The 72,089-nt window shown below is 49.8% G+C and overlaps 1 protein-coding gene across 1 annotated transcript; it reads right to left on the bottom strand.

Moving 5' to 3' along the window:
• Positions 1-46,386: 46,386 nt before the first annotated feature.
• Positions 46,387-47,253, bottom strand: LOC120918400 (salivary glue protein Sgs-4-like). The gene has a single exon (XM_040329945.1). It carries the CDS (start codon positions 47,251-47,253, stop codon positions 46,387-46,389), a length of 867 nt encoding a protein of 288 aa, XP_040185879.1.
• Positions 47,254-72,089: the final 24,836 nt, after the last annotated feature.

Below are 72,089 nucleotides of genomic sequence, written 5' to 3'. Positions count from 1 at the left end.
TTCTTAGGAAATTGTTGGGACCTTCTAATTGGGCTGTAGGGATCCCTGGTACACACGATCGGTTTTTCCACGGACAAAGCGTAGGACTTTTGCATACAAACGGCAAAGAATTGTCGGCCAACAAACACAAAGCTACGTGGGTTTTCAGCTCTTTAGCAACTTCTGCTAATGTTTTATGGTGAGCATTGCTTCCGAGCATGCGTGTTTGTACTTTGTCCAAAGGACTTCTGTACACACGATCAGATAATCCGACATCACACATTTGTTGTCGGGAAATTTTAAAGCGTGCTATCCAACATTTGTCTGCGGAAAATCCGACAACAATTGTCCGATGGAGCGAACAAACGTTCGTATTTTCCGACAACAGCCCTTCCATCACACAATTCCCATTGGAAAACCCAATATTGTGTACGGGCCTTTAGAGGTAACAGTCTAGTTCCTGGAAGAAGTTAAGGAAGGGGAAAAAAATGGATAAAAGAAGAGGAAAAGAGAAAAGGGGAGAAGGCAAATGGCACAACACTCACTTACAAACTATCACCTCCCCTGCCAAGCTGGCTCAGTATGCAAGAGACATGTGAGCAACAATTGTCAGGATGGCCACACTCCAAATAAATACCTTTATTGACTATATAGTCCATATAAACATTGAGAAACAAATCAACTGACGCGTTTCACACCACTATTCCTGGTGCTTAATCATAGCCTATGATATCATGTAAAGGCAGGTGTCCCAATACTTTTGACAATATAGTGTACATGGCAGAGTACCTATAACCTTCATACTGATTTTGGCTTCAAACCTCACCTAATCCACATTTCTCATCCAAGGGTCCTCCGTTTCAAATAAATGCGAAGCACCGGGGCTGTGTAATCAGAAAAAAAATCATGCCTCCCCTCTCTCTCTCTCTCTCTCGTTCTCTCTCTCTCTCGTTCTCTCTCTTTCTCGTTCTCTCTCTTTCTCTCTCTCGTTCTCTCTCTCTCTCTCTTTCTCTCACTCTCTCTTGCTCTCTCCCCCCCTCTCTCGTTCTATCTCTCTCTCTCACTCTCTTTCTTTCTCTCACTCTCTCTCTCTCTCAATCTCTCTCTCTCTCTCACTCTCTCAATCTCTATCTCTCTCTTTCTCTCACTCTCACTCTCTATTTCTCTCACTCTCTCTTTCTCTCACTCTCTCTCTCGCTCTCTCTCTCCCTTTCTCTTTTTCCACCAACACTATTGTTATATTTAATTAAATACATCTGCAATTTATCTTCCTGTAAACACATTGTTCATTTCACCCAGCGAGTCGCTTTTCACAGCTCGTGCCTTTAACTTCTAATAGCTTTCTCTCCAACCAATGGAAGTCTTCAAAAAGTTTTATTTTCCTTTGTAATTAACTTTTTTTTTTTTTAATACATTGGTGCTGCCAGCAGCCTTAGTTATTAATTGTTTTAATAAGGCGATGTGGCATCTATAATGTTTTACGTCTGGGAAACGTCTAACCAATGGACAGTTTCGAAAATGTTTCATTTTGTGAATTTTTTTAGTAAGAACCTTAATTACTGAACGGTCTAAGAAAACAACGTGACGTTCATAATGTGCCACATCTGGGGAATATCTAATAGTTTTTGTTGCAGAGGAGATCCGCGTTCTGAAAATTCCCGTTTCTGAAGCTTTTATAAGAGAGCACCACTGAGACGGCAGATCTGATTTGCCAAGGAATGAGCACCGGGTATAAGAATCGGCTCTGCCAACCTTCTGGAATCCAACCAAAGGTGAGAAATAGGTGCTGGATACAGATTCTCAATGAGTCCATTGAATGATCACAGCTGGGACTCCACAAAATGGAGGCAACCCTTAAAAAAGGGGGAAAAGGGAAACCCGGAGTTGAGAATTCAGATAAATGCCACCTAAGAAATGTCCAAGAGGCCAAAATTATCTCACAGCAGAAAAACAACCGAGAGAAAAAAAAAAACCCTACCCCTTTCCCAGGGCTCAGCTTTTCCAAGTAGTGGAACTTTTAGGTTGGTATAATGACCCAGGGATGATCTGGAATAATCACCAGGGATGATCTAGAACGCTCATTCGCAACCTTTTTAGCCCAGAGGAACCCCTACATTATTTTTCAGGTCTCAAATGCACCCTTATTACAACCAATTCATTCGGAATCAATGCCCCCTTACATTGGGGGTCACTAAGAATAATGCAACCCTTACAGAACGCTAAAAAAGGTAATTCTCCTAACTTTGCCAAGTGTTGTTGGTTCTGGAATTATGCAAAAACCCTTCAAATGGAAGGCGCACAGCCAAAGTTCAAGGAACCCCTCGCAACATCTAATTGAGAATGGATGATGTAGAATAATTACCAGGGATGATCTAGAACAATTACCAGGGATGATCTAGAATAATTACCAGGGATGATCTAGAATAATTACCAGGGATGTTCTAGAACAGTCTTTCTCAGCCTTTTTAACACTTGAAACAACTTTCCAGGCTCAGCAAACCCTTACTAAATTATAATATCTACAACTCACAGTACATTAGTGTGACGGTCATTGGGAAGAACGCACCTTACATTTGTGGTTATTGGGAATAAGCCCCTCTTATAGCTGAGACGACAATTAGTGTCACTTATCTGAGAAACAGGAATTGCTCAAGGAACCCCTGGCAACCTCTGGAGGAACCCTTGTTGAGAAAGGCTGAATTCTTTCTGCACAAAATACCACATCCCAGTGCCAGAATATACTGTTTAGTGTCCATTGGTTAAAGAAAATTATCAATCTCAGAGACTTCCGAAGCAACCTGATCTGTAATAATCACCAGGGATGATCTGGTATAATCACCGGGGAAGATCTGGAATAATCATCAGGGATGATACTTCTTTCTGCACAAAATACCACATTTCATAATTTTAGAAGGTGCCTTGAGACGACCTATAATTTTGGAGGAGGCCTCAAGATTTTCCATAATTTTGGAGGAGGCCTCGAGATGGCCCATAATTTTGGAGGAGGCCTCGAGATGGCCCATAATTTTGGAGGAGGCCTCGAGACGACCCATAATTTTGGAGGAGGCCTCGAGATTTTCCATAATTTTGTAGGGTGCCTCGAGAATTTCCATAATTTTGGAGGGTGCCTCAAGATTTTCCATAATTTTGGAGGGTGCTTCGAGACTGCCTATAATTTTGGAGGGTGTCTCGAGACTGCCTATAATTTTGGAGGGTGCCTCGAGACTGCCTATAATTTTGGAGGGTGCCTCGAGACTGCCTATAATTTTGGAGGGTGTCTCGAGACTGCCTATAATTTTGGAGGGTACCTCGAGACTGCCTATAATATTGGAGAGTGCCTCGAGACTGCCTATAATTTTGGAGGGTGCCTCGAGACTGCCCATAATTTTGGAGGGTGCCTCGAGACTGCCTATAATTTTGGAGGGTGCCTCGAGACTGCCCATAATTTTGGAGGGTGCCTCGAGACTGCCTATAATTTTGGAGGGTGCCTCGAGACTGAATAAAGGTTAGGAATTGCTGGTCGAATACTCTGTGGAAAATATTTTGTGCCATTTTTGTTCTTCTGACTACCATAAAAATATAGAAGATGTCACCCACATTTGGAGATGCCAATTCCTTTAGGAGTAACAGTCATGTGTGCCACTTGTGTGCCCCCCTCCCCCCAGATGAGGGGGTCCTTAAAGGTAAACTGTCTCATAGACGTGAGCCTAACCAGCAAATCCTTATATTATTCCTTCTTAAAATAATATTTGTTCCTCTTTTGTAGTCGGTGTGAAATGGACAGGGAAATAGAACATTGGAGAAAGCCCGGAAGACCCTTTTCATGCCAATATTTGACAGATTTTTGGTCAGCGTTGGGCAGATCTCTCGGACGGGCTGTCAGATTCGTTCTCTCTGCAGAGAGATGATCGGCGTGATGAAACATCTCGGGGCAGCTACTTGCCTTGGCGGGAAGAACGTTAATTCATGAAGGTGAAGATAGCGGATCATTCTGATTCGGATCATTGTGACCTCACATCTTGGAAATCATTGACCTCCGATATCGTTTCCAGAACTGGCGCTCTCTGAAATCTGCTTCACCTTTCACAGCCGCCCGGCTCTGCGTGCCGTTCCATGTCCGCCAAAATTATGAGGTCATCACAAGAGGAAATTATAGGAACAAAAAAAGGTTTACAAAAAAAACACGAATATGTCCAAAATCCTGAGAAGAACAAAAGATCAAAAAAGGGAGAAAAACGACTTAAAGGGATTTTTTTTTTTTTTTACACAATCCTCTTATTATAATTAATATGAAAGATATTTATTTCAAATTTTATAGACCTGATATCAGTGTGACGTTTTCCCTTATTTATGTACATGAGGCTCTTTTATATAAAGGAGGGCTGAATCTTGTGGTGTTGTCTGTATTAGAGATGTGAGCCACTAAAAATGTTGTTTTGGATTCACAATTGCAACCCCGCTTATGCTCCAGGGGGGGCCCGCGCGACCTCCTTCTTACATTAGATGTTATGCCTGTGTTATGTCGGCAGCGGCACACACTGTCACATTGGGGCACTGGTGAGGAGCTCTGCTGTCATAGGCAAGAGTGATGCCCCGTACACACAAGCAGTTTTTCTGTCGTAAAAAAAAACAATGGTTTTCCCGATGGAATTCTGCTCAAGCCTGCCTTGCATACACACGGTCACACAAAACTTTTGACTGCCAAGAACATGGTGACGTAAAAGACTACGACATGAGAAAAATAAGTTGTATGTTCCCGAGCATGCATGTTTTTTTCCCGCTAGGATATTTTCCTGCTCTCTTTTTTTTCCCTGGCAGTTTCTCTGTGGGAAAAAGTCCAATTGAGCGTACACACGGTCAGGATTTCCGACGAAAAGCTCTCATCGCAGTTTTTCGTGTGTACGGGGCAAAAGAAAAGCACATCACGGCAGACAAAGATCCATCCCCTCCCCCAGCAGCCTACCAGGCTCTCTCATTGGAGTTGACTCACACTAAGCATCCCCAAGGGGTGGACAGGGCCGTCCTAATGACCCCAGCGGTGTGGGGGAAGTGTCTAAAGGAAGGATGTAGTCTGTGAGGCTCTCTCTCTATTGGCTTCCCCTTAGGGAGGAAAAGGCACAGGACTATGAGGACTACATGCCTTTTGTATGGGATGCAGACATCTACCAAAATCCCCTAAAAGGTACGGACTCCTTGACTTGGCTCTCCTCTCATAATTACTCTCTTTATTGTTTGCATCTTCAGGGAAAGTGCCCTCAGCTCTGGGATGACTGAAGTATTTCAATCACTTGGTTTAGTAAGCAGTTAAAAGTAATTAATTGCTTGGACTTTTCTTTCTCCTAACCTCAAGATGGGGACATCGTCTGGGAATGGATGGTGCTGAGCGAGGTCCTTGGCTGTAAGGCATGGGACAGCTACCTGGAGGATGCTGATTGGGTCAGGCCGGAAGCCTCCCAGGGTGTGCTTGGTTATTGGCAATGTGACAGACCCAACCGGGACAGAGGATTTTGGAGGCCTCTTGCCTACTGACTATGGACTCTGACATTTGAAGGAGCTACAAGCATTTAGGAAGATTACATTTAACAGTGACCAAAGCCATGATGGTCCATGATGGTCTCAGTGAGACGACTTATGTGAAAAGAAAGATGGTCAATGAGATTTGGACAGCCCCGGGTCTTCTATGGTGATGAACTGTCTGGGTGGACAATGACTGGAGTCACCAAGGCTTGTCTGGGTGGCTAGTTGTTAATTAGATCACTGTCAGCTATTAGTTGCTAGATGTGGATTAGCATACTGTTTATGTTGGCTGTTCCTTAGATGTGATAATTACTTAGGTTAACGTGATCAAGCTCTTTTCTGATTTTGTGTGGTATATATTCTGTGTGAGTTTACAATAAAGGAAGTTCCAGTCTTCAGCTAAGCTAGTGTCGTCTAGTCCTTGGGTGCTCAGCTATAATACCGGATTCTTGGGTCCAGACTGGAGGAAACAGTATCTTGATGGAAGCACCCAAACTGGGTTCCGATGGGTTCCCTTAGGAGGATCTTGTGTCCATAGCACCCTGGTAGGTCTCAGGAACCATCCAATATCTGGCCAGGAATAAGTTAAATAGTCCACTGCCACTTGGTTAGCTGTACACATGGAGGATATGTAGCCCTTGCACAACACTAAAACCTGAATGTCACCCGATATTGGCCACTTGTAATTCCCCCGGGACAGGAGGAAAGGTGCATCACAAGGAGCAGATCTGGTGTGCTACAGAACATGGAGACGTCAGAGAGAAAACAACTAACAATGTTCTTTTTTCCCTAATTATTTCAGAGCAGTGACGGCTCGTGTTTTTTTTGGGGAGGGGGGCGGCAATCAACCAACCCCGCGGAAGGGGCCGGACACATGGGCGGCCGTGGCTGCAAATATTAGGTGGAGAGGAGAGAGGGGGTGGAGCCTAATGGACGGATCGTCCTTGTTTCAGAGGATCTGCATTGTGCCTTCAATGTTCCCGGTCCAGATTCAGGTGATCCGGATGGGTTTCTGTTCTGATGGCTCTCCGCTCTTCCTGAATGTACAGTTTATACATTTTGGCCCACATGATAAGTTGCCGTCATTCCTCCGTGTGGTCACCATGTAGTCACTGAAAAGTTCCAATGACAACATAATGTATGCAAAATTCTGCCAACAACCCCAGAAAGTATTAGAGGTGGTAATGGGACAGTCGTGGAACTTCCAGACACTGTTTTGCAAATTGATTTCTTAATCTGAAGTCCTGGCGGCTTCACGGAACTTTCACTGATGCCAACAGCAAATAAATATTCAACATTTTCCTAGGAAATGAAACGAGCTTCTCCGCAAAAGCCACGCGATTGGCATGAAACGCATTGGAAGTAGACTGGAGACCTTTATATTATCATCAGACAATGCACCTCCCCCTAAGATTATAAGTGAATTTCATGTATTTTATGCCCATTATTTACCTCAACCCAATCAAGTGGGCACTCTACATGTAAATTGTGGCCCACACAAGGAAAATTGATTATGAAAGTATTATCCAATGAATAATGTGAATAATGTGAGCCTCAAGCCAAAGAGGAAAAAGAAAATAATATATGAAATACGTTACCACAAAAGAACAATATGTAGCACAAAACGAAACCTTTAAATTACTTAGACCTCTTTCACACGGGGGGGGGGGGGGGGGGCTCCTGGGCATTTGTGGTAAAGTCCTGCTAGTTTTACCTCTATTATGGCGGCGCTTTGGCACCACTAGCGGGGCGCCTTTAACCCCCCAAAAGGGGTTAAAAGCGCCCGCTTAGCATTGCTTTCAAAGCGCTTTCAAGGCGCCCATTCATTTCAATGGGCAGGGGCAGTGGAGGAGGGGTGCATACAGCGCTCCCATACCGCCCCAAAGATGCTGTTTGCAGGACTTTTTTTGCCGTTCCACAAGTGCAGCGCCCCGTGTGAGAGCGCACGGGATTTCACACCGGGGCTGCAGAAGAGGCAATTTACAGACGCTTTTCAGGCGCAAAAATGCCTGTAAAGTACGAAATGGGTCTTGGATTTGGGTTTGGCAAAAAAAAAAAAACTGTTGCTGTTACTGCTTACGGGATTTATTTTTGTTTCTTATTTTAAAGTTCACGTAAAACTTCATGTCCATCCGGCACTCCACTGTCCAGGGCACAAATTTTGTCAAACCTTTTGTTGTCTTTTGTTGATACATTTGTCATTTATGTTTCAGAAATTGTATTTGTTCTTTTTTGTGTCTCCAATGTAGATAATAATAATAATACAGAAATAATAATAAAAGAAACAGGCAACGAGTGCATGGAAGGTGCCGCCCCTTTGGACTTTTCAGGCAGCAAATAAGTTTGATGAGTAAAAAGCAACTTAGTGCCAATCTTATTGAGTACAAAAATGAAATAAATTGTGTAACAATAGCAATAAAATATACAAAGTATACAAATGAACCATTGATACATAAATACATATATCAAACCCAAGGCTAATGATCCAGGTACTGCCAGAGTTAAACTGGTCAGTCCATAAAGATTAATAACATGTTTCGGAAAATGAATTGCACATCATCAGGGGAAATTTGCATTTGGGTACATTTTTGTTCTTGATTGTAATATAAATACGATTATATATCATTCACATTGAAAATATATAGACATGTATTCTTGCGCAGTAAATTATGTAGTTAGTTTACACTTCTTAAAACTACTTACATCTGAAGTTCATAGAAAGGCTTTGAAAAATAATAGTTTTGGGGAATGCCGCGCTGGCGGAGACAAGCCGCACAGAGACACATGGGTGGATAACAGCGGTGCCCCGGATCAGTCTCTAAATTCATAGCCACAAGAGACACAAAAGGAATAATAATAATAATAAGCATCACCATAATAATAATAATAATAATAATAAATTATTACAAAATAGTAAAATAATAATATTTCTATAACTCATATATTAATCATATAGAAATATTATTATTATTTACTATTTATTATGATGATGATGATTATTATTATTATTATTATTAATTCTCCAGTATTCCTTCTTCCGTTCACTTTTTCATTATTTTTATTTTTAAATATTCCTGAAACAATTTTGTATGAGCAGAAAAAGTAATTTATTATTATTTTTATCTTTCCTGTTACATTTCAGCCATTAGAAGTACAGCCCCTGCAACGTGTTAATGGCAGGGAGAGATTACATTATACTGTATATGTCATTTTTTATTTTGCTCCGAATTACATTTTTTTTTGTAAAAATGAAATGATTCCACTTTCCTCTATAACCCAAACGAAGCCAGAACCTCCCCCTCACCCACCCAACTGTTTCCAACCTCAACATGACAACCCCCCACCCTCATCTTCTTGATGCCGGTCCCCCGCGGACAGTGAGCCCAAATAGAATTGTACAGAGCCAAGCGTATCCAGTATAAGATCAGGATGAGTGAGGAATTTTGGCCAACATGATTTCTTAGTGAAATTATTGATTTAGCGCTAGACCAAATTTTACCAAAACTGGCCTTTAATTTGGCCTTGTATCAATACAAGATATATATATATATAAATATGCTCTTTTAGCGCCCTTTAAACCGTCTGAACTCCACTGAAAAACACACTTTTAGTTTGACTTTTCTGTTGATCTGTTTTAATAAGAAGATGTTGAAATCAGAAATGTTACCCAAATTTTGGGTTGATGGAAACTAACTTAGGTCATCTTTAGCTGCTCTCGGAGTCCCCGATACCTGAGAAAACACTTTCTGACCTCTCTGTCTGAAAGTGACAGTTTTCTTGTTGCGCAAAGGAGCCAGTGACAGCCAGACAACAGGGATTTTCGGAGGAAATCAATGGCAGGCCTCCACGTTCCTCTCATGACAGGTTTGCTTTTTAGACGTTTTGGTTGCAGTTCAGCTTGTAACACTCTAAATAAATATTCAGTGGTTTCCTTTAAAAATATTTTCAGAATCCCAAGACGGCTTCCAAGAAGTGAATTTAATAATTTTTTATTATTATTATTTTTGGGAAGGGAACGAATCTGCAGACAACTCCCAACGAGATGAAAAACAACACAAATCTGATATTTTTAGCCCCCCAAAAAAATCCTGAACTGGTAGCCACGTCTGTCTCTTAATGGGACGCCGGAGCGGTGTTCATAGCTTGTAAATGACATCATTATCTTATTTGTATCGTTAGAAGCTGCTAATAACTCCTAAATCCGAGTGAGTCACCCGTCGGATTAAGCCGAGGCTCGCTGCATCTCCGGCTAGTAAATGTGAACGATAAACAAAATATGGAAACGATTGTTTTGCCAACGGAATACAAGATAACGTTCTCCGTGATTCTTCCAAACAAAGTTCAGAGAAGAGACTTTCATTCTAAGGACCATCCAAGACGGAGGAAGGGCCACGGGGTTCAGTGCATATGACTGACTGACCCGCAAATTTGGGAAAATTTGTTTAATAAATGTAAATTAAGCCATTTGGGAGGAAAAAATTACACAAATATGAAAAACTAAATCTGTGCTTGGTTTTCAAAGACTTGTGTAGTGGGATGAAGGGCCGATCATTTGGCCCAGCAGTTAGCCCCCGGGGGAAGTAGTTGGGGAGCCACTATATGTCCCTACACCTCAGGGCTGTCTTAATGCATGGGCACTGCCCAGGGGCCCCAGGTGCATAAGGGGCCCCATGATAGTCTTGCATTACTTCATGCATGCCAACAGTCCCGGATTTCCCAGACCAGTCAAGCTTTTCACTAAGCTGTCCCAGGATGGCCATGTCTTGAACATCATTCTGAAACATGTGCTGTGCCCTCCTGATCCCAGTATTGTGCCCTCTTGACCCCCCCATCACACCATGCCCTTCTGTCTCCAACCCTGTACTGAAATTTTAAAATCTATTTTATTGAAAGTACTAATAAATATAATTCTATCAACCAATTATTGAGCCTCAGTGCGTAAATTGGGGCAGGCTGGTAGGGGCCCAGTGCATTACTTTGCCCAGGGGCCCATGATGCTATTAAGACAGCCCTGCCACACCTTGTTGTTTTATAGTTCCCTAGTGTACAGCCCCTCTGAGCGATGGCTCCACCAGTGGTTGGTGGGCATTGTGCCCCATCTTTCCTGCACTAGGGATAAATAAGAAGAGCGTGATTGGTCAGCAAGAACCATCCAGTATCATGGAGGGAGATGAGCATGGCCTCCGTAGTGACGTCACATCCAGTCCGGCACCATCTTGCATTCCACTCAGGTCCATGAGGCGGCCGGCTGCTTCCCATCACCCTCCAGCTTCACGGGCGCTCCATCGGATGCTGCCAATCCACCAGAACCACTCGGGAGAGCCCAAGGACTGACTGGAATGATTCTTTATATGCCCGCTTTTATCTACTAAGATGTGAGTCGCCACTTGTTGTTTTGTTTTCAATAAATTTAAGTTCTTTACATACTGCACTTAGTCTGGCGCCCCCCTCAGTTCCCTTTTAATATTGAAGAGTCTTGCTTCACTTAAAGGTGCTGCCACTGGTTCTTCACATAGCGAATGTGGGCATTATTTTTTTTTTTATGAAGCATGCGATTAGAGGGTTTAATTGGCTTCAAAATAGGGGTGGGCTCGGTGTGCAGAGCACTGTGCCCTGAGCCCACCCAGTTTTGTGACAATAGCACATTAATATTTGCTATTGACTTCCTGAATCTCCTCCCGATTGGCCAGGGAGTTTTAGGACAGGGAGTCTTCCAGACCTCGTCTTCCTTCTTTGAGTGCAAAGAAAACAACCAGTATTGCCCCTTTGTCTTGAGCACATGGTTGTTCAAGTCCTTTCCCCTCCCCCTACTTCCTGTAGCATTATTTCCTGTCCTGGGCTCATGAACCAGTCCAACAGGTTCATTGGCACATTAATGGGGGATCTTAGCTTTTAAACACAACATGGTCTTAAAATGTTATTCCATATTTATGCTATACAAATCACTAAAATAGCCACAGCACATGGGGTTTTCAGATGTCCCTCTGGGTTTAGAAAAGGCCCAGTAAACTGAACTTTGCTATTTTTTCTTATTGCACAGGATTAGTTCTAAATCTCTGCCACTGATCATGTCATACCCCTTTAGCACCGCTAATGTCTTGTTATATCCTCAGTACAGAATGACTCACTAACATTCTTAAATTGCCTCTCCCCCAGCCTCAGTCCTCAGTATGGGCACCCCTCATACCCCCTCCCCCAAAGGGGTGCAACCCTCAGTACAGTCATTCTGCATCCCCCTTCCTCCCAAGTACAGTGTCATGGTTATGCAGTAATGTTTGTCTGTCAGCTTACCTCCTCCATATGTCCTGCTTTAGAGGCCAGCCACTCTCACCTGGCTGTTTAAGTAAAATATCCTCAAAGCATGGCCCCACCCCAGGCCCTATCAGGGAACACTGTATTAACCTGTGCACTGCAAGCCAGCCGTGCTGATCAACAGTGTTTGTTTAGCTATTGTGTTTGAGTTCCTGCTTGCCGTGTGCTACGTCTGTCTCTGTTTTACCGATCTCGGCTTGTTCTCGACTATCCCTGTCAGCTTGTGACCTTGACCTTTGGCGTGTCCTTTGTTTATCCTTGTCTGCTAGTCGCCCCTACCTTTGGCTTATCCCCTCACTATCTCTTGTATCCTGAGCTGCTGCTTCCCCTCTGTAACGGTCAGGGGTTAACGCCGTTTACGATATTCCATTCCGAACCCAAGACAGCTTATCGACACTCCACAATCCGGCAGACGAACACGGCCCATACAGATTTCCCCCCAGAAATGAGACACAGCTCTGTTCTCTGGTTCAACAGGAATAGACAATCTTTATTGAGAAGGCAGGCTCTTATATACACCAAAATGGATGCTGCAGTAATCAGATGGACAATGACACACTCCACCCACAACATCACACAATGGGTACTAACGAGCCTCCAATACACATATTTTAGTCAGACTTTCTGGCACCGAGATAATCTACATGAGTTAATTACTAATCATTTACCCAGACAAGGTGACTCCGAGATAAGCTCTTCTCACCTGCTATACAATACACATTTATTATCAATAGAAATTCACACAATACAGTGTCAATTAGCATCACACAATGAAAGGTCTTTAAGAGCCAGACTAAGGTTAGTTTACATGACAGTAGCAGACGTAATTACCCCCTTAACAGTCTGTGTTCCCACATGAATGAGTCACTCTCCTATTGACCTGTTGGGTTCAGAATCAACAATCTATAATTAGTTCAAGATATCCTGGAATACATTGTGAATTATCATTATTGTCCCATCTCCTGGAATCCAAGATATAATTTCTCAGTCATCCTATGCCCCTAGTGGACATAGGATGACTTTAGACACAAGAGTCATCGGTGAAGCTGAAACAGGAGTACCCCACACCCTGCAAGAGCCTCTGTGTCCCACGGGCCCTCCCGTTACACCCTCTATTCTCTATAGCCTACTGTGAGCGTGATCTGGGGGACTCTGGGGGTCGCAACCTGGATCCAGTTGCAGCCCAGTCCATCCTCACCACTAGAGGCTCTGATGAACACCTGCTGGATCTTAGACACCGCGCCGTGGGGGATCTTAGGCTCTAGCTCCCTGTGGGATCCCTGTTAGTGCTCCAGTGGACCTGCCTTTCTTAACCACCCAAAGTTCCATCCGCAGCAGTCAGCCGTAGGGTCCACTACCTTAGCGGTGCACTCCTGACCCCAACAGTGTGCATCTGTCACCTGACCGCAGGTGACCTGACATACAGGATCCTCAATGCCCCTATCCCCCCACCTTCCCAAATGCAGTCTGATCACTGGGGAAGGAGAGACTGAGGAAATGCTTCCTCCTGCCTGTGGCAGACTGCTAACATCATCTCAGCCTAGACACTGAAGGACAGCTTTTTAACGATAAAAGGTGGAACTTTTTGGTAAAATTATACAGTTGTTTTATATATTGGGACTTCGGGAATTTATTAATGCAGACTTGGAAAGCTGCTAAGAGGCCCACTTTAAGAAAAAATCTTTTTGTACAAACAAGAAACTATTTTCGTCTGTCCAGAGCGACGTCTCTTCCAGTATCTGAGCGTCCCCACCAGCAGGATGCCTCGTATTTCATGTCCGATCGATAGCTGTCCGTTGGCTTATTGTGAAATACAAAGAGTTCCATCAAATGTTTCATTCATCGTCGCTCTCCAACTTCTTCCTTTCCCACCGATCGATGTGACGTCGCTTGTTATTCAGCGGTTGCCGTTAATCCTTTGAGAAGTTCATATCCGTTACGATGCCAAATCTTCAGTGGCGGATCTGGTCATCTCAGGGAAGGAATATTTTATTAGGCTCGGGTAGATATGGAATCACCTAGCGGAGCCGGACCGGAGCTTTTCCTAAACTTTCCCCAAGCGAATGATCGAGATGACAAATAGTAAAATGTATCCAATTTCAGTTTAAACAGTTTTAATAATAAATTGTGTTTGGCAAGTCACCTATTTTTCTGTCCTGGCTTCAAATAATAATAAAAGAGCCTTTCAGTAAAGCAGACGGTGAGTTTTTTTTAGTCTTATCTGTTTTTTAGTTATTAGGGGCTCTCTAGTGCCCACCCCAATGCCAACCAGCCTCCAACCTCCCAACTGTCCCAGATTTTGAGGGACTGTCCCTATATTGGAGCCACACCCCTCTGTCCCTGGCAGTGCCGGGACAAAGTCATCCAGTGCCAAGGGCATAGATGAGAAACTGAACCGCTCTACGCCATAACCCCGTCTATCGGAATTGTTGGTGTCACCATAGGTGTGCACTTCAAAGCTCAAACACATGTGTCTACATGTGTATTTATACTGACGGCGTCAGTAGTGCAGTGGACGGTGTCAGTAGAGCAGTGGACGGTGTCAGTAGAGCAGTGAACGGCGTCAGTAGTGCAGTGGACGGCGTCAGTAGAGCAGTGGACTGTGTCAGTAGAGCAGTGGGTGGTGTCAGTAGAGCAGTGGACGGCGTCAGTAGAGCAGTGGACGGCGTCAGTAGAGCAGAGGGCGGTGTCAGTAGAGCAGCGGACGGTGTCAGTAGAGCAGCGGACGGTGTCAGTAGAGCAGCGGATGGTGTCAGTAGGGCAGTGGACGGTGTCAGTAGAGCAGCGGACGGTGTCAGTAGAGCAGCGGACGGTGTCAGTAGAGCAGCGAACGGTGTCAGTAGAGCAGCGAACGGTGTCAGTAGAGCAGCGGACGGTGTCAGTAGAGCAGCGGACGGTGTCAGTAGAGCAGCGGACGGTGTCAGTAGAGCAGCGGACGGTGTCAGTAGAGCAGTGGGTGGTGTCAGTAGAGCAGTGGACGGTGTCAGTAGAGCAGCGCACGGTGTCAGTAGAGCAGCGGACGGTGTCAGTAGAGCAGTGGGTGGTGTCAGTAGAGCAGTGGACGGTGTCAGTAGAGCAGCGGACGGTGTCAGTAGTTTTTATTGTTATTTTTTACAATTTTTTGAGGAGCCCCATCAGGGGGCTTTTCTGAAATATCAGGGGCTTAAACAGGGGAATCTGCGCCACACGAGGTGGTTAGGGGACACCTGGCACACCTGTATGGGTGTCACCTAGAAGACCACGTTTCTGTGTGTCGGTGGTGTCCCTGGAAGAGATGTGTGATCGGTGATCGGTGAGTGTTCTGTGGACTGGAAAGGAAACTCGTTATCCTTCATACAATATCCAGTCCTCGGCCACCATGATCTGAAGCCCATCATGGCTTTAGTGAATGATATTCCTCTTAGATCTTCTCTTGGCACAGCCGGGTAAGGAACGTTCCAGACAGAAGAGCCACAGCTAAGAGTGATCCATTGAAAGTCTGGAGCAAGATGACCTCTAGAGATATCCTGTGGAGGAAAGAAAGCCCATCACCCAGAGCCGGCCGTCTCTTCCCTCCGCAGACCTTCCTCTCATGTTTGCCTCCTATTGGAATGGCACAAAACTTTGTGGCTTCACTCGCCTATCTCAAAACTCAGATCAACAAAGTCCTCTAATTATTATTATACTAATATATATATATTTTATGTATTGCAGTTCAATTATATCTGAAAATGTTATATATTGTACCTTACCAGCTATCAGGAAGGGCATGCCAGCAGACAAGATGGCTCTTCTGGACGGCGTCCTAGGCACAGGCACACAGGCTAATTAATATTCCTTTACATTCATGGAGGAAATGTGCACGAGCGCACATGCATATTCGTGCACGCGCATGCAAATCTGTTGCTCGCATTGGCACCAAGTGGGCTATTTAAACCGAGCCTGTGCTCATTGCTGTCTTGTCAGCGCTCCGCTGTGGTCTTCTCCAGCAAAGCAGCATGGATACACTAAAAGTTCCATAACTTGGGTTGTAGATTTCGTTTCAGTCCCAGCCAAAGTTCTTATTTTCAGTTTTCCTTTACAATGGAGTCATTTTCCAGGATACGGCATCTTAAAGACCTCGTCTTCCTTCTTTGAGTGCAAAGACAACAACCAGTACTGCCCCTTTGAGCACATGGTCATTCAAGTCCTTTCCCCTCCTCCTACTTCCTGTAGCATCATGTCCTGTCCTGGGCTTGTGAACCAGTCCAACAGGTTCATTAGCCTTTAATAGGGGCATCTTAGCTTTTAAACACAACATGGTCTTAAAATGTTATTCCATATTTATGTTATAAAAATCACTAAAATAGCCACAGCACAGGGGGCTTTCAGATGTCCCTCTGGGTTTAGCAAAGGCCCAGTAAAGGGAACTGTACAATTTGTTTCTTATTGCAGAGGTATGGTTTTAACTCTCCAGGGGGATGTGCTGGACCTATATTCACCCACAGGCAGCAAAGGGCTGTTTTTTGCAGCACACTGGCAAAAGACAGGCTTTTCTACTCAGGCTGTGGCTGCTTTAAAAAGAAAAAAGAAATCTAAGACATTAACCCTTTGGCACCGAGCGTATGCAAATATGTGCCCCCACATGACTGGGCTTTTCTCCATGGGGCCACATTATTTTCGTATCTGTCTTTCTGCTGGGAATGCAACACACAGTGCTCACCATGCCTCTTACCAAATACCTTGGAATGTCTACTTTAAAAAAAGGGGGGTGATTTGGGGGGTATTTGTACTTTCCTGGCTTCTTATGCCGCATACACACCATCACTTTATGTGATGAAAAAAAACGACATTTTCTGTGAAGTAAAAAATGACGTTTTTGAAACTTCAATTTTCAAAGACGAAGTTGCCTACACACCATCGTTTTTTCACAATGCTCTAGCAAAGCGCGGTTACGTTCACCACGTTTTTCCATTGAAGCTCGCTTCATAAGTAGCTTCTGGGCATGCGCGGGTGAAAAAACGTCGTTTTAAACAACGTTTTTTACTACACACGGTCAATTTCTGTGAAGTAAAAAATGACGTTTTGAAAAACGACACATAAAATTGAAGCATGCTTCAATTTTTTTTGGTCGTTTTTTAGAAGACATAAAACGACGTTTTCCCCCACACACGGTCAATTAAAGTGACGTTTTTAAAAACGTAATTTTTTTTCATCACATAAAGTGATGGTGTGTACGCGGCATTAGGGTCACAAGAAATGAGATCGGTCGTCAGTACTTCAGATGTGATGAAGCTTCTAGTAACTTTCACAAACACCAAAAAATATCCACCTGTTTTCACCAAAAATATGGAGCCGTATAAATTTTGGCCAAAGTTTATGAAGAAAAATCACAAATTTGCTAAATTTTATAACAGAAGCGAAGAAAAATTCATTTTTATTTACAATTTTTTGTGCAAAAATTAAAAACCCGGCGGTGATTGAATACCACCAAAAGAAAGCTCTGTGCGAAAAAAGGTCTAAAATGTCTTAAGGGTACGGCAGTCATTCATGATGTGACAGCGCCGAACGCTGAGAATCGATCTGGTTAGAAAGGGGGAGGGGGGGGTATAAGTGCTCGGTGGGCAAGTGGTTAAAAAAAAAAAGCAAAATGCGCACTTTTGTTTCTGGGCACAAATAAGATCCACATATGAGGCATCATTGCGATCGGCAGGAGAAGGAGAATTTATTTTCAGTTGTTCTTTGGTGGAAGGTTTATAGTAGTGGCAAGAAATATACAGCTACATTTAAAAAAAAAAAACATTTTACTATTTTGGGACAGTTTTTCTTTAATAAAAAAATAAATAAATCATGAGATATTTATTACCATTTACCAACAAATGAAAGCCCAATTTGTCCTGGAACCCCCCCCCCGGTATAATCCACCTGGATGCACAAAGTAGTTGTGGTGATCTGGACCGTTTTACTAACATGTGTCACAGTTGCAAAATTGTGCTGAGGCATGAACATTTGTTTCACTCTTAGGCCCCTTTCACACCGAGGCGTTTTTAATGCGGTACAGAGCTAAAACTAGCGCTGCTATACCGCATGAAAAAATCATGCCCTGCAGGCTTCAATGTGAAAGCCCGAAGGCTTTCACACTGAAGCGGTGCGGTAGCAGGACCGCTCCAAAAGTCCTGCTAGCCGCATCTTTGGAGCGGTATAGGAGCGGGGTGTTTACCGCTCCTATACTGCGCCTTCCCATTGAAATCAATGGGAAACCGCGGTAATACCGCCGCAACGCGGGCGGTATTAACCCTTTTTCTGCTGCTAGTGGGGGTTAAAACCTCACCGCTAGCGCCCGAATATCGCGTTAAATACGACGGTATAGCGGCGCTACAAATAGCGTGGCTATACCGTCACCGCGACTCCACCGCCCAATGTGAAAGCAGCCTTAGACGCAGTGGCGGTGAGTCCATCAAGGATGCGCGGGCGCCGCCCCCTCTATCTTGCCACCCCTCTATCACCATAGATAGATTCATGTAATGTATGAATCTATCTATGGTCGCCGCTGCCACCCCCTATTTAGACGCCGCCCCTTTTTCGGGTGCCGGGGACCTGAATTACAGCAGATATTTTTTGGAAGCACCTGATTGGAGCCGTAGACTCTAAGGCTGCGTACACACGATCAGTCCATCCGATGAGAACGGTCCGAAGCTGACTGATGGTCCGTCGTGCGTACACACCATCAGTTAAAAACCCGATCGTGTCAGAACGCGGTGACGTAAAACACAACGACGTGCTGAAAAAAACGAAGTTCTATGCTTCCGAGCATGTGTCGACTTGATTCTGAGCATGCGCGGGTTTTTAACCGATGGTTTTCCATACTAACGATCGGTTTTGACCTATCGGTTACCAGTCCATCGGTTTAATTTTAAAGCAAGTTCTCATTTTTTTGACCGAAGGTTAACTGACCGATGGGGCCCACACACGATCGGTTTGGACCGATGAAAAGGTCCTTCAGTCCGTTTTTATCGGTTTTGACTGGTCGTGTGTAAGCGGCCTAATAGGCGTCCAAAAAAGTGAACTGTGAGTGCTATTGCTGGACGCTCGCAGTCCACTTAGCGTTGTGTTAGGAAAGCGAATGAATATTCACTTTCCTAACACTGAACCGCCTCTCCGCCAATCAGGTGCTCAGATTTTTACCTGTCACCTGATAGGCATCCAATCACAGTGCCTGTCGTTTCAGCCAATCAGGCATCCAATCATAGCAGAGGATGGGGGAAGACATCGAGGAGCATGGAGGACACCGCCGTGATACACTGCCCCACCGAGGTAGGGTAAGTGCCGGGCAGGCGGGGGGCACACTGGCAGCATTTTATGGGCACAGTGAGGCGGCAATTGATGTTTTTTTTCGTTTGTTTGTGCCCCCCCCCCCCAAAAAAAAATTTAAGCACCGGCCGCCACTGCTTAGACGAGAAGGGGTTAAACACGTTGTCTTATGACACTTTGTAGAATTCGCTGATCTTAGGAGGTTCTATTGGAGTATAAAATGGATCCAAAAACAAGAAGATTTCCGGCTCTCGGGGGCTGAAAAAATAAACCGCAAAACCGAAATATAAATAAATATAAAGGGAGAAAAGAAAAGTTTCGTTGTATCTTCATAGTCAATGAAAAGGGTCATTACAATCATTTTGTCACAAGTGACCGGCGGCCGCTGGCATCCTGCAGAGACATTGGCCGCTTTTCTGGGGCGGCGCCCGGGGAAGCGCACATTAAAAATAAAAACATCTGTTTGCTTTTCACAAGCCGCTCTCTAGGAGTCCGATGGGATTCGCATGTATACACGGCGCTAATTGTCCTGGCTCCAGACACACTGGGATTGGACGGATGAACGCGGAGCGCTGGGGGCGTCTCCCTCGCTATGAGGGGTAAATTCTCTTCTCATCCCTGTAAGTGGAAGCAGATCGTCACTCCGGCCTCCTCCTTTTATGACACGTCTCGTCTTCCCTCCAAATCTTCAGATCCTTTCAATCGCTTCCCGGAGGAGGATTCTCATTGGATGGCTCACAGCCATTATAGTTTCTTCTTTGCTGCCCCATATTTCCATTGAGGTGATTTGTGTAGAGCTCAGCAGGTGCCTGATGGAGGAACTCTCTCTAATGCCGCGCACACACGACCGTTTTTCATGACGAGAAAAAATTTAATTTTTTTAATTGATCGTAAAAAATGATCGTGTGTCGGCTCCAAAGCATTCTTCTCCACGAGAAAAATGGGCGTTAAAAATTTTGAACCTGCTCTGATTTTTTATCGTCGTTTTTGACATTGAGAAAAACTTTGTTTTTTCCCATGACATGAATAACGGTCGTGTGTCCGCGGCATCAGCGGCGGAATGCTTTCAGCACCAATGTCCTTCTTGTTCCGTCATCTTGCCGAATCGGAAGTTTTGTGGCTTTAGAAAGTCAGGTGTATCCGATTCAACCTCCAAATACAGAAAGGCTTCTTCGCGGTGAGGAACTCCTCGTAAAAGAAACGCCGTTTTCCTCGACGAGTTCCTTGTCAGGCTTGTGGAGAATCTCGTCAAGCTCTCTTTGCGTACACACTGTCAAGACAAAATCTCGTCGTTCTCAAACGCGGTGACGTTCAACACGTACGACGGCACTATAAAAGGGAAGTTCCATTCCACTGGCGCCACCCTTGGGGCTGCTTTTACTAATCTCATGTTACTGCGTGTTAGTAACATTTTGGTGAGAGACGATTCGCGCTTTTCAGTCTGTTACAGCGTGACAAATGTGCTATCTCCATTACGAACGCTACTTTTACCGAAGGTGCGCTCCCGTCTCATACTTTATTCTGAGCATGCGCGGGTTTCTAAGTATACACACCAATGTGTTTCTCGTCGTAAACCAGCCCGACGAGAAACACGACGAGGAAATTGAGACTCCCGACGAGGAAAAAGAGAACTTTCTCTTTTTACTCGTCGAGTTCCACGTCAGTTTTCTCGATGAAATACATACACACGGCAAAAAAGCTCTGCCAGAAAGTTTCTTGATGGTTTCTGTCAAGGAAAACGGTCGCGTGTACGAGGAAAACAGTCGTGTGTACGAGGAAAACGGTCGCGTGTACGAGGAAAACGGTCGTGTGTGCGAGGAAAACGGTCGCGTGTACGAGGAAAACAGTCGTGTGTACGAGGAAAACGGTCGCGTGTACGAGGAAAACGGTCGCGTGTACGAGGAAAACGGTCGCGTGTACGTGGAAAACGGTCGCGTGTACGAGGAAAACGGTCGCGTGTACGAGGAAAACGGTCGCGTGTACGAGGAAAACGGTCGCGTGTACGAGGAAAACGGTCGCGTGTACGAGGAAAACGGTCGCGTGTACGTGGAAAACGGTCGTGTGTACGAGGAAAACGGTCGCGTGTACGAGGAAAACGGTCGCGTGTACGAGGAAAACGGTCACGTGTACGTGGAAAACGGTCGTGTGTACGAGGAAAACGGTCGCGTGTACGAGGAAAACGGTCGCGTGTACGAGGAAAACGGTCGTGTGTATAAGGAAAACGGTCGTGTGTACGAGGAAAACGGTCGCATGTACGAGGAAAACGGTCGTGTGTACGAGGAAAACGGTCGTGTGTACGAGGAAAACGGTCGCGTGTACGAGGAAAACGGTCGCGTGTACGAGGAAAACGGTCGCGTGTACGAGGAAAACGGTCGTGTGTACGAGGAAAACGGTCGCATGTACGAGGAAAACGGTCGTGTGTACGAGGAAAACGGTCGCGTGTACGTGGAAAACGGTCGTGTGTACGAGGAAAACGGTCGTGTGTACGAGGAAAACGGTCGCGTGTACGTGGAAAACGGTCGTGTGTACGAGGAAAACGGTCGCGTGTACGAGGAAAACGGTCGCGTGTACGAGGAAAACGGTCGTGTGTACGAGGCCTCAGAGCTGTGAAATGTGGAATAGACGCCTCCCGAGCTGATTCCGGACAGATCAGTAGATTTACGTCTAGAGGCCTAAATGCATTGAGTTGCTGCCGTGTGATTGGCTGATTAGCAATTTTTGTTACCGAGCGATTGTAGAGGTGTACCTAATAAAGTGGCCGGTGAGTGGATATGTTATATTCTGATGACCTCAGGTCCTGCAATCTTGTGGAGTATTCGTAGTTTTCTGTGCGTTGCACTTCTTCTCCGGCAATCTCGGGGTTAATTTGCGCTCTGTGACGATTGGAGTATTCGTCGTTTTCTGCGAGTTGCACTTCCTCTCCGGCAATCTCGGGGTTAATTTGCGCTCTGTGACGATTGGAGTGTTCGTCGTTTTCTGTGCGTTGCACTTCTTCTCCGGCAATCTCGGGGTTAATTTGCGCTCTGTGACGATTGGAGTATTCGTCGTTTTCTGTGCGTTGCACTTCTTCTCCGGCAATCTCGGGGTTAATTTGCGCTCTGTGACGATTGGAGTATTCGTCGTTTTCTGCGAGTTGCACTTCCTCTCCGGTAATCTCGAGGTTAATTTGCGCTCTGTGACGATTGGAGTATTCGTCGTTTTCTGTGCGTTGCACTTCCTCTCCGGCAATCTCGGGGTTAATTTGCGCTCGGTGACGATTGGAGTATTCGTCGTTTTCTGTGCGTTGCACTTCTTCTCCGGCAATCTCGGGGTTAATTTGCGCTCGGTGACGATTGGAGTATTCGTCGTTTTCTGTGCGTTGCACTTCTTCTCCGGCAATCTCGGGGTTAATTTGCGCTCGGTGACGATTGGAGTATTCGTCGTTTTCTGTGCGTTGCACTTCTTCTCCGGCAATCTCGGGGTTAATTTGCGCTCGGTGACGATGAAGCAACATATGGCCGCCGGAGGAAATATTTGGATAAGACTTCGGAGTTGTACTTGTTGGCAGCTTTCATCTTCACTAAATATCCTTGTGTGGGTGACTCCAGTGCTGGCGTGACGCGGCTCCGGATTACGTGTTTGATGTTCAGCATCGCGCTCTCTCTCCATCTTGTGTTTTAGGGGGGCGCTCCGACTCTTCATGGCCGATGTAAACGCCGAGCCGGAGATCCTGCGTGTGTCGCGACCGTTCCTGATGGTGTTATTCAACAAAGACGCAACGCCAGACTAAACTGTGTGACTCATAGAGATAGGGAGGCCTGTGTGCCAGCGTGGTTCTTGTAGGAGGATGTTGTGTTCCGTGTCAGAGCCGGGATACCGGAGGAGAATCGGGGGGTCGGGGGAGATCGGGGGGTCGGGGGAGATCGGGGGGTCGGGAGTAATGGCTGAATAAAGCAAATACAGTATGAGATAAAAAAGTTCAAAAGATGGCGGCTTTCTGAAGGAATATGACAGCCGGAGCGTCATCAACGTAACCATTGCCCCATACTCCTCATTTATGAAGAACTGTCCACACAGGAGAAGACCACCCATGAGCAGGAGGAGCCCCTACAATTTACAGAAAGCCCCCCAATGTAGAGTGACTTCTGGCAGAAAGCCCCCCAATGTAGAGTGACCTCTGGCAGAAAGCCCCCCAATGTAGAGTGACCTCTGGCAGAAAGCCCCCCAATGTAGAGTGACTTCTGGCAGAAAGCCCCCCAATGTAGAGTGACCTCTGGCAGAAAGCCCCCCAATGTAGAGTGACCTCTGGCAGAAAGCCCCCCATGTAGAGTGACTTCTGGCAGAAAGCCCCCCAATGTAGAGTGACCTCTGGCAGAAAGCCCCCCAATGTAGAGTGACTTCTGGTAGAAAGCCCCCCAATGTAGAGTGACTTCTGGCAGAAAGCCCCCCAATGTAGAGTGACCTCTGGCAGAAAGCCCCCCAATGTAGAGTGACCTCTGGCAGAAAGCCCCCCAATGTAGAGTGACCTCTGGCAGAAAGCCCCCCAATGTAGAGTGACCTCTGGCAGAAAGCCCCCCAATGTAGAGTGACTTCTGGCAGAAAGCCCCCCAATGTAGAGTGACCTCTGGCAGAAAGCCCCCCAATGTAGAGTGACCTCTGGCAGAAAGCCCCCCAATGTAGAGTGACCTCTGGCAGAAAGCCCCCCAATGTAGAGTGACCTCTGGCAGAAAGCCCCCCAATGTAGAGTGACTTCTGGCAGAAAGCCCCCCCAATGTAGAGTGACCTCTGGTAGAAAGCCCCCCCAATGTAGAGTGACCTCTGGTAGAAAGCCCCCCAATGTAGAGTGACTTCTGGCAGAAAGCCCCCCAATGTAGAGTGACCTCTGGCAGAAAGCCCCCCAATGTAGAGTGACCTCTGGCAGAAAGCCCCCCAATGTAGAGTGACTTCTGGCAGAAAGCCCCCCAATGTAGAGTGACCTCTGGCAGAAAGCCCCCCAATGTAGAGTGACCTCTGGCAGAAAGCCCCCCATGTAGAGTGACTTCTGGCAGAAAGCCCCCCAATGTAGAGTGACCTCTGGCAGAAAGCCCCCCAATGTAGAGTGACTTCTGGTAGAAAGCCCCCCAATGTAGAGTGACTTCTGGCAGAAAGCCCCCCAATGTAGAGTGACCTCTGGCAGAAAGCCCCCCAATGTAGAGTGACCTCTGGCAGAAAGCCCCCCAATGTAGAGTGACCTCTGGCAGAAAGCCCCCCAATGTAGAGTGACCTCTGGCAGAAAGCCCCCCAATGTAGAGTGACTTCTGGCAGAAAGCCCCCCAATGTAGAGTGACCTCTGGCAGAAAGCCCCCCAATGTAGAGTGACCTCTGGCAGAAAGCCCCCCAATGTAGAGTGACCTCTGGCAGAAAGCCCCCCAATGTAGAGTGACCTCTGGCAGAAAGCCCCCCAATGTAGAGTGACCTCTGGCAGAAAGCCCCCCCAATGTAGAGTGACCTCTGGTAGAAAGCCCCCCCAATGTAGAGTGACCTCTGGTAGAAAGCCCCCCAATGTAGAGTGACCTCTGGCAGAAAGCCCCCCCAATGTAGAGTGACCTCTGGCAGAAAGCCCCCCCAATGTAGAGTGACCTCTGGTAGAAAGCCCCCCAATGTAGAGTGACCTCTGGTAGAAAGCCCCCCAATGTAGAGTGACCTCTGGTAGAAAGCCCCCCAATGTAGAGTGACCTCTGGTAGAAAGCCCCCCAATGTAGAGTGACCTCTGGTAGAAAGCCCCCCAATGTAGAGTGACCTCTGGTAGAAAGCCCCCCAATGTAGAGTGACCTCTGGTAGAAAGCCCCCCGCTGTAATGTCCTCCTCTGTAGAGTGCAGAAAGCCCCCCAATATGGCGTGCCCCTTTATAGCTTGCAGAAAGTCCTAATCTGTGGTGTGGGGAGCCCCTTCGTAGCTGTCAGAAAGCCCCCCGCTGTAATGTTCTCCTCTGTAGAGTGCAGAAAGCCCCTTTGTAGTTTGCAGATAAGGATCCATGTATAGAAAGCCCCCCCCCCCCACTCTGCAGACATAAATACGTCTTCTATGTAAAAACAACACAGAATGAATAAAATAAAAACTGTGGCCAAAAAACATCAAAGCAGAAGAAAGGACGCCCCAGCATGGCGCAGCGACTCCTCTTTAGAAGAAAAGCAACGCACTGACAGCCGACATCTTCTCCCAGCTTGTCTATAGGAGGAGAAATAACCCGAGGTTTATGGCCCCAGCGCTGGTGTCCGGGCTCCGAAACACACACACACCACGGTTCTCACATTGGAGCACTCACACCCCCCTCACCACTCTCCTGGCCTTGTGTCTCCACCAACGCACTGACAGCCGACATCTTTTCCCAGCTTGTCTATAGGAGGAGAAATAATCTGAGGTTTATGGCCCCAGCGCTGGTGTCCGGGCTCCGAACACACACCACCACGGTTCTCACATTGGAGCACTCACACCCCCCTCACCCCTCTCCTGGCCTTGTGTCTCCACCAACGCACTGACAGCCGACATCTTTTCCCAGCTTGTCTATAGGAGGAGAAATAATCTGAGGTTTATGGCCCCAGCGCTGGTGTCCGGGCTCCGAACACACACACCACGGTTCTCACATTGGAGCACTCACACCCCCCTCACCCCTCTCCTGGCCTTGTGTCTCCACCAACGCACTGACAGCCGACATCTTCTCCCAGCTTGTCTATAGGAGGAGAAATAACCCGAGGTTTATGGCCCCAGCGCTGGTGTCCGGGCTCCGAAACACACACACACCACGGTTCTCACATTGGAGCATTCACACCCCCCTCACCACTCTCCTGGCCTTGTGTCTCCACCAACGCACTGACAGCCGACATCTTCTCCCAGCTTGTCTATAGGAGGAGAAATAACCCGAGGTTTATGGCCCCCAGCGCTGGTGTCTGGGCTCCGAACACACACCACCACGGTTCTCACATTGGAGCATTCACACCCCCCTCACCCCTCTCCTGGCCTTGTGTCTCCACCAACGCACTGACAGCCGACATCTTTTCCCAGCTTGTCTATAGGAGGAGAAATAACCCGAGGTTTATGGCCCCAGCGCTGGTGTCCGGGCTCCGAACACACACACCACGGTTCTCACATTGGAGCACTCACACCCCCCTCACCCCTCTCCTGGCCTTGTGTCTCCACCAACGCACTGACAGCCGACATCTTTTCCCAGCTTGTCTATAGGAGGAGAAATAATCTGAGGTTTATGGCCCCCAGCGCTGGTGTCCGGGCTCCGAACACACCACCACGGTTCTCACATTGGAGCACTCACACCCCCCTCACCCCTCTCCTGGCCTTGTGTCTCCACCAACGCACTGACAGCCGACATCTTTTCCCAGCTTGTCTATAGGAGGAGAAATAACCCGAGGTTTATGGCCCCCAGCGCTGGTGTCCGGGCTCCGAACACACACACCACGGTTCTCACATTGGAGCACTCACACCCCCCTCACCCCTCTCCTGGCCTTGTGTCTCCACCAACGCACTGACAGCCGACATCTTTTCCCAGCTTGTCTATAGGAGGAGAAATAACCCGAGGTTTATGGCCCCAGCGCTGGTGTCCGGGCTCCGAAACACACACACACCACGGTTCTCACATTGGAGCACTCACACCTCCCCTCACCCCTCTCCTGGCCTTGTGTCTCCACCAACGCACTGACAGCCGACATCTTTTCCCAGCTTGTCTATAGGAGGAGAAATAATCTGAGGTTTATGGCCCCAGCGCTGGTGTCCGGGCTCCGAACACACACACCACGGTTCTCACATTGGAGCACTCACACCCCCCTCACCCCTCTCCTGGCCTTGTGTCTCCACCAACGCACTGACAGCCGACATCTTCTCCCAGCTTGTCTATAGGAGGAGAAATAACCCGAGGTTTATGGCCCCAGCGCTGGTGTCTGGGCTCCGAACACACACACCACGGTTCTCACATTGGAGCACTCACACCCCCCTCACCCCTCTCCTGGCCTTGTGTCTCCACCAACGCACTGACAGCCGACATCTTCTCCCAGCTTGTCTATAGGAGGAGAAATAACCCGAGGTTTATGGCCCCCAGCGCTGGTGTCCGGGCTCCGAACACACCACCACGGTTCTCACATTGGAGCACTCACACCCCCCTCACCCCTCTCCTGGCCTTGTGTCTCCACCAACGCACTGACAGCCGACATCTTCTCCCAGCTTGTCTATAGGAGGAGAAATAACCCGAGGTTTATGGCCCCCAGCGCTGGTGTCCGGGCTCCGAAACACACACACACCACGGTTCTCACATTGGAGCACTCACACCCCCCTCACCCCTCTCCTGGCCTTGTGTCTCCACCAACGCACTGACAGCCGACATCTTTTCCCAGCTTGTCTATAGGAGGAGAAATAACCCGAGGTTTATGGCCCCCAGCGCTGGTGTCCGGGCTCCGAAACACACACACACCACGGTTCTCACATTGGAGCACTCACACCCCCCTCACCCCTCTCCTGGCCTTGTGTCTCCACCAACGCACTGACAGCCGACATCTTTTCCCAGCTTGTCTATAGGAGGAGAAATAACCAGAGGTTTATGGCCCCCAGCGCTGGTGTCCGGGCTCCGAACACACACACCACGGTTCTCACATTGGAGCACTCACACCCCCCTCACCCCTCTCCTGGCCTTGTGTCTCCACCAACGCACTGACAGCCGACATCTTTTCCCAGCTTGTCTATAGGAGGAGAAATAACCCGAGGTTTATGGCCCCCAGCGCTGGTGTCCGGGCTCCGAACACACACCACGGTTCTCACATTGGAGCACTCACACCCCCCTCACCCCTCTCCTGGCCTTGTGTCTCCACCAACGCACTGACAGCCGACATCTTTTCCCAGCTTGTCTATAGGAGGAGAAATAACCCGAGGTTTATGGCCCCAGCGCTGGTGTCCGGGCTCCGAAACACACACACACCACGGTTCTCACATTGGAGCACTCACACCCCCCTCACCCCTCTCCTGGCCTTGTGTCTCCACCAACGCACTGACAGCCGACATCTTTTCCCAGCTTGTCTATAGGAGGAGAAATAACCAGAGGTTTATGGCCCCCAGCGCTGGTGTCCGGGCTCCGAACACACACACCACGGTTCTCACATTGGAGCACTCACACCCCCCTCACCCCTCTCCTGGCCTTGTGTCTCCACCAACGCACTGACAGCCGACATCTTTTCCCAGCTTGTCTATAGGAGGAGAAATAACCCGAGGTTTATGGCCCCAGCGCTGGTGTCCGGGCTCCGAACACACACACCACGGTTCTCACATTGGAGCACTCACACCCCCCTCACCCCTCTCCTGGCCTTGTGTCTCCACCAACGCACTGACAGCCGACATCTTTTCCCAGCTTGTCTATAGGAGGAGAAATAACCAGAGGTTTATGGCCCCCAGCGCTGGTGTCCGGGCTCCGAACACACACACCACGGTTCTCACATTGGAGCACTCACACCCCCCTCACCCCTCTCCTGGCCTTGTGTCTCCACCAACGCACTGACAGCCGACATCTTCTCCCAGCTTGTCTATAGGAGGAGAAATAACCCGAGGTTTATGGCCCCAGCGCTGGTGTCCGGGCTCCGAACACACACACACCACGGTTCTCACATTGGAGCACTCACATCCCCCTCACCCCTCTCCTGGCCTTGTGTCTCCACCAACGCACTGACAGCCGACATCTTTTCCCAGCTTGTCTATAGGAGGAGAAATAATCTGAGGTTTATGGCCCCCAGCGCTGGTGTCCGGGCTCCGAACACACACCACAGTTCTCACATTGGAGCACTCACACCCCCCTCACCCCTCTCCTGGCCTTGTGTCTCCACCCACGCACTGACAGCCGACATCTTTTCCCAGCTTGTCTATAGGAGGAGAAATAACCAGAGGTTTATGGCCCCCAGCGCTGGTGTCCGGGCTCCGAACACACACACCACGGTTCTCACATTGGAGCACTCACACCCCCCTCACCCCTCTCCTGGCCTTGTGTCTCCACCAACGCACTGACAGCCGACATCTTTTCCCAGCTTGTCTATAGGAGGAGAAATAACCCGAGGTTTATGGCCCCAGCGCTGGTGTCCGGGCTCCGAACACACACACCACGGTTCTCACATTGGAGCACTCACACCCCCCTCACCCCTCTCCTGGTCTTGTGTCTCCACCAACGCACTGACAGCCGACATCTTCTCCCAGCTTGTCTATAGGAGGAGAAATAATCTGAGGTTTATGGCCCCAGCGCTGGTGTCCGGGCTCCGAACACACACACCACGGTTCTCACATTGGAGCACTCACACCCCCCTCACCCCTCTCCTGGCCTTGTGTCTCCACCAACGCACTGACAGCCGACATCTTCTCCCAGCTTGTCTATAGGAGGAGAAATAACCCGAGGTTTATGGCCCCAGCGCTGGTGTCCGGGCTCCGAAACACACACACACCACGGTTCTCACATTGGAGCATTCACACCCCCCTCACCACTCTCCTGGCCTTGTGTCTCCACCAACGCACTGACAGCCGACATCTTCTCCCAGCTTGTCTATAGGAGGAGAAATAACCCGAGGTTTATGGCCCCCAGCGCTGGTGTCTGGGCTCCGAACACACACCACCACGGTTCTCACATTGGAGCATTCACACCCCCCTCACCCCTCTCCTGGCCTTGTGTCTCCACCAACGCACTGACAGCCGACATCTTTTCCCAGCTTGTCTATAGGAGGAGAAATAACCCGAGGTTTATGGCCCCAGCGCTGGTGTCCGGGCTCCGAACACACACACCACGGTTCTCACATTGGAGCACTCACACCCCCCTCACCCCTCTCCTGGCCTTGTGTCTCCACCAACGCACTGACAGCCGACATCTTTTCCCAGCTTGTCTATAGGAGGAGAAATAATCTGAGGTTTATGGCCCCCAGCGCTGGTGTCCGGGCTCCGAACACACCACCACGGTTCTCACATTGGAGCACTCACACCCCCCTCACCCCTCTCCTGGCCTTGTGTCTCCACCAACGCACTGACAGCCGACATCTTCTCCCAGCTTGTCTATAGGAGGAGAAATAACCCGAGGTTTATGGCCCCCAGCGCTGGTGTCCGGGCTCCGAACACACACACCACGGTTCTCACATTGGAGCACTCACACCCCCCTCACCCCTCTCCTGGCCTTGTGTCTCCACCAACGCACTGACAGCCGACATCTTTTCCCAGCTTGTCTATAGGAGGAGAAATAACCCGAGGTTTATGGCCCCAGCGCTGGTGTCCGGGCTCCGAAACACACACACACCACGGTTCTCACATTGGAGCACTCACACCTCCCCTCACCCCTCTCCTGGCCTTGTGTCTCCACCAACGCACTGACAGCCGACATCTTTTCCCAGCTTGTCTATAGGAGGAGAAATAATCTGAGGTTTATGGCCCCAGCGCTGGTGTCCGGGCTCTGAACACACACACCACGGTTCTCACATTGGAGCACTCACACCCCCCTCACCCCTCTCCTGGCCTTGTGTCTCCACCAACGCACTGACAGCCGACATCTTCTCCCAGCTTGTCTATAGGAGGAGAAATAACCCGAGGTTTATGGCCCCAGCGCTGGTGTCTGGGCTCCGAACACACACACCACGGTTCTCACATTGGAGCACTCACACCCCCCTCACCCCTCTCCTGGCCTTGTGTCTCCACCAACGCACTGACAGCCGACATCTTCTCCCAGCTTGTCTATAGGAGGAGAAATAATCTGAGGTTTATGGCCCCCAGCGCTGGTGTCCGGGCTCCGAACACACCACCACGGTTCTCACATTGGAGCACTCACACCCCCCTCACCCCTCTCCTGGCCTTGTGTCTCCACCAACGCACTGACAGCCGACATCTTTTCCCAGCTTGTCTATAGGAGGAGAAATAACCCGAGGTTTATGGCCCCCAGCGCTGGTGTCCGGGCTCCGAACACACCACCACGGTTCTCACATTGGAGCACTCACACCCCCCTCACCCCTCTCCTGGCCTTGTGTCTCCACCAACGCACTGACAGCCGACATCTTCTCCCAGCTTGTCTATAGGAGGAGAAATAACCCGAGGTTTATGGCCCCCAGCGCTGGTGTCCGGGCTCCGAACACACACACCACGGTTCTCACATTGGAGCACTCACACCCCCCTCACCCCTCTCCTGGCCTTGTGTCTCCACCAACGCACTGACAGCCGACATCTTTTCCCAGCTTGTCTATAGGAGGAGAAATAACCCGAGGTTTATGGCCCCCAGCGCTGGTGTCCGGGCTCCGAAACACACACACACCACGGTTCTCACATTGGAGCACTCACACCCCCCTCACCCCTCTCCTGGCCTTGTGTCTCCACCAACGCACTGACAGCCGACATCTTTTCCCAGCTTGTCTATAGGAGGAGAAATAACCAGAGGTTTATGGCCCCCAGCGCTGGTGTCCGGGCTCCGAACACACACACCACGGTTCTCACATTGGAGCACTCACACCCCCCTCACCCCTCTCCTGGCCTTGTGTCTCCACCAACGCACTGACAGCCGACATCTTTTCCCAGCTTGTCTATAGGAGGAGAAATAACCCGAGGTTTATGGCCCCCAGCGCTGGTGTCCGGGCTCCGAACACACACCACGGTTCTCACATTGGAGCACTCACACCCCCCTCACCCCTCTCCTGGCCTTGTGTCTCCACCAACGCACTGACAGCCGACATCTTTTCCCAGCTTGTCTATAGGAGGAGAAATAACCCGAGGTTTATGGCCCCAGCGCTGGTGTCCGGGCTCCGAAACACACACACACCACGGTTCTCACATTGGAGCACTCACACCCCCCTCACCCCTCTCCTGGCCTTGTGTCTCCACCAACGCACTGACAGCCGACATCTTTTCCCAGCTTGTCTATAGGAGGAGAAATAACCAGAGGTTTATGGCCCCCAGCGCTGGTGTCCGGGCTCCGAACACACACACCACGGTTCTCACATTGGAGCACTCACACCCCCCTCACCCCTCTCCTGGCCTTGTGTCTCCACCAACGCACTGACAGCCGACATCTTTTCCCAGCTTGTCTATAGGAGGAGAAATAACCCGAGGTTTATGGCCCCCAGCGCTGGTGTCCGGGCTCCGAACACACACACCACGGTTCTCACATTGGAGCACTCACACCCCCCTCACCCCTCTCCTGGCCTTGTGTCTCCACCAACGCACTGACAGCCGACATCTTTTCCCAGCTTGTCTATAGGAGGAGAAATAACCCGAGGTTTATGGCCCCAGCGCTGGTGTCCGGGCTCCGAACACACACACCACGGTTCTCACATTGGAGCACTCACACCCCCCTCACCCCTCTCCTGGCCTTGTGTCTCCACCAACGCACTGACAGCCGACATCTTTTCCCAGCTTGTCTATAGGAGGAGAAATAACCAGAGGTTTATGGCCCCCAGCGCTGGTGTCCGGGCTCCGAACACACACACCACGGTTCTCACATTGGAGCACTCACACCCCCCTCACCCCTCTCCTGGCCTTGTGTCTCCACCAACGCACTGACAGCCGACATCTTCTCCCAGCTTGTCTATAGGAGGAGAAATAACCCGAGGTTTATGGCCCCAGCGCTGGTGTCCGGGCTCCGAACACACACACACCACGGTTCTCACATTGGAGCACTCACATCCCCCTCACCCCTCTCCTGGCCTTGTGTCTCCACCAACGCACTGACAGCCGACATCTTTTCCCAGCTTGTCTATAGGAGGAGAAATAATCTGAGGTTTATGGCCCCCAGCGCTGGTGTCCGGGCTCCGAACACACACCACAGTTCTCACATTGGAGCACTCACACCCCCCTCACCCCTCTCCTGGCCTTGTGTCTCCACCCACGCACTGACAGCCGACATCTTTTCCCAGCTTGTCTATAGGAGGAGAAATAACCCGAGGTTTATGGCCCCCAGCGCTGGTGTCCGGGCTCCGAACACACACACCACGGTTCTCACATTGGAGCACTCACACCCCCCTCACCCCTCTCCTGGCCTTGTGTCTCCACCAACGCACTGACAGCCGACATCTTTTCCCAGCTTGTCTATAGGAGGAGAAATAATCTGAGGTTTATGGCCCCCAGCGCTGGTGTCCGGGCTCCGAACACACACACCACGGTTCTCACATTGGAGCACTCACACCCCCCTCACCCCTCTCCTGGCCTTGTGTCTCCACCAACGCACTGACAGCCGACATCTTTTCCCAGCTTGTCTATAGGAGGAGAAATAACCAGAGGTTTATGGCCCCCAGCGCTGGTGTCCGGGCTCCGAACACACACACCACGGTTCTCACATTGGAGCACTCACACCCCCCTCACCCCTCTCCTGGCCTTGTGTCTCCACCAACGCACTGACAGCCGACATCTTTTCCCAGCTTGTCTATAGGAGGAGAAATAACCCGAGGTTTATGGCCCCAGCGCTGGTGTCCGGGCTCCGAACACACACACCACGGTTCTCACATTGGAGCACTCACACCCCCCTCACCCCTCTCCTGGTCTTGTGTCTCCACCAACGCACTGACAGCCGACATCTTCTCCCAGCTTGTCTATAGGAGGAGAAATAATCTGAGGTTTATGGCCCCAGCGCTGGTGTCCGGGCTCCGAAACACACACACACCACGGTTCTCACATTGGAGCACTCACACCCCCCTCACCCCTCTCCTGGCCTTGTGTCTCCACCAACGCACTGACAGCCGACATCTTTTCCCAGCTTGTCTATAGGAGGAGAAATAACCCGAGGTTTATGGCCCCAGCGCTGGTGTCCGGGCTCCGAAACACACACACACCACGGTTCTCACATTGGAGCACTCACACCCCCCTCACCCCTCTCCTGGCCTTGTGTCTCCACCAACGCACTGACAGCCGACATCTTTTCCCAGCTTGTCTATAGGAGGAGAAATAACCAGAGGTTTATGGCCCCAGCGCTGGTGTCCGGGCTCCGAAACACACACACACCACGGTTCTCACATTGGAGCACTCACACCCCCCTCACCCCTCTCCTGGCCTTGTGTCTTCACCAACGCACTGACAGCCGACATCTTTTCCCAGCTTGTCTATAGGAGGAGAAATAATCTGAGGTTTATGGCCCCCAGCGCTGGTGTCCGGGCTCCGAACACACACACCACGGTTCTCACATTGGAGCACTCACACCCCCCTCACCCCTCTCCTGGCCTTGTGTCTCCACCAACCACTGACAGCCGACATCTTTTCCCAGCTTGTCTATAGGAGGAGAAATAACCCGAGGTTTATGGCCCCAGCGCTGGTGTCCGGGCTCCGAACACACCACCACGGTTCTCACATTGGAGCACTCACACCCCCCTCACCCCTCTCCTGGCCTTGTGTCTCCACCAACGCACTGACAGCCGACATCTTTTCCCAGCTTGTCTATAGGAGGAGAAATAACCAGAGGTTTATGGCCCCCAGCGCTGGTGTCCGGGCTCCGAACACACACACCACGGTTCTCACATTGGAGCACTCACACCCCCCTCACCCCTCTCCTGGCCTTGTGTCTCCACCCACGCACTGACAGCCGACATCTTTTCCCAGCTTGTCTATAGGAGGAGAAATAACCCGAGGTTTATGGCCCCAGCGCTGGTGTCCGGGCTCCGAACACACACACCACGGTTCTCACATTGGAGCACTCACACCCCCCTCACCCCTCTCCTGGCCTTGTGTCTCCACCAACGCACTGACAGCCGACATCTTTTCCCAGCTTGTCTATAGGAGGAGAAATAACCAGAGGTTTATGGCCCCAGCGCTGGTGTCCGGGCTCCGAAACACACACACACCACGGTTCTCACATTGGAGCACTCACACCCCCCTCACCCCTCTCCTGGCCTTGTGTCTCCACCAACGCACTGACAGCCGACATCTTTTCCCAGCTTGTCTATAGGAGGAGAAATAACCTGAGGTTTATGGCCCCCAGCGCTGGTGTCCGGGCTCCGAACACACACACCACGGTTCTCACATTGGAGCACTCACACCCCCCTCACCCCTCTCCTGGCCTTGTGTCTCCACCAACGCACTGACAGCCGACATCTTTTCCCAGCTTGTCTATAGGAGGAGAAATAACCCGAGGTTTATGGCCCCCAGCGCTGGTGTCTGGGCTCCGAACACACACCACCACGGTTCTCACATTGGAGCACTCACACCCCCCTCACCCCTCTCCTGGCCTTGTGTCTCCACCAACGCACTGACAGCCGACATCTTTTCCCAGCTTGTCTATAGGAGGAGAAATAACCAGAGGTTTATGGCCCCCAGCGCTGGTGTCCGGGCTCCGAACACACACACCACGGTTCTCACATTGGAGCACTCACACCCCCCTCACCCCTCTCCTGGCCTTGTGTCTCCACCAACGCACTGACAGCCGACATCTTTTCCCAGCTTGTCTATAGGAGGAGAAATAACCCGAGGTTTATGGCCCCCAGCGCTGGTGTCTGGGCTCCGAACACACACCATGGTTCTCACATTGGAGCACTCACACCCCCCTCACCCCTCTCCTGGCCTTGTGTCTCCACCAACGCACTGACAGCCGACATCTTCTCCCAGCTTGTCTATAGGAGGAGAAATAATCTGAGGTTTATGGCCCCCAGCGCTGGTGTCCGGGCTCCGAACACACACCATGGTTCTCACATTGGAGCACTCACACCCCCCTCACCCCTCTCCTGGCCTTGTGTCTCCACCCACGCACTGACAGCCGACATCTTTTCCCAGCTTGTCTATAGGAGGAGAAATAACCCGAGGTTTATGGACCCCAGCGCTGGTGTCCGGGCTCCGAACACACACACCACGGTTCTCACATTGGAGCGCTCACACCCCCCTCACCCCTCTCCTGGCCTTGTGTCTCCACCAACGCACTGACAGCCGACATCTTCTCCCAGCTTGTCTATAGGAGGAGAAATAATCTGAGGTTTATGGCCCCCAGCGCTGGTGTCCGGGCTCCGAACACACACCATGGTTCTCACATTGGAGCACTCACACCCCCCTCACCCCTCTCCTGGCCTTGTGTCTCCACCAACGCACTGAGCAGATCATAAACAATCCTGTTTTTAGGAACCAATCCCGTTTCTTGGTGGGCTGAGGAGGAGGAGGGGGGTCTGGGCGGACTCTTTATTGTTTTAGACAGTTTACAAAGTTTTCCTCAATGATTAAGCCCCGAAAAGGGCGAAACGCGTCTGGAGAGTTCCCTCAAATGGAGAACAGGAAGTCATCTTTTACCATCCCATTACATTCATGGAACATTGAGTTGGTGGCTGTGTGCGGACGGCCGCCATATTGTTAATCACTTTTATGATGACACTTTCACTATTGGCTAGTGAGGTGACCTATTGAAATTAGTAGGTAATAGAGGAGCGGCGCCCCCGTGGGATGAAGCACTTCCTGAGAGATAAAGCCACGGTGGGAGGCCCGGAAGAGAAGTCTGCAAGGTACCCCGACGCTTCCGTCCCGACTTCGGTGAGGGAGCGATAGGTTTCCTTCAACAGCAAGATTTTCATCAAGAGCCAAAACTTCTTCAGAGGAGATAGTCTTCCTAGTTCAAGGACTTCTTCGTTCCCCTGACCCCATTCTACTTCAAGGACTTCTTTGTTCCCCTGACCCCATTCTACTTCAAGGACTTCTTCGTTCCCCTAACCCCATTCTACTTCAAGGACTTCTTCATTCCCCTGACCCCATTCTAGTTCCAGGACTTCTTTATTCCCCTGACCCCATTCTACTTTAAGGACTTCCGCGTTCCCCTGACCCCATTCTAGTTCCAGGACTTCTTCATTCCCCTGACCCCATTCTACTTCAAGGACTTCTTCGTTCCCCTAACCCCATTCTACTTCAAGGACTTCTTCATTCCCCTGACCCCATTCTAGTTCCAGGACTTCTTTATTCCCCTGACCCCATTCTACTTTAAGGACTTCCGCGTTCCCCTGACCCCATTCTAGTTCCAGGACTTCTTCATTCCCCTGACCCCATTCTAGTTCAAGGACTTCCTCGTTCCCCTGACCCCATTCTAGTTCAAGGACTTCTTTGTTCCCCTGACCCCATTCTACTTCCAGGACTTCCTCGTTCCCCTGACCCCATTCTACTTCAAGGACTTCTTTGTTCCCCTGACCCCATTCTACTTCAAGGACTTCTTCGTTCCCCTAACCCCATTCTACTTCAAGGACTTCTTCATTCCCCTGACCCCATTCTAGTTCCAGGACTTCTTTATTCCCCTGACCCCATTCTACTTTAAGGACTTCCGCGTTCCCCTGACCCCATTCTAGTTCCAGGACTTCTTCATTCCCCTGACCCCATTCTAGTTCAAGGACTTCCTCGTTCCCCTGACCCCATTCTAGTTCAAGGACTTCTTTGTTCCCCTGACCCCATTCTACTTCCAGGACTTCCTCGTTCCCCTGACCCCATTCTACTTCAAGGACTTCTTCGTTCCCCTAACCCCATTCTACTTCCAGGACTTCTTCGTTCCCCTGACCCCATTCTGACCCCATTCTAGTTCAAGGACTTCCTCGTTCCCCTGACCCCATTCTACTTCAAGGACTTCTTCGTTACCCTGACCCCATTCTAGTTCCAGGACTTCTTCGTTCCCCTGACCCCATTCTAGTTCAAGGACTTCCTCGTTCCCCTGACCCCATTCTACTTCCAGGACTTCCTCGTTCCCCTGACCCCATTCTAGTTCAAGGACTTCTTTGTTCCCCTGACCCCATTCTAGTTCAAGGACTTCTTCGTTCCCCTGACCCCAGTCTACTTCAAGGACTTCCTCGTTCCCCTGACCCCATTCTACTTCCAGGACTTCCTCGTTCCCCTGACCCCATTCTACTTCCAGGACTTCTTCGTTCCCCTGACCCCATTCTAGTTCAAGGACTTCCTCGTTCCCCTGACCCCATTCTACTTTAAGGACTTCTTCATTACCCTGACCCCATTCTACTTGCAAGACCTCCTCGTTCCCCTGACCCCATTCTAGTTCAAGGACTTCCTCGTTCCCCTGACCCCATTCTAGTTCAAGGACTTCCTCGTTCCCCTGACCCCATTCTAGTTCAAGGACTTCCTCGTTACCCTGACCCCATTCTAGTTCAAGGACTTCCTCGTTACCCTGACCCCATTCTACTTCAAGGACTTCCTCGTTCCCCTGACCCCAGTCTACTTCAAGGACTTCTTCATTTCCCTGACCCCATTCTACTTCAAGGACTTCCTCGTTCCCCTGACCCCATTCTAGTTCAAGGACTTCCTCGTTCCCCTGACCCCATTCTAGTTCAAGGACTTCCTCGTTACCCTGACCCCATTCTAGTTCAAGGACTTCCTCGTTACCCTGACCCCATTCTACTTCCAGGACTTCTTCGTTCCCCTGACCCCAGTCTACTTCAAGGACTTCTTTGTTCCCCTGACCCCATTCTACTTCCAGGACTTCTTCATTTCCCTGACCCCATTCTACTTCAAGGACTTCCTCGTTCCCCTGACCCCATTCTGACCCCATTCTAGTTCAAGGACTTCCTCGTTACCCTGACCCCATTCTACTTCCAGGACTTCTTCGTTCCCCTGACCCCAGTCTACTTCAAGGACTTCTTTGTTCCCCTGACCCCATTCTACTTCCAGGACTTCTTCATTTCCCTGACCCCAGTCTACTTCAAGGACTTCTTTGTTCCCCTGACCCCATTCTAGTTCAAGGACTTCCTCGTTCCCCTAACCCCATTCTACTTCAAGGACTTCCTCGTTCCCCTGACCCCATTCTACTTCCAGGACTTCTTCGTTCCCCTGACCCCAGTCTACTTCAAGGACTTCTTTGTTCCCCTGACCCCATTCTACTTCAAGGACTTCTTTGTTCCCCTGACCCCATTCTAGTTCAAGGACTTCTTCGTTCCCCTGACCCCATTCTAGTTCCAGGACTTCTTCGTTCCCCTGACCCCATTCTAGTTCAAGGACTTCTTCGTTACCCTGACCCCATTCTACTTCAAGCCCTCCTAGTTCTCCTGACCCCATTTTTTTTTTTTTTTCAAACCTGCAAGGTAAAAGGCATAATCAGCTAGTATGCACCGCATACTGGCTGATTATGAAATACTTACCTCGGAACGAGGTGAAGAACACTTACCTGGTCCACGCCGAGCGAGATGTCATCTTGCTCCGGCGTGTCTTCCGGGTATCGCCGCTCCAGCGCTGTGATTGGCTAGAGTGGCGATGACGTCACTCCCGTGCATGCGGGTGGGAGATTTAAATTCGGCAAGGTCCGGTGGCTGCCGGTCCTTTCGCCGTGGATTCCCCCCTGTGCATGCGCAGCTGCAATCAGCGGCGCATTGTGAGGGGAATATCTCCTAAACCGTACAGGTAAGCCTTATTATAGGCTCACCTGTAGGTAAAAGTGAAAAAAGTGGGTTTACAACCACTTTAAATACAAGGATTGCATTACATACAGAGTGCAGAGGTCAGGAGGGGTACACACAGAGTGCAGAGTTCAGGAGGGGTACACACAGAGTGCAGAGTTCAGGAGGGGTACACACAGAGTGCAGAGTTCAGGAGGGATGCACACAGAGTGTAGAGTTCAGGAGGGATGCACACAGAGTGCAGAGTGCAGGGGGGTTACATACAGAGTGCAGAGTTCAGGGGGGTTACATACAGAGTGCAGAGTTCAGGAGGGATGCACACAGAGTGCAGAGTTCGGGGGGTTACATACAGAGTGCAGAGTTCAGGGGGGTTACATACAGAGTGCAGAGTTCAGGAGGGTTACACACAGAGTGCAGAGTTCAGGAGGGATGCACACAGAGTGTAGAGTTCAGGAGGGATGCACACAGAGTGCAGAGTGCAGGGGGGTTACATACAGAGTGCAGAGTTTAGGGGGGTTACATACAGAGTGCAGAGTTCAGGAGGGATGCACACAGAGTGCAGAGTTCGGGGGGTTACATACAGAGTGCAGAGTTCAGGGGGGTTACATACAGAGTGCAGAGTTCAGGAGGGGTACACACAGAGTGCAGAGTTCAGGAGGGATGCACACAGAGTGTAGAGTTCAGGAGGGATGCACACAGAGTGCAGAGTGCAGGGGGGTTACATACAGAGTGCAGAGTTTAGGGGGGTTACATACAGAGTGCAGAGTTCGGGGGGTTACACACAGAGTGCAGAGTTCGGGGGGTTACATGCAGAGTTCAGGAGGGGTACACACAGAGTGCAGAGTTCAGGAGGGATGCACACAGAGTGTAGAGTTCAGGAGGGATGCACACAGAGTGCAGAGTTCGGGGGGTTACACACAGAGTGCAGAGTTCGGGGGGTTACATACAGAGTGCAGAGTTCAGGAGGGGTACACACAGAGTGCAGAGTTCAGGAGGGATGCACACAGAGTGTAGAGTTCAGGAGGGTTACACACAGAGTGCAGAGTTCGGGGGGTTACATACAGAGTGCAGAGTTTAGGGGGGTTACATACAGAGTGCAGAGTTCAGGAGGGATGCACACAGAGTGCAGAGTTCGGGGGGTTACATACAGAGTGCAGAGTTCAGGGGGGTTACATACAGAGTGCAGAGTTCAGGGGGGATGCACACAGAGTGCAGAGCTGTCACTTGTAAACACAGAAACCAGACTTGTGTGTTTACAAGTGATTGTGGTGAGCAGCCCCTCCCCCAAGGGTCTGAGCCAGAGGTGATGGAACCGAGTTCCCCCTGTATATAAGATAACGTGTCATATTCATGTTTTTATAGCGGCCATGGAGGTTCTGTAAATAATGAGAGACTCTCCATATTATTCATCATCACAGGATTTGGTGGGAGTGTCTGCCTGTCAGATCTTCCTCAGCACTGACTGGCAGGTGGAACCTTTGTTGCCTCACGTTTGTTCCCCTGGGGAATGGTTTAATCACCGGACACTTCCTCTAGTTTGAGGGAAAAGAGGCCTTCATGTCCCCTCATCCCCTCAGAGACAAGGCCAGAGCCAGCAGGGTGTCCATGGAAGATTAGATTGTGAGGTAATGCAGTGAAGGTGACCTGTCATTGTCAGGATTTATGTTTTAGGTATAAATTGTGTCCAAACATTCCAAACATTATTGTCCTTCAGACTCTGCGAGGGCCGGACTTCTGCCAGAGGAAGTGGAAATTTCCTGGCATCTGTGGGAATAAACATCTGGTATAAGGGGAGGAATGGTGCCCCATTAGTGGTGTCATAGAGAGGAATAGTGCTCCATTAGTGGTATTAGGGGAGGAATGGTGCCCCATTAGTGGTGTCATAGAGAGGAATAGTGCTCCATTAGTGGTATTAGGGGAGGAATGGTGCCCCATTAGTGGTGTCATAGGGGGGGGATAGTGTCCCATTAGTGGTGTCATAGGGAGGAATGGTGTCCCATTAGTGGTGTTAGTGGGAGGAATGGTGTCCCATTAGTGGTGTTAGTGGGAGGAATGGTGCCCCATTAGTGGTGTTAGTGGGAGGAATGGTGCCCCATTGCTGGTGTTAGTGGGAGGAATGGTGCCCCATTGCTGGTGTTAGTGGGAGGAATGGTGCCCCATTGCTGGTGTTAGTGGGAGGAATGGTGCCCCATTGCTGGTGTTAGTGGGAGGAATGGTGCCCCATTGCTGGTGTTAGTGGGAGGAATGGTGCCCCATTGCTGGTGTTGGTGGGAGGAATGGTGCCCCATTGCTGGTGTTAGTGGGAGGAATGGTGCCCCATTGCTGGTGTTGGTGGGAGGAATGGTGCCCCATTGCTGGTGTTGGTGGGAGGAATGGTGCCCCATTGCTGGTGTTAGTGGGAGGAATGGTGCCCCATTGCTAGTGTTAGTGGGAGGAATGGTGCCCCATTGCTAGTGTTAGTGGGAGGAATGGTGCCCCATTGCTGGTGTTAGTGGGAGGAATGGTGCCCCATTGCTGGTGTTAGTGGGAGGAATGGTGCCCCATTGCTAGTGTTAGTGGGAGGAATGGTGCCCCATTGCTAGTGTTAGTGGGAGGAATGGTGCCCCATTGCTGGTGTTGGTGGGAGGAATGGTGCCCCATTGCTGGTGTTGGTGGGAGGAATGGTGCCCCATTGCTGGTGTTAGTGGGAGGAATGGTGCCCCATTGCTAGTGTTGGTGGGAGGAATGGTGCCCCATTGCTGGTGTTAGTGGGAGGAATGGTGCCCCATTAGTGGTGTTAGTGGGAGGAATGGTGCCCCATTGCTGGTGTTGGTGGGAGGAATGGTGCCCCATTGCTGGTGTTAGTGGGAGGAATGGTGCCCCATTAGTGGTGTTAGTGGGAGGAATGGTGCCCCATTGCTGGTGTTGGTGGGAGGAATGGTGCCCCATTGCTGGTGTTGGTGGGAGGAATGGTGCCCCATTGCTGGTGTTAGTGGGAGGAATGGTGCCCCATTGCTGGTGTTAGTGGGAGGAATGGTGCCCCATTGCTGGTGTTAGTGGGAGGAATGGTGCCCCATTGCTGGTGTTGGTGGGAGGAATGGTGCCCCATTGCTGGTGTTAGTGGGAGGAATGGTGCCCCATTGCTTGTATCGGTGGAAGGGCCGGATAAAGGCCAGCAAAGGGCCGCAGTTTGGAGATCACGGCTGTAGACGATGTTTGAAGTCGTGTTTCTCTCTCTCTGTGTGCGGATCATGGAAGAGACGTTTGTGCTGTGACCCCTTTTTCTGATCTCTGTATACCAATGTTTGTCATTTTACACTTTTCACGGTGAAATCGTTACTTATGATGCTTATGTCGTTTTAAGGAGTTAAAAGATTTACCTCTCGCTCTACCGATCGCGGCGACACCTCACATGTGTGGTTTGAATACCGTTTACATATGCGGGCGCCACTCGCGTATGCTTCTGCGTGTGAGCTTGGCGAGACGGGGCGCGTTTCTGGCTCCGAGATTCCAAGCACATTTGTCACGCCCTCTCCTAATGCACACCTTTGAGGAAAAAGAAATAAAAGTACGGCACCCGTCAGAATCTCTCCTCTCGTTATTTACTCAATGGGGGCGCTACACCAGGTCTGCCTAAACTTCCTGCGCTGGCCAGAAATCGAACTCTAGCGCCTACCTGAGGTAGAGGGCGCTACACCAGGTCTGCCTACATTTCCTGCAGGTAGAGGGCGCTACAACAGTAAGGTGAGAAGGTGAGTCCCCATTGGAAGATTTTCCCTCTGTTCCTGTTGTGATTTGGGATTCCTCGTCACTTCCTGTCCTGATGACCCCCATGGGGACACGTATAGAAGGCGGTGACCCGTATAGAAGGCGGTGACCCGTATGGAAGGCGGTGACCCGTATGGAAGGCGGTGACCCGTATGGAAGGCGGTGACCCGTATAGAAGGCGGTGACCCGTATGGAAGGCGGTGACCCGTATGGAAGGCGGTGACCCGTATGGAAGGCGGTGACCCGTATAGAAGGCGGTGACCCGTATGGAAGGCGGTGACCCGTATGGAAGGCGGTGACCCGTATAGAAGGCGGTGACCCGTATAGAAGGCGGTGACCCGTATGGAAGGCGGTGACCCGTATGGAAGGCGGTGACCCGTATGGAAGGCGGTGACCCGTATGGAAGGCGGTGACGCGTATGGAAGGCGGTGACCCGTATGGAAGGCGGTGACCCGTATAGAAGGCGGTGACCCGTATGGAAGGCGGTGACCCGTATGGAAGGCGGTGACCCGTATGGAAGGCGGTGACCCGTATGGAAGGCGGTGACCCGTATGGAAGGCGGTGACCCGTATGGAAGGCGGTGACCCGTATGGAAGGCGGTGACCCGTATGGAAGGCGGTGACGCGTATGGAAGGCGGTGACGCGTATGGAAGGCGGTGACGCGTATGGAAGGCGGTGACGCGTATGGAAGGCGGTGACGCGTATGGAAGGCGGTGACCCGTATGGAAGGCGGTGACCCGTATGGAAGGCGGTGACCCGTATGGAAGGCGGTGACCCGTATGGAAGGCGGTGACCCGTATGGAAGGCGGTGACCCGTATGGAAGGCGGTGACCCGTATAGAAGGCGGTGACCCGTATGGAAGGCGGTGACCCGTATGGAAGGCGGTGACGCGTATGGAAGGCGGTGACCCGTATGGAAGGCGGTGACCCGTATGGAAGGCGGTGACCCGTATGGAAGGCGGTGACCCGTATGGAAGGCGGTGACCCGTATGGAAGGCGGTGACCCGTATGGAAGGCGGTGACGCGTATGGAAGGCGGTGACCCGTATGGAAGGCGGTGACCCGTATGGAAGGCGGTGACCCGTATGGAAGGCGGTGACGCGTATGGAAGGCGGTGACGCGTATGGAAGGCGGTGACCCGTATGGAAGGCGGTGCCGCGTATGGAAGGCGGTGACCCGTATGGAAGGCGGTGACCCGTATGGAAGGCGGTGACGCGTATGGAAGGCGGTGACGCGTATGGAAGGCGGTGACGCGTATGGAAGGCGGCGACCCGTATGGAAGGCGGCGACCCGTATGGAAGGCGGCGACCCGTATGGAAGGCGGCGACCCGTATGGAAGGCGGCGACCCGTATGGAAGGCGGCGACGCGTATGGAAGGCGGCGACGCGTATGGAAGGCGGCGACGCGTATGGAAGGCGGTGACGCGTATGGAAGGCGGTGACGCGTATGGAAGGCGGTGACCCGTATGGAAGGCGGTGACCCGTATGGAAGGCGGTGACGCGCATGGAAGGCGGTGACCCGCATGGAAGGCGGTGACCCGTATGGAGGGCGGTGACCCGTATGGAAGGCGGTGACGCGCATTGGAAGGCGGTGACCCGTATGGAAGGCGGTGACGCGTATGGAAGGCGGTGACGCGTATGGAAGGCGGTGACGCGTATGGAAGGCGGTGACGCGTATGGAAGGCGGTGACGCGTATGGAAGGCGGTGACGCGTATGGAAGGCGGTGACGCGTATGGAAGGCGGTGACCCGTATGGAAGGCGGTGACCCGTATGGAAGGCGGTGACGCGCATGGAAGGCGGTGACCCGTATGGAAGGCGGTGACCCGTATGGAGGGCGGTGACGCGTATGGAAGGCGGTGACGCGTATGGAAGGCGGTGACGCGTATGGAAGGCGGTGACGCGTATGGAAGGCGGTGACCCGTATGGAAGGCGGTGACGCGTATGGAAGGCGGTGACGCGTATGGAAGGCGGCGACGCGTATGGAAGGCGGCGACCCGTATGGAAGGCGGCGACCCGTATGGAAGGCGGCGACCCGTATGGAAGGCGGTGACGCGTATGGAAGGCGGTGACGCGTATAGAAGTTCGGCCTTTGAAGTGTCTCTTGGAATTGAGTGGAAGAAGAGTGACGCCATTTTCTATGACTTGTAATTCCGGAAGACGGCTGAACTTTTACCGCCTTTAATTTCACATCAACTTCACTTCTATCTTCAGCCGCGTTATCCCCCGCTTGTCGCCGGTCAGCCCCTCCCCCCATCGCTAGTTTGAAGCTTTCGGATGAACAGACGTTGAATCACATAACTAAATACATTCATTAGTGGAAGGTATGGACCGATCCCAAGTGTCTCCAATCAGCGGGGAATGACAATCGGGGAACGTCATGATTGGCTGTCCTCGTAGTAAACGCTTTGTTACAATGTTATCAGGTAATTGGACGGAACAATCTCCTCGTCTTTGGAGAGACGAGATCAGTTAATGGAATTAGAAGATTTCCTTTCATCACCATGTATGCCGGGCATGCACTCCGGGGGGGGGGGGTCAGGGATCGGGAGTCGGGGGGGGGGGGGGGGGGTCAGGGATCGGGAGTGGGGGGGGTCGGGAGTCGGGGGGGGGGGGGGGGGGGGTCAGGGATCGGGAGTGGGGGGGGTCGGGAGTCGGGGGGGGGGGGGGGTCAAGGATCGGGAGTCGGGGGGGGGGAGTCGGGGATCCTGTACTGCTGGGGTGATGATCGAGTTCCCATAATGACATCACAGGTCTTTTCTGCATTGATGGTGGACAGTGCCAGGATAGAAGGTGACATGTGAGTATCGTTGTATCCCGTAGTACAGGGTCTCCCAACCTCCTAACCAAAGGGCCAGTCTACTGTCCTTCAGACCTGGGGAGGGGGGCGGGTTGGCAATTTTTCTTCAAGCCACACCCGGACACTCTCGTGGTGCGCAGCAATTTTCTTGTTTTAGTATACACACTAGAGGATTGTAACAGACCTGGGACACAAAAGAAGAGTAATGCGGACGCGCCCTAATGTGCCCCTCCCCCTAATGTCAGGCCCTGTCCTGAGCCACATTCTTGTCTGAATAATGTGTCGGGTGGACTGAAAGCTGGACACACGATTCAAAACCCGGACCGTCTGGGTGAATCCCGGATAGGTGGCAACCCTAGCGGGTGGGGGGGAGGGGGCTGGACTGTGGCCAGTGGGAGTAGGAAAGGGTCCCAAAATTGTTTCAGTGAGAGGTGATGTGCGGCGTTTGTTCCCTCCCACATTGTGTTTTGTTTTTAGGTCAAAAAGTTAAATTTTGGTGTCGTGTGCCGAGAGGTTGAGTTTTGGCGTGCCGAGAGGTTGAGTTTTGGCGTCGGGAGTTTGAGTTTTGGTGCCGAGAGGTTGAGTTTTGGTGTGCCGGGACTTTGAGTTTTGGCGTCGAGAGGTTGAGTTTTGGCGTGGTGTGCCGGGAGGTTGAGTTTTGGCGTGGTGTGCCGGGAGGTTGAGTTTTGGTGTGCCGGGAGGTTGAGTTTTGGTGTGCCGGGAGTTTGAGTTTTGGCATCGGGAGGTTGAGTTTTGGCGTGCTGTGCCGGGAGGTTGAGTTTTGGCGTCGGGAGGTTGAGTTTTGGCATCGGGAGGTTGAGTTTTGGCGTGCTGTGCCGGGAGGTTGAGTTTTGGCGTCGGGAGGTTGAGTTTTGGTGTGCCGGGAGGTTGAGTTTTGGTGTGCCGGGAGGTTGAGTTTTGGTGTGCCGGGAGTTTGAGTTTTGGCGTGCTGTGCCGGGAGGTTGAGTTTTGGCGTCGGGAGGTTGAGTTTTGGCATCGGGAGGTTGAGTTTTGGCGTGCTGTGCCGGGAGGTTGAGTTTTGGCGTCGGGAGGTTGAGTTTTGGCGTGGTGTGCCGGGAGGTTGAGTTTTGGCGTGGTGTGCCGGGAGGTTGAGTTTTGGCGTCTGGAGGTTGAGTTTTGGCGTCGGGAGGTTGAGTTTTGGCGTGGTGTGCCGGGAGGTTGAGTTTTGGCGTGGTGTGCCGGGAGGTTGAGTTTTGGCGTCGGGAGGTTGAGTTTTGGCGTCGGGAGGTTGAGTTTTGGCGTGGTGTGACCGGAGCACCTTCTTTATTTGTAGTTCTGCTGCTCCTTGGCTCTGATTGGTCACCTGACTTTAGTGGCATTTCATGGAGGGGAGGGGCTCAGTAATGTGACACTTCCAGGTATCCAGGCTCGCCATCTACTTCCTGCACTGAGGCTCAGAGGTGACACAATCATGTCACTCCTGCTGCCTGCACCGTTCTTGGCGGTGTTCACAAATGTCTGACAAGCAAGTTCTACCAATTCTGCTCGGCATCCCAAACTTCCCTTCCCCCATCCAAGTTCAATTCCCTCCATAAAATGACAATAACAAAGCGCATGGACTGTTCTGTGTCTCTGAGTGTCTGAGAAGTGGATGTCGGGCTGGGCAGGGTGACAGGCGGCCCACAACACTCAGCAGCCCCTATGGGGGCCCCGCTACATACTAAAACTGGAGAGCAAAATCTGGTGCGGCTCTGCATGGGAGCCAATCAGCTTCTTCACATAAGCTTTGATGAAAAAGCTTGAAGCTGATTGGTTTCTATGCAGAGCTGCACCAGATTTAGTATTTTCCCGTTTTAGTAAATCCGTCTCACCCATAGAGTGTAAGGAGCAGAAGGATGACTCGTGTCTGGTTACCCGCTGCTCTCTTTTTTACTGACCAGATTTTACATGCGTTTCGCTTCCTATCTGACAAGCCGCTTCGCGTCAGTCACTTGTTACATGGATTCAGAAATCCCCATTGAGGCAATTTATCCGGCTTGCAGCAAAGTGTCTGAACGAGGTGCTAAGCCGGTTATTACAGAAGAATCAGCCGAAGGCCAACCCAGTTCACAGAAAGCAGAAAAGTGGAAACAGATGGCGGCTCTCCCTGTGCGCTTGTTTTCACTCCACTGCGCAATTTCTGAACGTGTTCTGCAATACCTGTTCACATTTATTAGAAGGTTATGGCCGACATTACAAACTAAAACTTCAATCAGTGCGAAGCCCAACAGGAAACCTACGTGCAGATCGAAAACTTCTACTATTCCACCGATCGCAAGTTCCATTCCTTCTGTTACACTTAATCCAGACCCTTCATATTCATGAGAACACAGCCTATCCAATCACTAGAGACCAGTGACATCACAGAGACTCATCATATTCATGAGAACACAGCCTACCCAATCACTAGAGACCAGTGACATCACAGAGACCCTTCATATTCATGAGAACACAGCCTATCCAATCACTAGAGACCAGTGACATCACCGAGACCCTTCATATTCATGAGAACACAGCCTATCCAATCACTAGAGACCAGTGACATCACCGAGACCCTTCATATTCATGAAAACACAGCCTATCCAATCACTAGAGACCAGTGACATCACCGAGACCCTTCATATTCATGAGAACACAGCCTATCCAATCACTAGAGACCAGTGACATCACCGAGACCCTTCATATTCATGAGAACACAGCCTATCCAATCACTAGAGACCAGTGACATCACCGAGACTCTTCATATTCATGAGAACACAGCCTATCCAATCACTAGAGACCAGTGACATCACCGAGACCCTTCATATTCATGAGAACACAGCCTATCCAATCACTAGAGACCAGTGACATCACCGAGACCCTTCATATTCATGAGAACACAGCCTATCCAATCACTAGAGACCAGTGACATCACCGAGACTCTTCATATTCATGAGAACACAGCCTATCCAATCACTAGAGACCAGTGACATCACGAGACCCTTCATATTCATGAGAACACAGCCTATCCAATCACTAGAGACCAGTGACATCACCGAGACCCTTCATATTCATGAGAACACAGCCTATCCAATCACTAGAGACCAGTGACATCACCGAGACTCTTCATATTCATGAGAACACAGCCTATCCAATCACTAGAGACCAGTGACATCACCGAGACTCTTCATATTCATGAGAACACAACCTATCCAATCACTAGAGACCAGTGACATCACCGAGACCCTTCATATTCATGAGAACACAGCCTATCCAATCACTAGAGACCAGTGACATCACAGAGACTCTTCATATTCATGAGAACACAGCCTATCCAATCACTAGAGACCAGTGACATCACCGAGACCCTTCATATTCATGAGAACACAGCCTATCCAATCACTAGAGACCAGTGACATCACCGAGACCCTTCATATTCATGAGAACACAGCCTATCCAATCACTAGAGACCAGTGACATCACCGAGACCCTTCATATTCATGAGAACACAGCCTATCCAATCACTAGAGACCAGTGACATCACCGAGACCCTTCATATTCATGAGAACACAGCCTATCCAATCACTAGAGACCAGTGACATCACCGAGACCCTTCATATTCATGAGAACACAGCCTATCCAATCACTAGAGACCAGTGACATCACCGAGACCCTTCATATTCATGAGAACACAGCCTATCCAATCACTAGACACCAGTGACATCACAGAGACCCTTCATATTCCTGAGAACACAGCCTATCCAATCACTAGAGACCAGTGACATCACCGAGACCCTTCATATTCCTGAGAACACAGCCAATCTATCACTAGAGACCAGTGACATCACCGAGACCCTTCATATTCATGAGAACACAGCCTATCCAATCACTAGAGACCAGTGACATCACCGAGACCCTTCATATTCATGAGAACACAGCCTATCCAATCACTAGAGACCAGTGACATCACAGAGACCCTTCATATTCCTGAGAACACAACCTATCCAATCACTAGAGACCAGTGACATCACCGAGACCCTTCATAATCATGAGAACACAGCCTATCCAATCACTAGAGACCAGTGACATCACCGAGACCCTTCATATTCATGAGAACACAGCCTATCCAATCACTAGAGACCAGTGACATCACCACGCGGTCTCTCGCGTATCTCTTGGGTCATCATATATTCCGGGTGACACTTTGTTGTCTCAGATTGTGGTACTTTGCAGCGCTCAGTGATGGATCCCGAGATGTCCTCACCCCGATGGATCCCGAGATGTCCTCACCCCGATGGATCCAGAGATGTCCTCACCCCTCAGACTTCTTCCATCTACTTGCAGAACATTCCGATGTTTTTGGTGTCGGGATCATCAGACGTCATTGATATTTCCCCGCAGTGCGGAATTACTCACCACAATGTATAAAGGAGAGTTTATACCGAGAGGAACGTCTTCTATTGTTGCAGTTTATGTTCTAAAACAAAGTGAAGACGAATGTTTATATCGGCCGGCGGTGACATCACTGCGCTACATTCCTGCCGATGAAAGACGGAGATTAAAGTGTCCTCAGTACATGAGGAGATGTATATACCGGGCGGACATGCGTGAAATGAATATTATGTAAGTGGTTGTGAAAGACGACGGAAAATTAATGATTCTGTAGAAATGTGAGAAGGAATTTCTGTAGAGAATTCTGAGGGTTCATCAAAAAGATTCACAAACCTTCATCCCCGTATTACAGGACAGAGCACAACCAAGGGGAATCGTGGTCCCAAAAACAACTCCTATCAATTTTATATTTTATTATTATATCTTTTTTGGGGTCCCCCAAGGTTTGGCTCTTGAACCTCTCCTATTCATGATCTACACCTCCTCCCCGGGTCAGCTGATCCCGTCTCTATGCCGATCAGGTCACATGATATTGACATCACACATGTGTGCGTGTATACAGACTGCAGTGGAAATCTCCTCCTACCTGAACTCTCAGCACTGGAGAAACTCTGCCGTTTATTACTGACCGCGGTATACAGATCATCCAAAAAGGTACAAAGTAGCAATATTTTTATGTAAAAAGAAGATTTGTAAGCTGTGGAAGGCAGATGAACTATTTTCATATCACTGGGTTTAGTAACACTTTAATGACGACAGTTGCTGGCAGGACCTTCAAACCCTTTATGCCCCTTTATGCCCCTTTATGCCCCTTTATCTCCCCCAGAGGGCAGCATTCAGGTGAGGGTGGAAATGACCTCAGGGGGGCATGATATACATATGAATACTGCCTCTATTTACATATGAATACAATTTGCATATCAATGACAGTTATTTACGTGTAGACACAGGGTCTGCAGGTGAGTCCTCTGTATACAACAATAGGGCAGAGCTGGGCAGCATTAGAAACAGAACGTCACACTGAGATATCAGGACACAGCACAGGACTAAAACCTCAAGGGACAAGGGGATATAAACTGGGATAGTTGGCGAGTATGAGGTACCGTATTTATCGGCGTATACCGCACACTTTTTTTCCCCTTAAAATAAGGGGGAAATCGTGGGTGCGCGATATACGCCGATACCCGCTTCCCGCCGCTGAGTTTGAACTGCGCCGCCGACATATACCGAGCGCAGTACACTCGGGTACATTTGGCCAGGCTCGGCTTTGCTCGCGGTCACGCTCTGTGACGTCTCCTAGCCTTTATGAGTGAGAAGCCGAGTGTACTGTGCTCGGTATATGTCGGCGGCGGCGTTCAAACACAGCGCGGGAAGCGGGAATTCGACTCAGAGACAGCGCGGGAGGACACCACCGAGGACACAGACGGACGCCGGACCGGACAAGGCCGCCGATGGACGCCGGGCAAGACACCGACGAGGGGCATTCAAACTGTAAGTATTTTTTTTTTTTTTTCTGAAATTTCCCTTCCGGGTTGGGGGTGCGCGCAATACCCCGATAAATACGGTAGCTGCTTTGGGCCCCACAACAATGACAGGGCTCAGGGGAGCTGCCCCTTTTGCCCTGCCTTAAAGACGACCCTGATGCCAATGACACCCACATTTATCTCTCTACCCCTCAGCTCACTCCTTTTTAGTTTCCTCACATTTCACTAATTAGTGATCAGTTATTGTGGTCCAGCTGCCCTTCCAGGTTCAGTCGTGAGCCAGCTGCCTGAACCTGGAAGGGGCAGTCTCCTCAATTATTGTTATCCGCTGCCCTTCCAGGTTCAGTGGTTGTGAGCCAGCTGCCTAAACCTAGAAGGGGAAGCCTCCTTAGTTATTGTGATCCAGCTGCCCTTCCAGGTTCAGTCATTGTGAGCCAGCTGCCCTTCCAGGTTCAGTCATTGTGAGCCAGCTGCCTGAACCTGGAAGAGGCAGCCGGCTCACAATACCTCATGGAGGACCAACATGGCAGCGCAGGCCTGGGCTGTGACACCAGAGGAACGATTCACAGCAGAACGACATCAGATCCTCTGGGCAGGTGAGTGATTTGAGGACAATGCTGCACAATAGGAAAAAAGGGGTTAAATAATAATTAAAAAATAACAAATGTGGGGGAGGAGTGAAGTTCTTCTTTAAATTCTAATGTTCATTCCTTCGGATGGCATTCGAGCTGTAAGTCACTATGACCTCATGCTGGACGGAACGCTCTTCTCTGATTGGCCCAAAGGCCATCTGGCATGGGACGCTGGCCTATGACTTCACCCCTATCCCCGTTCTTCATCTATCTATCGCTGATGGTAATCTTCACTTGTAAAAAACAAATTGCGAGACATCACCGGGTCCGCGCTTGGTTTTACAGGCGCTCACGTCAAGTATTGGTTTTTATTGGAGCGTTTTTGGTGGATTCACCTTTTCTCCCCGGACACTTGTTTACAGAACTGGGGATGGGGAACTTTACCTCGCCGACGGAAGATAATGAAATTATGATCTGCAGATGGCTGGCCGCTACGAGATGTATATATTTATAAAGATCGCTTATGAAGACATTGTGTATTTTTATTTCTTACTTTAGTCCTTAAGTGGCCTCAGATATCTGGAATTATCACCATAAGACTCGCTGGAGACCCCCGAGCTGTGCTGAGCTCACAAAGGGGGGTTTTAGGGTGAAATGGGGAAAAGCTCAGTCTGGTTTATTTTTTCGCTTAGAAACTCATTAAAATGAACGTCTTCCAACCACCATTCCAATTCTCATATACAGTTGTGTTGAAAATTATTCACCCCCCCCCCCCCCCAATGCTGTAAAGGGTTTTAGGGAATTTAGTGTACATTTGTAATTGTATTCAGAATGAAATCCTACAAGGACTTCTTAAAATTGGTTTTGTAATACAGAAGTAAATGTGTATTTTGTGAATTCTTCATTTACACAATTATTCAACCCCTTAAAGACTACCACTCTGAAGAACAGAGGTTCATTGAAGTGTTTTCAATCAGGTATTGAAAACACCTGTGGATGTCAGGGAGCAGCAATAAAGCCTAATAAGCACCATTCAGGCAGCTTTAAAATGACTGTGATACTCGGCTCCTTCTAGACATTTACTGGTGTGGTTACAAACATGGTGAAGTCAAGAGAATGGTCCGGGAAGACAAGAGAAGAGGTGATTACTCTTCACAGGAAGGGCAATGGCTATAAGAAGATTGCAAAGATGTTAAACATACCAAGAGACACCATAGGAAGCATCATTCGCAAATTCAAGGCAAAGGGCACTGTTGAAACGCTACCTGGTCGTGGCAGAAAGAAGATGCTGACTTCGACTGCTGAGCGCTACCTGAAGCGTAGAGTGGAGAAAAGTCCCCGTGTGACTGCTGAGCGCTACCTGAAGCGTAGAGTGGAGAAAAGTCCCCGTGTGACTGCTGTGCGCTACCTGAAGCGCAGAGTGGAGAAATATCCCCGTGTGACTGCTGAGCGCTACCTGAAGTGTAGAGTGGAGAAAAGTCCCCGTGTGACTGCTGTGCGCTACCTGAAGCGTAGAGTGGAGAAAAGTCCACGTGTGACTGCTGAGCGCTACCTGAAGCGTAGAGTGGAGAAAAGTCCCCGTGTGACTGCTGTGCGCTACCTGAAGCGTAGAGTGGAGAAAAGTCCCCGTGTGACTGCTGTGCGCTACCTGAAGCGTAGAGTGGAGAAAAGTCCCCGTGTGACTGCTGAGCGCTACCTGAAGCGTAGAGTGGAGAAAAGTCCCCGTGTGACTGCTGTGCGCTACCTGAAGAGCAGAGTGGAGAAAAGTCCCCGGGTGACTGCTGAGCGCTACCTGAAGAGCAGAGTGGAGAAAAGTCCCCGTGTGACTGCTGAGCGCTACCTGAAGCGTAGAGTGGAGAAAAGTCCCCGGGTGACTGCTGAGCGCTACCTGAAGAGCAGAGTGGAGAAAAGTCCCCGGGTGACTGCTGTGCGCTACCTGAAGCGTAGAGTGGAGAAAAGTCCCCGTGTGACTGCTGTGCGCTACCTGAAGCGTAGAGTGGAGAAAAGTCCACGTGTGACTGCTGAGCGCTACCTGAAGCGTAGAGTGGAGAAAAGTCCCCGGGTGACTGCTGAGCGCTACCTGAAGAGCAGAGTGGAGAAAAGTCCCCGGGTGACTGCTGTGCGCTACCTGAAGCGTAGAGTGGAGAAAAGTCCCCGTGTGACTGCTGTGCGCTACCTGAAGCGTAGAGTGGAGAAAAGTCCCTGTGTGACTGCTGAGCGATACCTGAAGCGTAGAGTGGAGAAAAGTCCCCGTGTGACTGCTGAGCGCTACCTGAAGCGTAGAGTGGAGAAAAGTCCCCGTGTGACTGCTGTGCGCTACCTGAAGCGTAGAGTGGAGAAAAGACCCTGTGTGACTGCTGAGCGCTACCTGAAGCGTAGAGTGGAGAAAAGTCCCCGTGTGACTGCTGAGCGCTACCTGAAGCGTAGAGTGGAGAAAAGTCCCCGTGTGACTGCTAAGCGCTACCTGAAGAGCAGAGTGGAGAAAAGTCCCCGTGTGACTGCTGAGCGCTACCTGAAGCGTAGAGTGGAGAAAAGTCCCCGTGTGACTGCTGTGCGCTACCTGAAGCGTAGAGTGGAGAAAAGTCCCCGTGTGACTGCTGTGCGCTACCTGAAGCGTAGAGTGGAGAAAAGTCCCCGTGTGACTGCTGAGCGCTACCTGAAGCGTAGAGTGGAGAAAAGTCCCCGTGTGACTGCTGTGCGCTACCTGAAGAGCAGAGTGGAGAAAAGTCCCCGGGTGACTGCTGAGCGCTACCTGAAGCGTAGAGTGGAGAAAAGTCCCCATGTGACTGCTGAGCGCTACCTGAAGAGCAGAGTGGAGAAAAGTCCCCGGGTGACTGCTGTGCGCTACCTGAAGCGTAGAGTGGAGAAAAGTCCCCGTGTGACTGCTGAGCGCTACCTGAAGCGTAGAGTGGAGAAAAGTCCCCGTGTGACTGCTGTGCGCTACCTGAAGAGCAGAGTGGAGAAAAGTCCCCGGGTGACTGCTGAGCGCTACCTGAAGCGTAGAGTGGAGAAAAGTCCCCATGTGACTGCTGAGCGCTACCTGAAGAGCAGAGTGGAGAAAAGTCCCCGGGTGACTGCTGTGCGCTACCTGAAGCGTAGAGTGGAGAAAAGTCCCCGTGTGACTGCTGAGGAACTGAGAGAAGATTTGTCAGATGTGGGTACTGAAGTTTCTGCTCAGACAATACGGCGCACACTGCGTAATGAAGGCCTCCATGCCAGAACTCCCAGGCGCACCCCCTTGCTGTCTCCAAAGAATAAGACGACTGCAGTATGCCGAAAGTCATGTGGACAAACCACAGAAGTTTTGGGATTGTGTTCTGTGGACTGATGAAACAAAATTAGAAGTGTTTGGGCCCATGGATCAACGCTATGTTTGGAGGAGGAAGAACAAGGCCTATGATGAAAAGAACACCGTGCCTACTGTGAAGCATGGCGGGGGGTCAATCATGCTTTGGGGCTGTTTTGCTTCTGCAGGTACAGGGAAGCTTCAGCATGTGCAAGGTACCATGAATTCTCTTCAGTACCAGGAGATATTGGATGACAATGTGATGCAGTCCGTCACAAACCTGAGGCTTGGGAGACGTTGGACCTTTCATCAGGACAATGATCCAATGATCATCTGCGCACATCTGTCCCAATGATCATCTGCGCACATCTGTCCCAATGATCATCTGCGCACATCTGTCCCAATGATCATCTGCGCACATCTGTCCCAATGATCATCTGCGCACATCTGTCCCAATGATCATCTGCGCACATCTGTCCCAATGATCATCTGCGCACATCTGTTCCAATGATCATCTGCGCACATCTGTCCCAATGATCATCTGCGCACATCTGTCCCAATGATCATCTGCGCACATCTGTCCCAATGATCATCTGCGCACATCTGTCCCAATGATCATCTGCGCACATCTGTGATCATCACAAACCACTTATTATACACATAACAGGATTTTTTTTACCACAGACATGTAGCAGAATACATTTTGGCTTAAATTTATGACAAAATTCGATTTTATTGGATTTCTTTTAAAACAAAATGCAGAAAATATATATTTTTTCCAAATTTTCACTTTTTTTTTCCGCTTATATTACAAAAAATAAAAAACGGAGTCATGAATAAATACCACCAATAGAAAGCTCTTTGTGTTTACAAAATGATAAAAATCTCATATGAGTACAGTGTAGCACGACCGCGCAATTCTCATTGAAAGTGTGAGAGAGCGCTGAAAGCTGAGCGCTGGTCTGGGCAGGAAGGGGGTGGAAGTGCCCCCGGTAACAAAGGGGTTAACAACCGGCAGATATTCACTGTGCGCTTGGCGGGCAAACATCAATGCCCCGCCCGGCGTGAACTGCTGAACAGTCGCGGCTCTTTTTTTACCGACTAATTATAATAAACGAGGTCCCAGGATGGAAATTATTATCAGTTACATTTATTTTGATTTAAAAAAAAACTAAAATTCTGCCCCCCCCCCCCCCTAGTGACACAACGCACATGTGGGCGGCTTATACTTTGTGATAACATAAGAAGAGGTCACCTGGATGGCAGATCGAGGGATCTCCCCCTCCCCCCGGAGCCCGGCATTATTTATAAAGCTTGTGGCACCTGATGCCTTAACACTTCGGCCCGCGGAGCAGCGCCCCCCTCCCCCCGACTCATTATAAGTCACTCCAATGTATTAAGTAAATATTATAATAAAGCCATGTCAGTGTTTATTATAGGATGGCAGAGTCCCAAATCTTCCCTAATGCCGCAAAAAGTCCGTTTATAAAATCCTTTACAGTGAATGAAGGAATGATAAACACAAATCTTCTGTTACTCCCAACCTCGTGTGCCTCGTCCTTCTGTAAACGCTCCGCAACACGCGCCTGCGACGGGTGACACTGCGCAGAACACGCATTCCTCACCGCGCGACCGCAACACCACCAGCCCCTCCCCCATCTGATGTACAGGAGGATCCGTCATCCACTGACACCAATATTACACGACTCCTCTCCTTCCACTGTACAGTACTCATCTCCTTCCACTAACTCTCCTCTGCTGATATACTCTGCTGGAGGACTCTGCTCCTTCCTATATAACTCTCCTCTCCTGATATACTCTGCTGGAGGACTCTGCTCCTTCCTCTATAACTCTCCTCTCCTGATATACTCTGCTGGAGGACTCCTCTCCTTCCTCTATAACTCTCCTCTCCTGATATACTCTGCTGGAGGACTCTGCTCCTTCCTCTATAACTCTCCTCTCCTGATATACTCTGCTGGAGGACTCTGCTCCTTCCTCTATAACTCTGCTCTCCTGATATACTCTGCTGGAGGACTCTGCTCCTTCCTCTATAACTCTCCTCTCCTGATATACTCTGCTGGAGGACTCTGCTCCTTCCTCTATAACTCTCCTCTCCTGATATACTCTGCTGGAGGACCCTGCTCCTTCCTCCAGAACTCTCCTCTGCTGATATACTCTGCTGGAGGACTCTGCTCCTTCCTCTATAACTCTCCTCTGCTGATATACTCTGCTGGAGGACTCTGCTCCTTCCTCTATAACTCTCCTCTCCTGATATACTCTGCTGGAGGACTCTGCTCCTTCCTCTATAACTCTCCTCTTCTGATATACTCTGCTGGAGGACTCTGCTCCTTCCTCTATAACTCTCCTCTTCTGATATACTCTGCTGGAGGACTCTGCTCCTTCCTCTATAACTCTCCTCTCCTGATATACTCTGCTGGAGGACTCTGCTCCTTCCTCTATAACTCTCCTCTCCTGATATACTCTGCTGGAGGACTCTGCTCCTTCCTCCAGAACTCTCCTCTCCTGATATACTCTGCTGGAGGACTCTGCTCCTTCCTCTATAACTCTCCTCTCCTGATATACTCTGCTGGAGGACTCTGCTCCTTCCTCTATAACTCTCCTCTCCTGATATACTCTGCTGGAGGACTCTGCTCCTTCCTCCAGAACTCTCCTCTCCTGATATACTCTGCTGGAGGACTCTGCTCCTTCCTCTATAACTCTCCTCTCCTGAAATACTCTGCTGGAGGACTCTGCTCCTTCCTCTATAACTCTCCTCCCCTGATATACTCTGCTGGAGGACTCTGCTCCTTCCTCTATAACTCTCCTCTCCTGATATACTCTGCTGGAGGACTCTGCTCCTTCCTCTATAACTCTCCTCTCCTGATATACTCTGCTGGAGGACTCTGCTCCTTCCTCTATAACTCTCCTCTCCTGAAATACTCTGCTGGAGGACTCTGCTCCTTCCTCTATAACTCTCCTCTCCTGATATACTCTGCTGGAGGACTCTGCTCCTTCCTCTATAACTCTTCTCTCCTGATATACTCTGCTGGAGGACTCTGCTCCTTCCTCCAGAACTCTCCTCTCCTGATATACTCTGCTGGAGGACTCTGCTCCTTCCTCTATAACTCTCCTCTCCTGATATACTCTGCTGGAGGACTCTGCTCCTTCCTCTATAACTCTCCTCCCCTGATATACTCTGCTGGAGGACTCTGCTCCTTCCTCTATAACTCTCCTCTCCTGATATACTCTGCTGGAGGACTCTGCTCCTTCCTCTATAACTCTCCTCTCCTGATATACTCTGCTGGAGGACTCTGCTCCTTCCTCTATAACTCTCCTCTCCTGATATACTCTGCTGGAGGACTCTGCTCCTTCCTCTATAACTCTCCTCTCCTGATATACTCTGCTGGAGGACTCTGCTCCTTCCTCTATAACTCTCCTCTCCTGATATACTCTGCTGGAGGACTCTGCTCCTTCCTCTATAACTCTCCTCTCCTGATATACTCTGCACTGCTGTAGGACATGAAAACACAGGTTGGGTCCTCTGACTCTTCTCGGGTGTCACACGCAGAAGGCGGCGCAGTGATTCCGTCTTTCATGTCTTTCTTTCTCACTCGGCTGTATCGGCCCGCTGGGAGTTCTCCATCCTAATCCGCCGTCTCCGCTACTTCTCACATCTGTTTCCACTTATCCACTTTTACTGAAATATAATCCGGAGTGAGAAAAATAATTCCCAATGAGGATCTGTGATCGATCCCTGCGCTGATTTGATCGATCCCTTTCACAGATCAACACAACATGGAGCCGGGTCTGAGATATTGTACTGTGTATATAGAAAGGTGAGGACTGAATACAAGACAATAAACCGCACATAACAAAAAATAATAATAATACAGTATCTGACAAAAGTGAGGACACCCCTAAGTGAAAATGTCCAAATTGGGCTCAAAGTGTCAATATTTTGTGTGGCCGCCATTATTTTCCAGCTCTGCCTTAATTAACCCTCTTGGGTATGGAGGTCACCAGAGCCTCATAGGTTGTCACCGGAGTCCTCTTCCCCTCCCCATGATGACATCACAGACCTTGTTCTTGGCCTGTACTCACAATGCAAATATTGCCTGTACCTGTGACACCGGTATCGGCACTGGCCCCGGTATCGGCACTGTGACACTGGTATCGGCACTGTGACACTGGTATCGGCACTGTGACACTGGTATCGGCACTGTGACACTGGTATCAGGGCACTGTGGCACCGGTATCGGCACTGGCCCTGGTATCGGCTCTGACACCGGTAGTAAAAAGTGATAAGCCTCACTATAACATCATCACAAGTACTGTAACCCTTTGCGCTCACTTCCCGATCTCGCATTAGAAAGACGGCACGTCGGGCCTCCTTGCTCAGTGCCGGCCTCCCATCGTCTGTAACGAGGCCCAGAATCGGAGAATACTTTTCCACGTGAGAGGAAAACGTTTTTCTAGTGAAATGCGGAGTCTTCCTCGGGGAATTGTTCTCAGTATTTTCCAGTCCCCGAGGCGGCGGGGGAGGAATGTGTTCTTGAACGGGGAACCGTTTTGTGTCATCTCTACCAGCGGTTTACATGTAAATAATCGTCTGTTTACCCCGGCGGACGCGCACAGAGGGACGAGCGCAGACGGAGTCTGGACGGCACGCTTCACACCTCGTAAAAGGAGGAAGACGGCCGAGCGCACGCCAGGAACCAGCTGACATCTACACCGGCCCCGCTGCGGGTTAAAGCAAAGGACAGATTTCCACACTCCCGGCTCGCTCGGGTTGTTTGGGTTCAGGGATGTGATGCAAGACGATCGCCCAGGTGGAATTTATCAAGAAACAAATGAAATGCACATCAAAGCTCAATACTCTGCATTGAAAAATGTTTTGTCGCCCGGTCTGTTTTTTTTTTGGGGAGTTTTTTTTTTCCTGGTGATGTTTGAGAACAACAAACCAACTCAGGAACACCCGATACCGAGCCGGTCCTTCTACATGCTAAGGATTTACAACTTCTGCCAAATGTATCACTACCCTGCAAGAAGGTTCGAGTGCAGGATGAATGACAACAGGCTCAGGCCTACCTAGAGGCCTACTGCAAACCCCGACTGGCAGAGGCTGCAGTCCCACCTAGAGGCTACAGTCATGGACGGGTCTTCCAGCACGACCCAAAACCTATCGCCAAGGCAACAAAGGAGCAGCTCAAGAAGAAGCACATCAAGGTGATGGAGTGGCCTAGCCGGTCTCCAGACCTTAATCCCATAAAAAATGTATGGAGGAGCTGAAGGTTTGAGTTGCCAAGAAACCTTCCGGATTTAGAGAAGATCTGTAGAGAAGAGAAAATCCCTCCTGAGATGTGTGGAGACCTGATCACCAACTACAAGAAACGTCTGACCTCTGTGCTTCCCAACAAGGAACCTCCCCCAACTACCAAGGAACCTCCCCCAACTACCAAGGAACCTCCCCCAACTACCAAGGAACCTCCCCCAACTACAAGAAACGTCTGATCTCTGTGCTCCCCCAACTACTAAGGACCCTCCCCCAACTACTAAGGACCCTCCCCCAACTACTAAGGACCCTCCCCCGACTACTGAGGACCCTCCCCCGACTACTGAGGAACCTCCCCCGACTACTGAGGAACCTCCCCCAACTACTAAGGGACCTCCCCCCAACTACTAAGGAACCTCCCCTAACTACAAGAAACCTCTGACCTCTGTGCTTCCCAACAAGGAACCTCCGCCAACTACCAAGGAACCTCCCCCAACTACCAAGGAACCTCCCCCAACTACCAAGGAACCTCCCCCAACTACAAGAAACGTCTGATCTCTGTGCTTCCCAACAAGGAACCTCCCCCAACTACTAAGGAACCTCCCCCCAACTACTAAGGACCCTCCCCCCAACTACTAAGGAACCTCCCCCCAACTACAAGAAACGTCTGATCTCTGTGCTCCCCCAACTACTAAGGACCCTCCCCCAACTACTAAGGACCCTCCCCCAACTACTAAGGACCCTCCCCCGACTACTGAGGAACCTCCCCCGACTACTGAGGAACCTCCCCCGACTACTGAGGAACCTCCCCCAACTACTAAGGGACCTCCCCCCAACTACTAAGGAACCTCCCCTAACTACAAGAAACCTCTGACCTCTGTGCTTCCCAACAAGGAACCTCCGCCAACTACCAAGGAACCTCCCCCAACTACCAAGGAACCTCCCCCAACTACCAAGGAACCTCCCCCAACTACAAGAAACGTCTGATCTCTGTGCTTCCCAACAAGGAACCTCCCCCAACTACTAAGGAACCTCCCCCCAACTACTAAGGACCCTCCCCCCAACTACTAAGGAACCTCCCCCCAACTACAAGAAACGTCTGATCTCTGTGCTCCCCCAACTACTAAGGACCCTCCCCCAACTACTAAGGACCCTCCCCCAACTACTAAGGACCCTCCCCCGACTACTGAGGACCCTCCCCCGACTACTGAGGAACCTCCCCCGACTACTGAGGAACCTCCCCCAACTACTAAGGGACCTCCCCCCAACTACTAAGGAACCTCCCCTAACTACAAGAAACGTCTGACCTCTGTGCTTCCCAACAAGGACCCTCCCCCAACTACTAAGGAACCTCCCCCAACTACCAAGGAACCTCCCCCAAATACCAAGGGGGTCAAATACTTATTTTCCTCCATGTATAACATTTGTATCATGTGATCTCTCTGGATTTCTTGTTGATCTTCTGTCTCCATCATATAAAATACACCTATGAGAGAAATTACAGACCCTTCATTTCTATGTAACAATCTGCAGGGGAGACGATCAGTATTTCCCCCCCCCCCCCCACATAAATAATTGGTATCAGGCTGGAAGGTGACTTGTAACCTCAGGAGACACATGGATTTCTGGGGGTGAGATGATTGGTCCGGGGTGAATGTAGAACGATCAGTTTAATGAATCCTCGTCAGAGGGGACACGTCGCTCCGCAATGTATTTTCAGCCCATTGTGTTTGTTGCAAAGAAGCTTTCCACACCTCCATTATCACACGCCGCCGACTCGCTCAGACTTATAAATAGCGTCACGTGTGATCGGCACATACATTCCTTTCATGACTCAAGATGACCAAATGTGCCGACTGAATGACTCGCTGGTGACAATCTACAGATGTGTCAGAGACGTTCCCCCCTCACTACTCATTGCAGGAAACTATTAAAACCAAATGACACAATAATGTGAGTTTTTTTTGTCTCTGCCCCTCCCACAATGATGAGATTTCCTGCAGTAGTTTGTGTCTCTGCCCCTCCCACAAGGAGGAGATTTCCTGCAGTAGTTTGTGTCTCTGCCCCTCCCACAATGGGGAGATTTCCTGCAGTAGTTTGTGTCTCTGCCCCTCCCACAAGGAGGAGATTTCCTGCAGTAGTTTGTGTCTCTGCCCCTCCCACAATGGGGAGATTTCCTGCAGTAGTTTGTGTCTCTGCCCCTCCCACAATGGGGAGATTTCCTGCAGTAGTTTGTGTCTCTGCCCCTCCCACAAGGAGGAGATTTCCTGCAGTAGTTTGTGTCTCTGCCCCTCCCACAATGGGGGGATTTCCTGCAGTAGTTGGTGTCTCTGCCCCTCCCACAATGGGGAGATTTCCTGCAGTAGTTTGTGTCTCTGCCCCTCCCACAATGGGGAGGTTTCCTGCAGTAGTTTGTGTCTCTGCCCCTCCCACAATGAGGAGATTTCCTGCAGTAGTTTGTGTCTCTGCCCCTCCCACAATGGTGAGATTTCCTGCAGTAGTTTGTGTCTCTGCCCCTCCCACAATGGGGAGATTTCCTGCAGTAGTTTGTGTCTCTGCCCCTCCCACAATGGGGAGTTTTCCTGCAGTAGTTTGTGTCTCTGCCCCTCCCACAATGGGGAGATTTCCTGCAGTAGTTTGTGTCTCTGCCCCTCCCACAATGGAGAGATTTCCTGCAGTAGTTTGTGTCTCTGCCCCTCCCACAATGGGGAGATTTCCTGCAGTAGTTTGTGTCTCTGCCCCTCCCACAATGGTGAGATTTCCTGCAGTAGTTTGTGTCTCTGCCCCTCCCACAATGGGGAGATTTCCTGCAGTAGTTTGTGTCTCTGCCCCTCCCACAATGGGGAGATTTCCTGCAGTAGTTTGTGTCTCTGCCCCTCCCACAATGGTGAGATTTCCTGCAGTAGTTTGTGTCTCTGCCCCTCCCACAATGGGGAGATTTCCTGCAGTAGTTTGTGTCTCTGCCCCTCCCACAATGGTGAGATTTCCTGCAGTAGTTTGTGTCTCTGCCCCTCCCACAATGGGGAGATTTCCTGCAGTAGTTTGTGTCTCTGCCCCTCCCACAATGGTGAGATTTCCTGCAGTAGTTTGTGTCTCTGCCCCTCCCACAATGGGGAGATTTCCTGCAGTAGTTTGTGTCTCTGCCCCTCCCACAATGGGGAGATTTCCTGCAGTAGTTTGTGTCTCTGCCCCTCCCACAATGGGGAGATTTCCTGCAGTAGTTTGTGTCTCTGCCCCTCCCACAATAGTGAGATTTCCTGCAGTAGTTTGTGTCTCTGCCCCTCCCACAATGGGGAGATTTCCTGCAGTAGTTTGTGTCTCTGCCCCTCCCACAATGGAGAGATTTCCCTGCAGTAGTTTGTGTCTCTGCCCCTCCCACAATGGGGAGATTTCCCTGCAGTAATTTGTCTCTGCCCCTCCCACAATGGGGAGGTTTCCTGCAGTAGTTTGTGTCTCTGCCCCTCCCACAATGGGGAGATTTCCTGCAGTAGTTTGTGTCTCTGCCCCTCCCACAATGGAGAGATTTCCTGCAGTAATTTGTCTCTGCCCCTCCCACAATGGGGAGATTTCCTGCAGTAGTTTGTGTCTCTGCCCCTCCCACAATGGGGAGATTCCCTCCAGTAGTTTGTGTCTCTGCCCCTCCCACAATGAGATTCCCTGCAGTAGTTTGTGTCTCTGCCCCTCCCACAATGGGGAGATTTCCTGCAGTAGTTTGTGTCTCTGCCCCTCCCACAATAGTGAGATTTCCTGCAGTAGTTTGTGTCTCTGCCCCTCCCACAATGGGGAGGTTTCCTGCAGTAGTTTGTGTCTCTGCCCCTCCCACAATGGGGAGATTTCCTGCAGTAGTTTGTGTCTCTGCCCCTCCCACAATGGGAAGGTTTCCTGCAGTAGTTTGTGTCTCTGCCCCTCCCACAATGGGGAGGTTTCCTGCAGTAATTTGTGTCTCTGCCCCTCCCACAATGATGAGATTTCCTGCAGTAGTTTGTGTCTCTGCCCCTCCCACAATGGGGAGGTTTCCTGCAGTAGTTTGTGTCTCTGCCCCTCCCACAATGGGGAGATTTCCTGCAGTAGTTTGTGTCTCTGCCCCTCCCACAATGGTGAGATTTCCCTGCAGTAGTTGGTGTCTCTGCCCCTCCCACAATGGGGAGATTTCCTGCAGTAGTTTGTGTCTCTGCCCCTCCCACAATGAGATTCCCTGCAGTAGTTTGTGTCTCTGCCCCTCCCACAATGGAGAGATTTCCTGCAGTAGTTGGTGTCTCTGCCCCTCCCACAATTCTCCTCTGGGGCAGGGTTGCCAACCTCCGGCAGCATTTTTTACTGACAAAACATGGAAAATTTACTGGCAACCTGAGAAATGACAGAACTCCTATTGAAAACGAACAAAGTGATTATTAGAAAAGTATAAACAAGATATGGAAAGACCGAGAAGAAAGTCATTTGCTTGATTTACACTTAAAAAGTCAACACAGCATGAAATGATCGGCCCGATATTTACTGGCAGTTGTAAAAAAAAAACATATACTGTCAGTAAATTTCCTGGCGGTTGGCAACCCTGCTCTGGGGCACGATCGCATTGAATACAAAACTGAGAAGAATAACGTTCTGCAATGTCCAGGAAGGTTTCCCGGGTCCATGCGTCAGGAAATTCCACTCCAGCGACCAACACGGGATCTGCGACTGACGCTTTATCAGCCACATTCTTGCACACGAGATACGTGAATGAAACGCGCGCAGCCTGGAAGTATATACAATGTTTTATCTCTTCCTAGTATTTAGCAACTGAAGGAATTCCGCAGAAGATAATTCGGAACGTTCGGACCACCTTGTCCAATCCGGCAAGTCCAGCTGGTTAAAGGGGAACCCCAGGTTTACTGAACTGAACTCTATTGCCCCGTACACGCGGTCGGAAATTCCGCCAGTAAAAGTCCGATGGGAGCTTTTGGTCGGAAAATCCGTCCGTGTGTAGGCTCCATCGGAAATTCCGATTGTCTGTAGCAATTCCGACGCACAAAATTTGGACGCATGCTCGGAAACAATTCAGGCAGCACAGATGGAAAAATCCAAAAACAGTCCAAGGTCAGGGCAAGCAGCAGAAAAGCATAATCCAGAAAAAGTCAAAGGTCAGGGCAGGCATCAACGAAGCGTACTCCAGAAACAGTCTGAGGTCACAGGCAAGCAGCAGAGAAGCTTAATCTGGAAACAGCCCGAGGTCAGGGGAGGCAGCAGAGAAGCATAATCCAGAAACAGTCCAAGGTCAGGGGAGGCAGCAGAGAAGCGTGGTGCAGAAACAGTCTGAGGTCAGGGGAGGCATCAGAGAAGCATAATCCAGAAACAGTCTGAGGTCAGGGGAGGCAGCAGAGAAGCATAATCCAGAAACAGTCCAAGGTCAGGGGAGGCAGCAGAGAAGCATAATCCAGAAACAGTCTGAGGTCAGGGGAGGCAGCAGAGAAGCATAATCCAGAAACAGTCCAAGGTCAGGGGAGGCAGCAGAGAAGCATAATCCAGAAACAGTCTGAGGTCAGGGGAGGCAGCAGAGAAGCATAATCCAGAAACAATCTGAGGTCAGGGAAGGCAGCAGAGAAATGTAACCCAGAAACAGTCTGAGGTCAGGGGAGGCAGCAGAGAAGCATAATCCAGAAACAGTCTGAGGTCAGGGGAGGCAGCAGAGAAGCATAATCCAGAAACAGTCCGAGGTCAGGGGAGGCAGCAGAGAAGCATAATCCAGAAACAGTCCAAGGTCAGGGGAGGCAGCAGAGAAGCATAATCCAGAAACAGTCCAAGGTCAGGGGAGGCAGCAGAGAAGCATAATCCAGAAACAGTCTGAGGTCAGGGGAGGCAGCAGAGAAGCATAATCCAGAAACAATCTGAGGTCAGGGAAGGCAGCAGAGAAATGTAACCCAGAAACAGTCTGAGGTCAGGGGAGGCAGCAGAGAAGCATAATCCAGAAACAGTCTGAGGTCAGGGGAGGCAGCAGAGAAGCATAATCCAGAAACAGTCCAAGGTCAGGGGAGGCAGCAGAGAAGCATAATCCAGAAACAGTCCAAGGTCAGGGGAGGCAGCAGAGAAGCATAATCCAGAAACAGTCCAAGGTCAGGGGAGGCAGCAGAGAAGCTTAATCTGGAAACAGCCCAAGGTCAGGGGAGGCAGCAGAGAAATGTAACCCAGAAACAGTGGGAGGTCACAGGCAAGCAGCAGAGAAGCTTAATCTGGAAACAGCCCGAGGTCAGGGGAGGCAGCAGAGAAATGTAACCCAGAAACAGTGGGAGGTCACAGGCAAGCAGCAGAGAAGCTTAATCTGGAAACAGCCCAAGGTCAGGGGAGGCAGCAGAGAAATGTAACCCAGAAACAGTGGGAGGTCACAGGCAAGCAGCAGAGAAGCTTAATCTGGAAACAGCCCGAGGTCAGGGGAGGCAGCAGAGAAGCATAACCCAGAAACAGTGGGAGGTCACAGGCAAGCAGCAGAGAAGCATAATCTGGAAACAGCCCAAGGTCAGGGGAGGCAGCAGAGAAATGTAACCCAGAAACAGTGGGAGGTCACAGGCAAGCAGCAGAGAAGCTTAATCTGGAAACAGCCCGAGGTGAAAGGCAGGCAGTAAAAGAGTTTTCCAGGGAGGGGTCAGCAAAAGGAGAATCTAATGGCTAGGTCAGGAACAACAATGCAAGCCAGGGAAGGGAGCGAGATGCTATCAAGAGACCAGAGCCCTGGGCTTGTGACTCAAATAGAGCCCATCAATCTCATATGGGATGGAACAGGCAGGCACTGCCTAACAGAAGGGGTGCCATGCGAAATTGATGCTGCTGCCTGCCAATAGGAGTAAAGGAGGGTACCGCTACTTGAGCTGGGCCCTTCAGCTGGCAATGGAGACACTACCTGGGCAGGAGATAGCTGCCACCCCCAGTGGCAGGGAATGGAGTAGGCAGTTAAACACCTCTAGACTGCGGAGGTCATCTCTCTGCTCTCTCCTCCTGTGAGCATGTTCCTTTTCAGCACACGTGAGTGCATGACACCTGAGTGATTGCATTTACCATAAATGTAAAGTATTTTAAGAAATACATAACTTTTTTTTTAAGTATCTACTATTTTTATAAAAGGAATAAAACACTTTATGGGAGCCCAAAAGCAGTGCGAATTTTTCACAAGGGGTCAGATTATTGAGGGGGATGGTGGTTAGCAGAGAGCTGAACTGGAATAGGGACCCTTTAGTAATGGAGTTGTGCTTTCCAGTATTGCCCCCCCCCCCCCCCCCGCGCCCCGCCCCCCACCACCAGCCGCCCTTCTTTTTAATTAGATTGTCCTCAAAGGCTGATGCATGAAACATATTGTACTCGGCACTTTATCATGCAAGCTTTGCTGTTTATATGTTTGACATGACATCAAATCCCTCTATTTAACAAATCTCAAATCCCAGATACAGCCCACAAAGTCTGCGATTAAAAGAATTATAGCCCCGTTTAATGAAACCACATTTCTGTTTATAAAGTTATTGGCTTTTGAAGCCCGCTGTCGGCTGCGGACGGTATTGTGATTGAGACTTATCGAGCGCCGTCTTATTATTGCTTAAAAAGGGCAACGCCACATAACAATCTGGGGTTTAAGTCAACACGACGGCTTCTTATCTGAGCCCATTCATGGTTCCTCGAAAAATAGGCCTCTTCCTATCAGGTTATTATGGTTACAGGAGGAGAACAAATTCTACATATTGTATCCGCTTGGCAGGTCAAAGACTGAGGCATCCAGAGATATTAACTACTGGAAGTTCTCAATGGCCAAAGCCCTCCAGATACTCGTCTGTTTCACGATTTCAAACCGATAGAATGAATATACGATAAAGCATCTCTTAGAAGGAGGCAGCCAATGGTGGCTTTCATTGGTTGCATCCATTTTTGGCCTCTACCATAAGAGCATAGGGACTGCTGAGCCTTTGGGTAAGGTGTTTGGCGTTCAATTGTCCCTCAAGTCTTGGGTTCAGGTAGACCTAGGCCATGGTTTCTCAACCTGTGGCTCTCCAGCTGTTGCAGAACTACAAGTCCCATGAGGCATTGCAAGCCACTGACAGTTACATGCATGACTCCCAAAGGCAGAGGCATGATGGGACTTGTAGTTCTGCAACAGCTGGAGGACCACAGGTCTAGGCGTTCTCTTCCATTTTTTGGGGTTTGGGGACGTGAGATCAAATATTAGTCTCATCCCTAAACCAACATTATAGATATACGGTAGAGAGTCCCTAGACGCTCTATCATTGATGGCGTCCATTGGTGGCATGGCATTCTATAATGGCATCTATTCAACCACAGGAGCATGGGGACTGTTGGGCCCGGCACCTGGTGTTCAATTTTCCTGCAAGGCATTCCCTTCCATTTTTTGTGGTTTTAGGATGTGAGATCAAACACTAGTCTCACATCCCCAAACCAACATTATGATTATGCGGTAGAGTGTTCCTAGATGCTCTATCATTGGTGGCATGCTTCGATGGTATCTATTCAACCACAGGAGCATGGGGACTGCTGGGCCATTGGGATTAGATCAGCGAAGGCGTTCCCTTCTTGTGGTTGTGAGATCAAATACCAGTCTCACATCCCCAAACCAATTGTATGAATATGCAGTATAGTGTTCCTAGAAAATCTATCATTGGTGGCATCCATTGTCCATTAGTGGTATCCATTGAGATCGGAAACCAGTCTCACATCCCCAAACCAACATTATGAATATACAGCAGTGTGTTCCTAGATGGTCTATTATTGTCCATGGTGGTATCCATTGAGATCGGATGCGGTATAAATATATAATTATACTGTACGGTAGAGTGGCCCCTAGATGCTTTATCACTGGTGGCATCCATTATTGGGGCATGGGGACTCTTGGGTCATTGGACAAGTCATTTGTTGTTCCGTTTTCCTGCAATTGTTGGGTTGAGGTCAGCCAATGTGTTCCCTTCACTTTTCATAATAAGTTGAGAATTCTGAATGCCGCTAATATTATCTAATTAGATTTGTATTGTCTATCCCTCCATGTGTGAACCTGCCCTGTCTTCATTGGATCTATCTTAGGAATCTCTGATGTACACAGTCCTTGTTGCTGCTTCATTACATTCAGTACATTCATCTATGCTGCAGGCTGAAGCGTGGCACAGCCAAGGTCCTAGTACTTTCAGGATGAGATCAGCACTCTCGGGCCTCTCTATTCCTCTCAGTGCATTGTTCTTTAAGGTGGTTCTGTACTGTAAATGTATTTTTTTCGCTCTATGTAATGTGACTATTTCAAGGAATTCGGCTTCTCTGATATCCTAATATATACATACAAATGTTCCTGATGTCAAATACAGCGGCTTCACAAAATCCAGACTGAAGCTTAGCGAATAAAGGGGAAAAAATCTTCTGTTATTTACAGCAGGATGACTCTTGGTAATAAATTACTGAGAAAAAATATTTGGAAACATGAATAACATGAATGCCATAAGTTATCTGTGGATCTCGTCCCGTCACTTAGGTAGCCCTGTGTGAGCATCGGGAAGGAGGAGTGTCCCCCATCAACCCGGGGGATAAAGTGCAGAACATTTTCCAGTGTTTTTATTGGTGGAATAAAGCACATGTACATTCCTTACCTGTACCTACCCCCTAATCTACCTCTTCCCCTATAGACCCCCTAATCTACCTCTTCCCCTATAGACCCCCTAATCTACCTCTTCCCCCTATAGACCCCCCTAATCTACCTCTTCCCCCTATAGACCCCCTAATCTACCTCTTCCCCTATAGACCCCCTAATCTACCTCTTCCCCTATAGACCCCCTAATCTACCTCTTCCCCTATAGACCCCCTAATCTACCTCTCCCCCCCCCCTATAGACCCCCTAATCTACCTCTTCCCATATAGATCACATAATCTACCTCTTCCCCTATAGACCCCCTAATCGACCTCTTCCCCCTATAGACCCCCTAATCTACCTCTTCCCCCCCCTATAGACCCCCTAATCTACCTCTTCCCCTAATCTACCTCTTCCCCCCTAATCTACCTCTTCCCCCTATAGACCCCCTAATCTACCTCTTCCCCTATAGACCCCCTAATCTACCTCTCCCCCCCCCTATAGACCCCCTAATCTACCTCTTCCCATATAGATCACATAATCTACCTCTTCCCCCCTAATCTACCTCTTCCCCCTATAGACCCCCTAATCTACCTCTTCCCCTATAGATCATGTCCAGCATTACATTTTTCTTTTACATTGTTCCTGTAGGGAGAAGCAGATTTTATTTCTCCTGTGATATCACCTCCATCCTTGGAAAATTCTTGTAGGAGTATCACCTGGGAGGCCAGTTCCTATGGATGTAGGCACACCACCAGAACTGCCTCTACCAAGAGCCCGTTCCTACATATCGTGTGCACTCAGGCTCTTTGGAGTCAAGGCAGCTGCATTGAGGGCTTCACAGAACAGTTGTATTTATACTGAGATTAAATGACACACAGGTGAACTCTATTTACTAATTAGGTGACTTCTGAAGGCAATTGGTTCCACTAGATTTTAGTTAGGGTAAAGGGGGCTGAATACAAATGCCCTTCCCCCACACTTTTAACATATTTATTTGTATAATTTATCATTTTTCTTCCACTTCACAATTATGTGACACTTTGTGTTGGTCTATCACATAAAATCCCAATAAAATACATTTTCGTTTTTGGTTGTAACATGACAAAATGTGGAGAACATCAAGGGGTATGAATACTTTTTCCAGGCACTGTAAATCTTTCTGATGTTCCTCAAACTTCATGACTTTGACCCATCCTCAAACACACCACACTGGGCCCTTTGACATTTGGTTCACCAACAGGGTTTTTCATTCTACCAAACTAAATGATGTAGCTTTTGATATTTTGATCAAACAAAAAATAAAGCCATGATGCATGTGGAGTACGGTTTCCACCTTTCTGATGGGAATGGAGTATGTGTTAGTCAGTCAGTTCTCAATAAATACCACAGGATTTTTCCCTCTGCCCTTTCTGGTATGCCGACCGCTTGGACATTATTACGTCTCTGTCTATTTTCCATGTCCTCCAAACGTGCAGCGTGGCCAGTAATAATGGATTGCACATGGCGAACATCTCTCTGCAGTGGAGCAACATCATCCTCCACATTACTCACCCTGTCCTCCAGGGCAGCCGTGCGGTCACACAGCTTCTGCATGTTCTGTCTCACCAG

This window comes from Rana temporaria, chromosome 12, assembly GCF_905171775.1.
Source record: "Rana temporaria chromosome 12, aRanTem1.1, whole genome shotgun sequence".
Lineage (NCBI taxonomy): Eukaryota > Metazoa > Chordata > Amphibia > Anura > Ranidae > Rana > Rana temporaria.
Note: the sequence above shows the minus strand (reverse complement) of the source record. Positions and strands in the feature narration are given on the sequence as shown.

What these genes read in the sequence shown, in the direction of transcription:
- LOC120918400 (XM_040329945.1), bottom strand. Translation starts at nt 47,253, where the DNA reads ATGCCACTAAAGTCAGGTGACCAATCAGAGCCAAGGAGCAGCAGAACT.